This window comes from Pelobates fuscus, chromosome 6, assembly GCF_036172605.1.
Source record: "Pelobates fuscus isolate aPelFus1 chromosome 6, aPelFus1.pri, whole genome shotgun sequence".
Classification (NCBI taxonomy): domain Eukaryota; kingdom Metazoa; phylum Chordata; class Amphibia; order Anura; family Pelobatidae; genus Pelobates; species Pelobates fuscus.
In genome coordinates, this window is record NC_086322.1 from 231,881,433 (window position 1) to 231,953,521 (window position 72,089).

General features: G+C 42.6%; 2 protein-coding genes across 2 annotated transcripts; one reads left to right on the forward strand and one right to left on the reverse strand.

Moving 5' to 3' along the window:
- Nucleotides 1–1,014: 1,014 nt before the first annotated feature.
- On the forward strand, nt 1,015–29,304 carry GPR179 (G protein-coupled receptor 179). Its single transcript, XM_063458833.1, has 11 exons — nt 1,015–2,738; nt 17,619–17,727; nt 18,186–18,270; nt 18,544–18,737; nt 19,150–19,218; nt 22,443–22,552; nt 22,663–22,901; nt 24,620–24,758; nt 25,062–25,167; nt 25,253–25,399; nt 26,581–29,304. Exons 1-11 carry the CDS (start codon nt 1,741–1,743, stop codon nt 29,059–29,061), a joined length of 4,677 nt encoding a protein of 1,558 aa, XP_063314903.1. The 5' UTR covers nt 1,015–1,740; the 3' UTR covers nt 29,062–29,304.
- A 1,723-nt stretch (nt 29,305–31,027) lies between these two features.
- MRPL45 (mitochondrial ribosomal protein L45) lies at nt 31,028–38,201 on the reverse strand. The gene is made up of 8 exons (XM_063458835.1): nt 38,113–38,201; nt 36,793–36,994; nt 36,494–36,611; nt 35,715–35,813; nt 35,189–35,237; nt 32,867–33,016; nt 31,388–31,558; nt 31,028–31,302 (listed from the first exon to the last, which is right to left on the reverse strand). The coding sequence occupies exons 1-8, from the start codon at nt 38,152–38,154 to the stop codon at nt 31,204–31,206; spliced, it is 930 nt and encodes a 309-aa protein (XP_063314905.1). The 5' UTR covers nt 38,155–38,201; the 3' UTR covers nt 31,028–31,203.
- Between the last annotated feature and the right edge of the window lie 33,888 nt (nt 38,202–72,089).

The window sequence follows — 72,089 nt, forward strand, 5'->3', positions numbered from 1 at the left end:
CATATTGTCAACATTGTGCTGCCATTCTCTCTCCTTCTACGTATAGAAAGATTGATATATTATTATTTATTAATGCAGGATACACTTGCCCTCCAATATATATACTTGCCCAGTGACTTGTATGAATGCTAACATTTGTTTATTTTAAATAACTTTTTACTGAGGTGCAATATAGCAATGTTACAATATTATACACCACTGATGTTTGCTCAATGTATTTTTTTAATAACAGATAAACATTCCATATCAAATAAATATTAAAGATATTGCTTTTGGTCCAGTGAATATTATATTCAATAGATGACCTTGAAAAATGTACACTTTGTACAGAAATTGTGCTGTAAAATGGTCAACATGTATTTTATTTTCTGTGCTGTGTAATTCCATACTGTCTGTATAGGAACTGCAGTCTCTGTCTCTGAATGGCACGCTGGCTGATATGGGTGATGGGGGAGGTTGGACTAAGTTTCGAGCCTTGGTTGTCATGGTGTCTCATCCAGGCTGTGACGACACAACCAGCGTCTCCTAGCGAGAGGAGAGAGTCAGAGCAGCTTTATTCCCCCCTCCCTTTCATCCCACACAGACAGCATCCTACATGGTGCATCCCCCATCCCTTTCATGTTAGCTGATCACCTCCCTTTTCAACCTACAACATCACCAACTCTTTGCAGTATCTTCTACCTCTCACTCTGCATGCAGGGTGATCCCTTACAAATTGTGCGACACACAGGCATACAGATGCAGCCCTTGTACTTCTGTACGCCTTTTTTCGACTACTACACTGCATATGCTTTGAACTGGGTTTAACTCCACCTTTTGCATCATGCCCTGGGCAGTCCTAGCCACCTTTGACTCCTTATTCTGAGCACTTCCTAGACACTGTGAATAAATAATCATACCTGCAGCATTCATTGCTCCCTTCCATACACTCCCTGATAAGCATCCTTGTGTAACCCAAACAGGCTGTGATCATTTTTTCCAATCAGCACATATGCACATCACTCACCCCCACTCTCTGCATTGAGCATACCCTCATTCAGTTGCCAGTCTACCCCCACATCTCTGCATTTCCCCTGTCTCCAGTCTCTCCACCCTCACGTTGGAGCCTCTCCACCCATTTCCCAGCCTCTCGTTCTGCTCACAGACACCTCGATCCATTACTGAACACAGGGATTAGGCAGACCTGACATGGGAAATGGGCACAGGACAAGGGGCAGTGCCAGGAACAGACTGGGGAACCAAGTGACGCGCATATAACAGGAGCAGAAGAGATAGAGGAGGGGGAAGCAGGAGAGACGGAGAGACAGATAGAGAAACAGAAGAGAGACAGAAACACAGGAAAGCTATCGAAGAGAGAATAACTGGAAGACTAACATTGAAATCTGACTGGGACTGACAAGAGTTAAAATGTTGAAAGGATGTGACAGAACTGATGTTCAAGGGTTGATGAGAACAGGAGAGGTAGACATTGAGTAGGAAGAAGGCATTGAAATCCATGAGTGTGGTGGGACACCATATATATGTAGAGAACACATGTGACATTCTAGTGGGCATCATTTACAAGGCATTTACAAGGAGGGATTCCTCTGGAGAACTCAGAAGAAAAAAAGTCTCCATGTCCTAACTGGTACTTGGACCAACTGTGAGATGGGGGATCCATTCTCACCATCAAGGGGACCTAGTCTAGACCAGTGGTTCACTAAGAGAACATCGTAGGCATGATACCTTACTAACAGAGAAATGGCACTTTTATGGTGGGCACTAATCTGGTGCCATCATGCCCAGCAGATTCTATATGCCAATCCTACTTTCCAGATCACTTCATCGTACAATGTCACTAAGGAGGAAATTCCCACTCAAATACCAACTACCCCTCCACCATCCACCCCTTCATCTACTCTACCTGCCCTTTCACTTCCATTTCCTTCCACCTTTTTGCCATTTTTTTCCACTTCTGTTCCAGTTTATTCACCCTCTCCTCCAGTCTCTTTTCCTTTTCCATCCACCACCTTTCCATCCACCATGACTCAGTCTTCTCCTGTTATATCCTCTTCACCTGACCCAGACCAGCCTGATGAGGACGATCGTAGGGCAGCTCTAAACTTCCTGCATTCAGGTAACCTTCTCTTCTTATCTGAATCCAACTGCTCAAAGAGGTTTGAACTCACTGACCTGAGAGGTTCCCCAACGGACGCAGTTCTTTATCACACAAGAGGTCCAAGGGACTCCTTGCTTCATGCCACTAACTTCCTCAACATGATATTCCAGGCCAGTGACATGCGTGAATCCAGCATAAGGGAGGATATGGAATGGTACCATGCTCTAGTAAGAAGCCTGGCAGGAGGGGACCCACAAATCCGCCGGGCACTACTTTCCATTACAACCCACCCAATGTCCTCCAAACCCCAGCTGCTTCTTCAGGCCACAAAAGAGGGCCAAGAAATTTTATTACGAGACCTGTCCTCACCCCATTACCATAAAAAACACAGAACAGGTTGGGAGTTTTGGGGCTCCTTTCAGGCTAATCCGTCTCTTACCAAGGAAATCTTGCTGAATGACCTCCAGAGCCTGGAAACTCCAAAGTGGAGCAAGGGAGACAGCTATATTGTGAACATCAGCCATGTTCAGTGGTCCAAACCTTTTCTGGAGTGTGAGGGAGGACACTTTGTGCAGGGATGGATGGTGTCTCTCTCCACAGCATTTTTTGGACTGAAGCCTGACTTGAGTCCAGAGTTTAAGTAAGTGAGCAAGTCGTGGATGATGGGACATGTCATGGATGATGGGATTTTTTGGAAGCATAAGCAATGAAAGGGACATGGAATGGAGGTTGAATGCATGTTTGTATCTGCAGTGAGTGAATTTAGGATATATGTGACTGCTGTCTGTGAACGATATTAAGAAATGAACTTATATTCTGCTAATGTATTCACAGATCACTTTACAAATGTGGCTCCTTTTTTGCTCAGTAAATGCCCATTTTTATTTTATCTCACCTGCCCATCTTGTCTCATGGCCTCCCCTTACCCTCCCCCCCTAAGATTAGTCTCACACACACTGATTTCTGTATCACTCGCATCCGCCCTCAAACTGAGCAGCTGTTAAGCTGCAAATCTCCCTACGCCAGCTCTCAGTGAGCAGATGGCATATATATGCCAAGTTCTCTTTGCCCAGGCATATTGCTGCCCTTACCTCTTTCCATAACCTAGATGTAACTCCATGTTTCTTTAACCCCTTAAAAAATAATATTCTTCCATTCACATTTTGTTTTCCTCCATCTATCCATAAATAAATGCTGTCGTCACCATGCACATTTAAATGTGTTCACTATACCCCTAAACCCATTCATTTGTGATTGAGAATCCTATCTTCAGAATCCCTTAATTTGTTGTTACAGTTATCACCACATCTCACTATTACATATCTTGTAAAATCAAGTCAATAATATTCTATTTCCCGTAGTCATTTCAAAATTCGTCATTCCAGTCAGTACCTTGGTGTCCTTCACCCACTCACTAATTACATATCTGTATCCTGGTCTCACCCATTGGTGTCTTGTATATTGCCTTTAGCTATAAATGTCCATCTATACGTCTTGTTCCACTCAGAATCCCTTGTGTATCCAGATTCGAGTCTAACCAAACAGTAACCCTGTACTCTCCCCTCAAACTGCAGAATTTCAAAATACTAACCTCACCCACAAGCACCTTCATCTACCCAGAATATCAGCCTCATTAGCAACTCCTTAATCTGTCCTCAGCAATTTTTACCTAGGTGATAGTGCCTCAGTCGTAGATATCTGCATTGCCTTGACATACCTTACAGAAACTCTGTATCATTTCTTGGGCTGTCAGCATCTCTACATATTTCCCTGAACAATTAACACATCTGTATAACATGAACATTGTCTCACACATCATTATCTCCGCATGCTACTGTTACGCACTTCTGCCTACCACAATTATAAGTAAAAAAAATGTGTTTAATACACACATAGAAAAATATACAAATGAATAGCTTGTCCTAAGGATGATCCCCACTAAGCTAGTCTGTATATTTTAACTCCCTTTTACCATAACAGACACAACCTTGGAGAGACTGGTTCCAGCTATACAGCCCATTAAAGATATTAGAAGCTTCCTTTACATTAGAACTACAGTATCATTGGATGACTGTTTCAGCCTCTTAGATGCCTTGTCGGTCAGGTATGGCTGATGTTCTACCAGGCACAGTGATTAATAGGTTCATGTCTATACGACCATTTTAGACGTCAGAAGATGGACATTATGTGCATATGAATCAAGGGACTCTGAGAACCGGAAAAACAAAAAACCTAACAGCATGACCTGTATGTAGTTATCACTCAGAAAATAAATATTGGACCATTTGTGATATTTTAGAAAACCCCCAACGCACTGTCAAATCAATTAATCCCACTCATAGGAGTAGTCTAGAACCAAAAATACAAGACTGACTCTGTGTTCACAAGGGCTATAGTAAACTAGCGTTTTATAATCCTTGGCGGTTGTGATATATCTGATACTATTCTAGAGACATACAGGGGGGTCTATATCTATATTTACCTTTCTATGCTTAAAGTGTTTAAGGCCAGTGTACTTTGCTTATGACTCCATAAATTTAAAAGGTTCTTGAGCTGCATCCAAACATGGACTTCTTTCTTCACATGTTGCTGACAGCCATCAACATCATGTTGTTTCATTGGTATATAAAGCAGTGGTGGATTGAGGTACATGAGTTTCCCTCAGAAAATCTAGGTGATGAGGTAGATGAGAGGGGTAATATCCTCCCCAGTAATGATGCTGTAGCTTTAAAACGATATATTTTGCCGTTTAAGAAAAATGAGATAAACAAAACATTTGTCTTTTTCTCTACGTATCTTTTAAAACTATTATATTTCAACAAGAAGATGCACAAATCTAAATGGAAAGTCCTTTATTGAATAACATTTTTTTGGAGGTGGTGAGAAATTGCACATTTATATTTACTGAAAGCTTAGGTAACTTAGCATAAATAGGCCTATATCCATTCTACTATTAGCCTCTCCAGTATAGTATGTAATTTTGCCTATAGAAAGTTACATGATTTAACATTTTAAAGGTGCTGGGTTTGTTATAACAGGTGCCATGCCCTAATTTTCTTTGATTCCAATACCTATATATAGCTTTATAAACAGATCAATGTTCGTACATTAGCTGTTTATCTTTCTCTAAACCACAAGTATGGGAAATTCTAACTGTACATCCTTGCCTAAGTTCACTCCTTTACTACATATACTGTATACTTTATTGATGTATAATGATCAATTATGAAACTCAAACCAGATACCAGCATATGCATATTGCCCTGATTTCAAATAATTGCATACAGAGTCGGTACTGCCCCAGCAGGAGGGTAAAAAAATCCAAGGTCTCTAAGGGCTCATTTACAAAATTATCACAATTTTTTAATAGCCAGCCACTAGTTCCTAAAATTGCATGTGGCTACTTTAGCAAGTAGTGACTGTTTACCATCTGCCAAATTTCAGAAATTGCGATATGGATTTTCCGGTTGCTGATACTAAAAGTCAGTTATTAAGCTCATATCTTCTTCTTAGTGACTGGTTTTGCACCCTATCATTAATCTGCCCTCTCCCCTTTTACCCTATATTTCTATGTTTATAAAACCATCATTAGTTGTTTCAAAAATATTCTCACCTATTAGTATCTCCATATTCTTAAAAAAAGAAAAAATTATTTATATTCCTTATTTTTGGAGCGCCGTGGTAAATTCACGTTCAAGATATTACATAAGATAGGTGACATGAAATATATCAACAGAGATTTGCATAAATGGTCAATATGTGCTGCGCTTTTTTTTTCGTGAAGAAAAGAAACATAAAAAACAGGCTTGGTAAACATGTCTGGTCAGAGGTAAGTATACAAGCTAACAAACTATTTAAACATTCCAGACTAGCAAATGCTAAATTTAGTTATGCCACTTACTCATTAATAATATCTAGCATTGTCGAGAACCGCTGGCTATCAATACAATACCAAAAATTAATGTGCAAATAAAACTTTTGAGGATGCAATCGTGAGTTTGTAAAGGATCATCTCAGCTTGATCAGCCTATGCCACTAAGAGTCCATTGTAGGTAAGTCAGTTCGGAGCCGGGCTCTGCTTCTGCTTTCCCCACCCTCACCTCTCGATGCAGAGATAGGCCCGCCTGTGGTGTGATCTCCAGGAATAGCCCCGTATGCCAGAATCACTTGCTCTCATCTGCTCAGTCCTTGTTGGGAGACAATGCCTGTCTAGGATTCCCCACTGTCTCAGCAGGAGGGTCAAATGCTTGCAGAAGCCTTAGAGTGTGTGGACGGCAGTGATGAAGGTGGATCTCCACATGGTTACCACACCCAGACGAAGGACGGCGTGCTGGTGTGGCGGCTGTAGCAGGCAGCTGTGTAGGCGAGGTAGGTACAGGTGCTCAGCGGGCAATTTGATTCCAGAAGTTCTGGCATAGCTGATCAAATCTCGCTTCAAAGCTTTCCTTCCAAGTCTGGCTTCCCAAATGCACCGGGCTTAGGGTATGCTGTGGTGCGGCGGTCATCTTAGGTTCGCCCTGTGGTTTCGGGTGAGACAGGACTCTGAGACTTGCTGCTATGAGGAAGTAGCTTGCCCCAGGGGGTCCAGAGGGGGGTGACGGGGCTGAGTAGAAGTCGCTATGAGCCAGCCAGGAGAGCGGCCACCTCTCCCAGCAAACAAGCCATCAGACTCTGTATGCCGCAAGTCCAGATTATGGGGTTCCATTCTAGGTTGGTGCACACTAGTGCCAGCAAATGAATCCCTGGTTGTTAATTGGTCTGCAATGCGTCTCTTTCAGCTTTCAGGGTAAGTTCTGTACTTGGAAACAGTTTAATGGTTCAAGCTTGCCGAAGCTGTTAGCAAACAGATCCGGCCATCTTAAGAGTCAGGCCCCGCCCCGTATATCCATATTCTTATTTAGAAGTCTAAATAAGCTATTCTGTTACAAAATCCCTTTCTCCTTCAATCAAAATATATACTCCAAGAAAAGTGCACTTAAAAGATCTTTCTGAATCAGGATTACTGGTTTACTGGTTTATTTTTCAGTGATAAACTCGTAAATCTCATAAAATGTATCAACGTTTCAGTCAATCTCACTTTTTTCAAGACTGTCTTGAAAAAAGTCTGGGATCAGACTAAAATGTAGACTTGATTTTTATGTGTATATTTATGTATCAATTTTACATACTTATGTAATTTTATTCATTATAAGTTGATGGACCTGACTGATAACCTTGGAAGAAAGTCCAGAGAATTTAATTTGCAAGCCCTATATTTGACCCTGTAACTATACAAAACCCCATAAAACTTGTACTGTTGTACTCGGGAGACAACGCTGATCACAAACATAAGTGTTTTAGAGCAGTAAAAAGTATAATGGCGATGATATCATCGGTGAAAAGGCAGGTCTTTTGTGAAAAATTTAAAAAACTAATATGAACACTAACTTTGGCCAGGGTTTGAGACTACTAAAAAAGACTGGATACTAGACATATGCAATTTGTTTAGTTCCGAATGTAAATTCGGACGAATTTTGTGCAATTTGGACATTCGGATGCTTACGAATGTCCGAAGTTCGGTATTTCAGAAGTGCCGAACTGAATTGCAGAAGTGCCGAAGTGCTTCGGATTTCTGAGAAGTGTCAAAACAAGAGAGAGGGAGGGAAAATTATGTGAATGATGACAGGAATCTTGACCAATAAGCTAATTCCTGGCACTGGGAGCCCTATAGATATGTAAGTGGTTGTGGTGGCAGTCCGGGCACTGGGAGCCCTATAGATGTGTAAGTTGTTGTAGTGGCAGTCCTGGCACTGGGACTGCCACCACAACCACTTACACATCTATAGGCTCCCATTGCTTGGACTGCCATCACAACCACTTACACATCTATAGGGCTCCCACCTCCCAGCGCCAGGACTGCCACCACAACCACTTGCACATTTATAGGGCTCCCAGTGCTTGGAATGCCACAACAACCACTTACACATCTATAGGGCTCCTGCCTCCCAGTGCAAGGACTGCCACCACAACCACTTACACAACTATAGGGCTCCCAGTGCTCAGACTGCAACCACAACCACTTACACATCTGTAGGGCTCCCAGTGCCAGGACTGCCACCACAACCACTGACACATCTATAGGGCTCCACATCCTGGACTGCCACCACAACCACTTACTAGACATGTGCAATTCGTTTCATGCAATTCGTACATTTGGATGCTTATTAAGTGCCAAAGTTCCGAATTACCGAAGTTCTGAACTGCAGAAGTTCGGAATTGCCAAAGTTCGGTAGTTCGGAAGTGCCGAACGGAATGCCATTGGTCCAAATTGCCAAAGCAGACAAATTGTTTTACTTACCCAAATTTCCAAACCACATTTTTTGCTGGTGCACATCCCTACTGGATACCCCAGTTTGAATACCCTGTGTTGTCTACATAGAAACATAGAATGATGGCAGATAAGTACCATTCGGCCCATGTAGTCTGCCCAATTTTCTAAATACTTTCATTAGTTCCTGACCTTATCTTAAGTCTAGGATAGCCTCATGCCTATCCCACGCATGCTTAAACTCCTTCACTGTCTTAACCTCTACCACTTCAGCTGGAAGGCTACTCCATGCATCCACATGCATCTACTTTTGCAAATGGTATGGTTTAATGTGGTAATTTTCATTCCTGGGCTGCCAAACGGTCTCTAATGCAACATAGGCCTAACAAACCAATCTGCCAAATTTCAATGTGTAAAAACTGAAATGGACAAACTTTTTATTTAATCCTGTAACTTTTAAAAACACCATGTAACCTGTACATGAGGGGCATCGTTGTGCCCGTGGGAAATCACAGCATATACATTTTTTTTTGCAGTAAAAGTCAGACATCTCAAAATCAAAAAACTGATTTCAGGGAGGTGGCTTTACCAGGTACTGTGCCCCTCCACGCCGCCACACACACACACACACATACACACAGCCACCAAACATGTATGAATAAGGACATGACACTTTATTATGACAGAACACAACTATTTAACAACATATTGCTACTATTCACACACACCTTGTCACACAGATATACAAACTGACACACAGATACACACACTGGCACATCCACACACAGATAAAATCACTGGCACATACAAACACAGATAAACGTACTGGCACATACACACACACACACTCAGATACACACACTGGCATATACACACACTGGCACATACACACACTGGCATAAAAACACACGCACTCTGATACACAAACTGGCACATACACACACACTCAGATCAACAAACTGGCAAAAACACACACACGCATAAAAACACACGCACTCATATACACACACTGTCACATACACACACACACACCCAGATTCACACACAGCCACTCAGAAAAACACACCAACATACAATCTGAAATACACACTCAGATACACACTGACACACAGATACACACAGTGGCACATACACACAGATATACATTGACACACAGATATACAAACTGAAACACACACACAGATACACACACTGGCAGTCAGGATTCTGTTTGTCTGACCCAATCTGTATCATTTGTTTGGAAGCGTTTAGTAAAATCCGTATGCAAGCCAACATAAAGCACAGGAATTATTTATCAAAGACCACATAGCGACCAAAAATAAACCAAATGCTTCTGACAGAATGCACATTCGCAAATTTTTATTCACTTGCTTTTTGCAAGTGAATTAATCACTTTTTCTGCTGGCAGCAAAGAGTGTAAAACGTTTACCAGCGTGAGAGTTAATGATGTGGCACCAAGCCAGCGTTTGCTAGCCAGTTGCCACATAAAAAAGTTAAAAATAAATAAATAGTAAATTAAATAAAAAGCACATGAGGGTCACTTATATTACTATAAAGGAGCTTGTAAACCTCCATATACCCCCACCTTACATGCAGCAGGTAGTGGCATGTCTCCTGGACATTTAAAACTATTGACTGCTAGTCGTCATTAGAAAAAGCCCCATCCCAATAACTGTGGGGAGAAATAGGGCATGTTAAATAATTGTGGGGGTGGGGCCAAGCTTTCCCTGTGGACATCGAGTGGGGGCCAACTGACAAAAAAATGGAGGACATTGGGTGGTGGCTACTCTGTTATTAATAGAAGAGGATCTAGTGTCCTCCCCCGGCTCCCACCCATTAGCGGTAGGTGGGGGCCCTAATATGAACAGTAAAGGAGAGAGGATCTGATGTCTCGCCCTGGCCACCATCCATTGGTGACATGCTGGGGCCCTGCATTTAATAATCAGGGGGGAGTCATGAATGGCCCTACTTAATAATGCAAAAATGACATGTCCCCACCGATTGGCTAGATATTCTCAATCCCCTAACAACCCTGTCTAAAATAAATCAAAGTCCCTACATACCCCTCTTGGGTGCAGGAGGGGCATGTCTTTATTTTGGGGAAGGACAATGGCATGTCCACCAACCCTATTGTAAAATTAAGTAGGGCCCCCATCCATCGCCCAAGGATGGGTACCAGGGCGAGACACTAGGTCCTCCCCACTTTACTATTTATATTAGGGTTCCCACCCCCTGCTAATTGGTGTGGGCCAGAGGGGATACCAAGTCCTACCCCTTTATTATTAGAATAGCCCCACGGGGCGGGGCCGGGCGGCCATGCCAGCAGGCTGCAAGTCACTGCAGCTCCTGGGGAACTCGACAAATATTGGGTAAAAACCCATCATAATCGGCATAGGACCCCCTGGAGGGGCAAGATACCTGGCCCTGGAGTGGCCCGGTGCAGCTGGAACACCTGATATCGGGTGGACCGGGTCCTGGAGAGCTGCTCCGAGGTGGGGGAGACTGAGGCCTACCCGGGAGGAAAGTGGGGCGGACGGCCGCTGCCTCGCTTCCCGCCCCGGCAACTACTGAGACCCACGACTTAACCAGGGTCCCCGGCCCCGCTTACCCCCCCTCTGGGCCGGCGGGGGTTATCCCGGCCCCCACCAGGCGGGCAACATCTTGGCAGTGCTCCCAGGCGACTCACCGCCAACAGCCACCATGCGGCCCTTACAACATGGCCGACTGCAATGAAGAAGGTGCGCTGTGGGGGAACTTACATAACACAAGGCCTGAGCTGTAACCTCCCAAAGCACTTCAAGGTAACCACGATGGGGCAGCGACGGAGACCTGCGGTTCTGCTGGCTACTCAGACCGTGAGCAGACTCAATCACCAGCGGCGGACCCAGCACGGACGTACACTGAGCATACCTCACCGGAGCTCCTCACAATCCAATCTGCGAACCAACATCTTAACAGTGCCGGGAAGGTCACCCCCAAACGAATACCCCACTACAGAGCTGCCCACAACTGGTTCCTGCGCCCGCAAAGCGGCATGCCCGCACTCACAACCGCTGACATGTTGATCTGCAGTGGGCTCCAGAAACGTAAGGCACTTAGTGGTGCCCTACGAGGACTCTATGTGCTGAAGAAGAGGACACTGACCGACAACATTCCTGCTGCCACAGCGATGGGTACCCCAGCTCCTTATGGCAGACGGCAATTGCAGCCGGAGTTGCTGGACATGTTGCTGACAGCCGTCCTAACAGGAACCCAGGCTGTGGGTACCATTAAACGGACATGCCTACTACTCGTACTATAACTGAGACTACAGTATATAAAGGTTTTAACGCCCTGATTAGTGCAGATCATAACCTAATATGCCATAACCTGCCTGGTGGCATAACCTTAACTTGAGTAAGCGTCTGTAGACAAGCTGTTATGTTTTTATGAGTATATGCCTAAACGTTGTGTACCGTATTCAATTGTTTAATTAACCTTATTATATATATATATCCTGCCTGCATTACTCATCTAGCTATATAACTAAAATGTTGAACATCATCTTATTAGAAAGCGATCTTAACATAAAAATGTGCAAGTACAAACGTAAAAAATAATGCACTGCTTAACTGCCATAATTGTAAAACCACTGTGATATGTTTATGCTTACGAACGCTATTGGGGCAGAGTAAGCGGTTATGTCTATGCATGCACTCAAAAATAAAGAATAAAAAAAAAAAAAAAAAAGAATAGCCCCATCCAATGTCCACAGGTTGGGGCATGAGGGGGGGGGGGGGGGGGGGGGGCCTAAGCCTGTCCCTTCCCTCCTGACTTACCGGTATTTGTATCCTTTAGACCCAGCCAATGCCCATAGGGGCCTTTTCCAGTGATGGGCATCAATTGCTGTCAATTCATGACTTTTAAATGTTTAGGAGACATGTTTAAATGTTTACAACTTCCATTATAGTGATCTAGGTATAGTGATCTAGGGGTCTGATTAAGGCCCATAAGCTTTCACTTTATGGATTAAAAATTTTTGTTTACTTTTTTTTTTAAATGTATTTATTTGTATTTTTTTTAACCCTTGCATTATTGTTTTTTTTTAAACTGTTTATTCTCTGGCTGCTACTGCTGTCAAAGGGCAAACAGTTAGGATTTATTTTTAACCCCTTCCCGACAAAAACGGTGCTTAACCCCTTAAGGACACATGACATGTGTGACATGTCATGATTCCCTTTTATTCCAGAAGTTTGGTCCTTAAGGGGTTAAGGACCTCGGACGTACCTAGTAATACTAATTACTTACCCGATCGCCACTGTTCCTCCACCGGCGATCTGCATTTCTCTCGTTCTGGGGGGACTGTCTGACAGCCCAGACAGTCCCTCTGCGGCAAATTACTCCCCCCCCCCGCCCCTTGAAAAAGACCGAAAGTCGAAACGTTGATCAGGGAGTGTGATATCTTGATAAAGACCCTGAAGGGTCGAAACGTTGATGTTTGATTTGTGATTTAATTATTAATACACCTTTGCAAAATCCAAGCGAGTGCTCCTGTTTCTTACCTTTATATCTACTGGCCTGGAGGCACCCTGGTAATATATATTTTTCAGATCATATACTTTTTTTGGGTCGAGTTCCAGAGTCTGGTCTGTTATATATATATATATATATATATATATATATACACACACAAACACAATACAGCACTGTTCACACTGCACCACTACACACAGCCAAGGAGACCTCTAGTGGCTGTCTAGGCCCCTATGTTAATCCGGCCCTGAGTGTCCCTTTAAACTTGTATACAGTGTAACATTCTTCATTCTTCCACTGGGTATATTAGTACTTCGGCAATTCTGTGCTTCGGCAACTTCGGCACTTCGACACTTCTGAAATTCTGCAATTTCTGAACCTCGTCAATTCGGAAATTCAGCTATTCGGACATTCAGAAGTATCCGAATATCCGAATTGTCCGAAATTCGTCCGAATTGACATTCGGAACAAAACGAATTGCACATGTCTACTGATTGGTTGGATTTCAAGCTAACCAATCAGAGTGCTGTGACAGGTAAATGTAGAGACTTACCTGTCAGTCCCTTCATTTACCTGTCAGAGCACTCTGATTGGATGGCTTAAACCAACCAACCAGAGTTCTCTGAGACTAATTGCAGGGCTGGGCAAGGCTTTATAAGCCTTCCCCTGCCCTGCAGAGCTCAGTCTGCACAGAGCCCTCCATGGGTGAAGAAGGATTATTTTTTTTGCGCTCATGTTTTTTTTTTTTTTCTTCTAATTGTGACGGTCATTCTGGATTTTTATGTGGCTTTTTTTGTGGCTGAAAAAAGAAGATTTTAGAAGAAAGAAGACATCAAATGGTAAGTTTTATTAATTTTATTTTACAGGTACTTAGTTAATCGTCCCCCCTCATTATTTTTAGGGTGAGGGGTGTAGGTAGGGGTTATTTTGTTTGGGAGAAGGGTGACTAGGGGTTTGGGGACCTCTTGTCACCTGGGGGGTTAAATTATTATTTAGGGCCCGCACCCGCCGCTCAGCGGGGGGGGGGGGCACAGGGAGGACATTAGGTCCCCCCAATCTAATTTAGTGCCCTAACCCACCGCTCAGGGGTGGGGGCCAGGGGGGAGGACATTAGGTCCCCCCCCTTATTGGTAGTTAGGGCCCCCATCCACCGCTCAGGGGTGGGGGCCAAGGGGGAGAACATTAGGTCCCCCCCTTATTCTAATTTAGGGCCCCCACCCACCGCTTAGGGGTGGGGGCCAGGGGGGAGGACATGAGTTACACCCCCTTTTTGGTTTTTAGGGCCCCCACCCACCGCTCAGGGGTTGGGGCCAGGAGGGTGGAAATTAGGTCCCCTCCTTATTCTAATTTAGGGCCCCCACACGCCGCTCAGGGGTGGGGGCCAGGGGGGAGGACAATAGGTCCCCACCCCTTATTGTTATTTATTGGTATTCTTTAGGGCCCCCACCCGCCGCTTGGGGGTGGGGGCCGGGGGAAGGACAATAGGTCACCCCCCCTTTTTTACTTTAGGGCCCCACCCGCCGCTCAGGGGTGGGGGCCGGGGGGAGGACAATAGGTCCCCCCCATTTTTCTTATTTAAGGCCCCATCTGCTCAGGGGTGGGGGCCAAGGGGGAGGACATTAGGTCCCCCCCTTATTCTAATTTAGGGCCCACACCTACCGCTCAGGGGTGGGGGCCTGGGGGAGGACAATAGGTCCCCCCTTATTGTTTTTTATTGGTATTCTTCAGGGCCTCCACCCGCCGATTGCGGGTGGGGGCCGGGGCAGGACAATAGGTCGTCCCCCCTTTTTTTACTTAAGGGCCCCCACCTGCCGCTCTGGGGTGGGGGCCGTGGGGAAGGATAATAGGTCCCCCCACCTTTTTTTACTTTAAGGTAAATTTCGGAATGCCAAACCGAACCGGAAATTTTCCCCATACACATGCCTAAAAAATATATTTACTGGGCAGCACAGCTTACTCTCTTGCTCCCTCTAGGCTCACTGCACATCTGACAGACAGCATGAGCTGGGTAATGCTGTCAAGGTACACACTACTGCTTCAGTGTTATGAAGTGTGCATGGAGCTACTTTCATAATGAGAGCTGGTCAATAATGGATCCCACAGCTGTAGGGCCCTCAAAGCACAGACAGTTACTACACTAAAAATTAAATCACAACATCAAATAAAATCCTGTAACTTGTCTCAAACTCTTTTCATGTTCTCTGTTCTTTTAAATTTATATTTAAAGACTTACCAAATGTCATCACATTTCAATTTAGTCCAGGCACATCCAGGGTAAACATTGCGAATGAGCAGGAGAAATAGAAGCCTTGTTTCATTTCTCCTCAGCTCCATATGCTTTCTCTATGCTGACTGCCAGGTGCAAAAGACAACGCCTATAACAATGACTGACAGAGAGCTAAGATGGAAGCATCCAGATTCAAGATAAAAACGAGTGGATTTCTACTTTTACACCTCACCAATACATATATGCTAAATATAAGGTTTAAGGAAGCATAATAAAAAAAATATCCTGGGATGTGACGGTTTCCCTTTACAATAGGTTAACACAGTAAAGGAGTTTAAGCATGCGTGGGATAAGCATAAGGCTATCCTAACTATAAGATAAGGCCAGGGACTAATGGAAGTATTTAGAAAATTGGGCAGACTAGATGGGCCGAATGGTTCTTATCTGCCGTCACATTCTATGTTTCTATGTTTCAATATGTGAACGGCGGAACAAAGTAGCAAAAGGGGCACTGTGGATTCGCCCGAAAGTTTTCAAATTTTACCCCAATGTAATGCGTCATCGAATCTAACTTTATTTTCCTCAAAAGTTGTGCATTAGATTTAAGTAAATACAGTATATTGTGCTGCCCCAACTCTTTAAACATATTCCCCAGAATACCGCCCTTAAACTGACATTGTGGCTGGTGCTAGGAACATGTTTCACACAGAATGCCTGAAAGCCTAAGGACATCTCTGTCACCAAACCTAAGGTATAGGGCCAGAGGCACCCAGTGGTGTCTGATGGTGGTATTTAATTACTGCCTACAAAGTCACAAAGAATTAAGAAGGCAATAATACATGTTTAGAACTCTAAGATGCAAGATTCACCATGACATGATCATAAATATATTGCTGCTGATCATAAATATATTGCTGCCAAGCACCATCACGCAGTGTACTGGCAAAGAAGCAGGCAACATTAAATATGTTTATTCCTAACACAATAGTGCCCTAGTCACAGTTTAGATGACAGCCCCCTACGAGGGATAAATTGAACTCATTGAGGGTTAATTTACCTTGTATCCCACACCCCGCTGCTCTGCCTGTGGTTGGTCCAGCAAAGCATTGGGAGGCTAGTGTGCATGCACATCAAAAGCGAAATGAGACAATCTGAGACCATCTGATACAAAAAATTGAATTTTACTTTGCTATTCCTCTAGTAGCCATGTTTTCAGATGCAGGTTTAACAAGGGGGGACAGGGGGACATGGCACCCAAACCATGTTACTGAGGTGCCTACAGAGTCGCTTTTACTGGAATGGAGAGAGTATGAGTGGAGCAGTAAATACCAATGGTGGATATTGATAAAGCAATAACAGATTGAGGATAATATGTACTAATATGTAAGTCAAAAGACTGGGGCACTCATATGAAAAAGAAATACAATAGAATAGAGTATATTTTGAGACAGAAGAAGGAGATGAGGTGGATTTAAGAAAGGACATGGAGATGTGTGAAAGAGGGGGGCATGAGATGGAGGGTATGGGAGGATTGGGAGCTGTGAGAGGAAAGGGAAATTTAAATGTATCAATGGAGAGTACTTTGATATGGAGAGAATGAGAAGTTGAAATCAATAGGTAGTCTGAGATGCAGGAAGTACAAGGGGATAGATAGAGAAGAAGGAACTTAAGGTGGAGGAGTTTCTTATGGAAGGTATGCAGTATAGATAATCTGAGATGCAGGAAGTGCAGGTGAAGAAAACCAAATTAATTGAAGTGGATCTAATGAGTACTGTAGAGGGGAATTAAAGAGACACTTCAGGCACTGTAACCTCTTCACTGAAGAAGTCCCTGGCGTCATTCTGCTGTTCAATTTCAAACCATTTTTGAATGGTTTAATGCTAAACGGGAGTTCTCAGTAGCCCAGTCCCTTAGTGCTGCTTGGGCTCATGAAGAAGCATTAGCCTGAGTATCAATGAGCAGCTGTGATCGGCTGCGAGTGCCAGCTGACTGATTTTAGCCTATCACAGCTGCCCATTGCTGTGAATTGGCATGACTAAAGCAGCCTTAGCCATACCGCTAGTTGGAGCTAGGCTGTGGTTGGTTGAGGACCCTCATTCAGAGTTAAACCATTCAAACAACAGTTTAACACTAAATGGAGGGATTACGTGAGGGGACTTGTTTAGTCACTATAATTACCTCAGTGAGATGCAATCTTTATAATGCCGAGAATGTAACATAATAATTATTATAATAATAATAATTTAAAAAAAAGAACACACTAACTTTAAATAACATTATATTGAGTAAAACTAGGATCTGAGAGAAAGGGGACTTAAGTTAAACAAAATAAATGCCTTTGGAGATGCCAGTGGCAATCCGTTAATAACATAAATTATTGGGTCACAAATGTTGAGATATATAGAGTGTGAAATAAATATTTAATGCAAAAACAAATTCTCTCTTAACCTATAACTTCCTTGTATATATTTAAGGGGAGCTTTACGAGTGGACGTACGACTGCAGAGTTTGGGAATTGATCAGTGTGCTCAAGGGTCCAAGTGGTTTGCCAACACCCACAATTGTGATGAGAACAGTACACAGGTAAATAAGGTCTGCCATCGATTCACGTTCGTCGTGTGTTTTACACTAACACTCTCATCCTCATAACATTATGGACACTATAGTGTCATATTCTAAAAAGTGGTTCAAAGTTCGAAAAGTGGGTCAGTCACCATGGAAACCAAGAGAATCAACAAGAATATTCCACTGGGGATTATTCAACCTTTACAAATTTGCACCACTTTTCAGATCACAACACTTTTCATATGTATTTCAGTAGATTCTATCGTATAGTTCTTTTTTGTTTTAAAAAAACCTTACACAATCTTGTGCTCTGCTGACTGGGAATTCGTGAGTACTTTGTGTGTGTTGTGCAGATATAGATGTCACAGATTTTCTACTTGTGATGTGAACACATGGCTATGATGTGTAGTAGATGTATGTCATACTGGCGGCTACATGTAGTTACTTTCTTCTGAGCTGCGTGTCCCCCCATTCAGTGCATATCGGATGAAAGAAACGGCTCCATCCTGGGCAGGTACAGATGCGTGTGCCAGCCTGGCTATTACAGGACACAGCATGAGGGTAATGTAACAATGTGTGCAATTATTTCTCTGTGTTAGTACATAGGTCTGATTTACTAGTGTGCACAAATATTTATATACATTAATATGTATTTAAATTTACATGTAAATGTATATATGTGGTGGTGATCAGTATTGTTACGTATTTGCCCTGTTCATAGATTTAGTTTGTGTTTGTATATGTATATATATATATATATATATGTGTGTGTGTGTGTTTGGTCATAGCTCTACATGTTCTTTTAATCTATCTGTACGTAAAAATATCACACAGGATCAGGCAGTTCATACCAAGGGGTAACAGCCTGTCAACGCTGCAGTGAGGGCTGTGCCACATGTGTGGATGGTTCGCCGTGTCTTGTACAGGAGGACTGGGCCCTCCGTGTCACAGTGCTGTCACTACAAGCAGCAGGAATGTTAGGGGTCTTTCTAAGCATGCTGGTGGCCTACCATTTTCGGGAGAGCAAAGTGAGTAAACATATTTAAAGCCACAAGCAATAAAATGGCATCACTACTTCTGTACTACACTTAGTCACAATACAACAATGTACTGTGTTATAGCTCAGCAGTAAAACAATATACAACTAAACCCCTAACAAACTAACACACACCTCTTCAGTCCTTGGCCTTCTTCAGCTAACTCTCCCTTTCTCTTACAAACACGTAAAGGGTTATTCAATAAAGTGTCACTGTCTAGGAAGTCAAAATGAGTTTTACATTTTTCAAATATATTTTTTCAAATATTCTCCAAGTCAGCATTGTTTTCATTTCACCTCATTTTTGCCTAAAATGTGAAATTCATTTTGAATTCCTTACAATTTATGCTTTAGTCAATAACCCTATCTCACATACTGATTTATTATTTTGCTTGCCCTTTTAGAGAATTCGTGCCTCAGGACTTCTTCTTCTAGAGACAATCTTGTTTGGGTCACTGCTTCTCTACTTTCCGGTAAGTAATCCCCTACAATTACAGGATTATTCTATAAACTGTGCAATCTCGGAAAATTACAACAGAATTGCACTTTTTCTGATAAAATAGCCAAATTGGAAACATTCAATTCTGCTTTTTTGGCTTATAGCATTCCCTTGTCATCTCACCATAGTCTCGTTGGAGTAAATAAACACTTCAGCACTTTTTTTCCCAAGTGGACCAGCAGTTAAAATGAAACTATCACTTTTATGAAAATGTTGACACTAATTAAAGCATTAAATATCAACTTTAACCTTTTCCATGCGATGCTTCATGTTTTTTTATTTATATTTAAAGAGATACTATATTGCCCTCTCCCTTGCTCCCCCTCGCCATGGTAAATAAAGGGTTAAAAATATTTTGTTTACTTACCTGATCCCAGCACCGATGTCCCTTGGCGCTTGGTCGCAGCACAGCCACTTCCAACGTCACTCGTATGTGACGTGCGCAATTGGCCATCCCCATAGGGAAGCACTGAAACAAATCTTACCTATGGGGAAATAGCTGACACTGAATGTCCTCATGTAGAGTGTGAGGACATCCATCATCAGTTAGTGGACCAAAAGTTTGGTAACATTCCAGAAATATCTCTAGTGGCTGTCTGGTAGATGGCCATCAGAGGCCGTCTTAGTGCTGCAATCTAAAAATTGCAGTTTTTCTAAAACTGTAATGTTTTACATTGCAGCACTAAGTGCAATAGGGACATTGCACACAGACCATTTCAATGAGCTGAAGTAGCCTGGATGCCTATAGAGTCCCTTTAAAGATTTAGCAAATTACAAAACAATCCAGGTTAATGGAGGCAGAGCCAGAGTATGTATTATAAATGAGGAGAATTTTTTTTTTTTCCATTTCTAATTTTTTCTGTATGCTGACTACCAGGTGTACAGTTCAGAGCTTATGGCAATGATTGACATTTAGAAACATAGAATGAGACGGAAGATAAGAACCATTCGGCCTATCTAGTCTGCCCAATTTTTTTTCTAAATACTTTTTAGTCCCTGGCCTTATCTTATAGTTAGGATAGCCTTATGCCTATCCCACGCATGCTTAAACTCCCTCACTGTGTTAACCTCTACCACTTCAGCTGGAAGGGTATTCCATGCATCCACTACCCTCTCAGTAAAGTAATATTATTTTTAAACCTTTGCCCCTCTTATTTAAGACTATGTCCTCTAGTTGTGATAGTTTTGCTTCTTTTAAATATAGTCTCCTCCGTTACTGTGTTCATTCCCTTGTATGTATTTAAATAAGTATGCGAATCTGCTTGTCAGGGGGAACCCTTGACCAAGCAGTGCTAAGAATTGTCAAGAATTGTGTCACTTAACACCAGTAAGATATCACTAGTAACGTAATATGGTGTCACTGTATTATGGCTACATTTTTTCCGTGGATATTTAGTGACACCATATTACATTACTAGTGCTATCTTTCTGGTGTCAAGTGATACACTTCTTGACAATTCTTAGCACTGCTTAGTAGAGGGTTCCCCCTAACAAGCAGATTAGCATACTTACCAATATATGCAGTTCATAACTCAATGCAGGAAGGATGCAGGTCAGGTAGATATATTATCTCCATTGGATGAGGCCTTTTTTAGTGACAAGGCAGCAATTGGTTTTAGACATTTAGTAGGTGTAATGGGCAGGTAGGGAATTGGGAGATTTTACCCCCATAGGGTCTTTATTTATTTTTTAACTATTTAATGTGGGACATGGCTAGCAAGTGCTGGCCAGCAGCCTCATAATTAACCCTCGGCCCACCAAGTGTTTTTAACTATTGCCTGCTGTATGTTAGCGCGGCCTGCAGGCAAATAGTTTGGATTTTTAAAATTACAGTCTTCAATTTGAAGCATTTGGATCTGGCGGCATCTGAACCAAATTCACAGCTCTTTCAGGCCTAAATTTCAAAACCTGGACATTGTTGAACTTCGTGAACAATGTCCAGATTTTGCAGTCTGAATGTGGTTCATACTTTAGTGAATAACCCAGATAATCTTGATTACAAATAAACAAGTTAGTGGGCTCACTAGAAAATGGCAAAGACATGAATAAAGATTACACTATGCAAACCTTTTTATTTCACTGTGCACAGCTATACAGTTGAACAGTGGTAGCAAGAGCATCATAACACATGGTGAACAGTTGTATTGCACAATGTTATAGTTTTATATAGCCAGGTTAGGCAGACATGTACAAACTCAAGGCAATAGCTCTAGAAGAAGAAACAACATGAAGGCGAACATGTTAACAAGCAGTAAGAATATAGTTGTAGACAACTATACATAAACATAATGCATGGTTAAGCTTAGTCGAAGAGTGAGGAACATTTTTAATAACTGCAACTTGCTCCCAGCACACAATTAAAAAATACAGACTCCTACCACAATGACCACTTCAAATCACTGAAGTGGTCATGGTGGTTGGAGTAACCCTTTAACAAAATTTCCACAGTTTCATTTACGCTTTTCTGCAATCATCCATAACCCGTAGACCATTTGCAGAGAGACCCAGGCATCTAACAAACAATACTTCCCATCCATCATAACTCCTAATTCTGTTGGTGCTAGTCCCAAGTCAGCAGTAACTGGTGCACACATTCATGGCACAGACCTGTTCCATTGCTCCCTTTTAGCCAAAAAGTAAAACTGTCATGTGGGAAGGTGAAAGGGAAAGGTTGATGGTGTGAACTGAGGATTTCTAACAGTGAGAAGCTGAAGGTCTAGGTCTGACATGGAGAAAACCGGTGAATAGAGTTGAGGGTCTAACATGGAGAGAGAACAAGAGGTTGAAGATCTCACACAGGAAAAGTTATTGATGATAGAAAAGTTGATAAATTCTGACATGGAGAAACCAACAGAAGGCTGAAAGGCTGACATGGCAAGTAAAAAACTAGTAGAAAATATGAAAGGTGAACATTGTAGATATCACACAGAGTGAATTGGCTAGTTGAAGGTTTGACAAGGGAATAGCTAACAATGAGGTTTAACGTCGGATAGGAGAGACTGAAAGGATGAGTTGAAATAGAAACATGCCAACATTGTGAAATATTCTTCACAACAAACTGTCTGGCAAATAGGATCAGTTGCTAGAATGTTGGAGTGAATTATGAACAATTTGTAAGGATTGTCTTGGGAGAACATCACGGCTTTTATTACCCCTAATTTTAGGGGACGTTTCACTACTCTCATAAACTCTTTGCAGGTATTCATCCTCTACTTCAAGCCAAGTATTTTCCGCTGCATGGCTCTGCGCTGGGTGCGTCTCTTAGGATTCTGCATTGTATATGGGACCATTGTTCTAAAACTGTACAGGCAAGAGCATCCTATATTTCTCTCCTTTTTTCAATATACGTGATTACAGAACACACATGTATTCAGATAATACTAACACACGGTACTGGTGTTGCTCTAACTCTCTGCAGGGTAATGAAGGTGTTCATTTCTAGGACTGCACAGCGTGTCCCATACATGACAAGTATGCGTTTGCTGCGCATGTTGTCTGTCATTGTGTTGTTTTGCATCTGGTTCCTGGTGGGATGGACTTTGGGGATGCTTGAGAATCTACAGAGAGGTGTTCCCATGGTAATCCGTTCACAGACACGCGAGGGGCTTGTTTTTTACACATGTGACCATGACCGCTGGGATTACATGATGTCTCTGGGTAAGGCCACTTTGTATGTCTTTTTACCATTTAATCTTTGACTAATAAATAGGTTGTGATGGCTGACACCTTTGGGCTACCCCATTTGACATTAAATGAGAGACACGGTGTGTCAGAATGTCTGGTGTCCAATCTGAAGATGACATTATGTGAGATGCTGAGGTAAACACATGCCTTCCAACATTTTATATGGACAAAATGGAACACTTCCATTTTAGGTGTGGCCTGAATTTCAAAATCTGGACATTGTTGAACTTCGTGAACAATGTCCAGATTTTGCAGTCTGAATAGGCTTATGAGAAATTGTACTTGAGTTACTATTAACAATTTATGTAACTAAAATGTAGTTACGAACAAAAGTGAAATATTGAAAGATAAAGGACACTATATACTGTCTAAATATTTTTTTTATAAACCATGAACGAAAAAGTGAAAAGTTTTAATTTTGTAAATTTATTGAATTTTTAGATTTGTCTGCAAAGCAATCTATAAACAAAAAATGTTCATATGCTAGCAACACATCCCTTGCTTCACATAAATATTATGCTAATATTGTTCAATAACAAAGTGCTTGGTAGCAGGGTCGCCATCAGAAATGTTGGATCCCCTAACACAGTTCAAGGTCTGGGCTCCGAGGGCCCGCCTCCAAATCCCACACAGGAATACACACACAGACACAAACACATGTACTAATACAAAAGGACACAGATACACACACACTGACACACATACATACTAACAGACACACATACTGAAACAGACATACATACACACACTCACACAGGCATACATACTGACACACACATGCTGAAAAAGACATAAACACATATACAGACACACACACACACACACATACATACATACATACATACTGACAGACATATAGACAGACATACATACTGACATACATACATACAGACATCATACATACTGACACACATACACAAACACAGACAGACATACATACTGACATACATACAGATATACATACTGACAGACATACATACATACTGACATACATATTGGCACGCATACATACATACTGACATACATACACAGACATACATATACACATGCATCTCATTTTTCACCCATCCTCCTGTTTCTTACCTTTACATTGCAGGAGGGTGGCTGGGGCTGATGGGAGTTGGCTGGCTATCTCTCTTTATGGCCTCCACTCCACGCGGAGTGAGTTGGGAGGAAGTGACCTGCTGTCACTTCCTCCCAGCAGTACATGGGGCTGCATTTTTTTTTTAAAGGGGCCTGGTCGCGCTATTACACGGCCACAGTGCTGACCGGGCCCCTGAAGATATAGGGCCCATCGGGTGGCCCTCAATGCTTTGGCCACCTGATGGGCTCCATCACTGTGCAGGCGCTGGTGCAACTGCACCTGTGGCAGTTCCACCGCTACACATGGGTCCCGGGCCCCCCAGGCCTGTGACAAATGGCATGGTTGTCACCACCTGATGGTGGCCCTGCTTGGTAGTGAAGGTGTTAATAAAAATGAATGTGAGCATTATTGCTGTTGAGCTCTTCTTTAAATTCATATACATCGAGAATGATGAGCTCCTAAAAAAAAAAAGACATTAGGACCGAAAAGAGGGACAGAGGGATTTGTGCTCAAAATTGGGGCCCTCCTAAACAGGAACACTTGGGAGGCATGGAAACAGTAACATGCACATAGGAGACCTAATTCTGTAGTATTTTTTTGTTCCTAGCTGAGCTCCTCTTTCTGTTCTGGGGCTGTTTCTTGTGTTATGGAGCTCGTTCAGTTCCTTCTGCTTTCCATGAGCCACGCTATATGGGTCTTGCAGTGTACAACGAGATGCTTGTTTCAGCAGCATTCCATGTGCTTAGGTAAGGCCCAAGGTCACTCATTGTAATGATATTAATGTTATAAAACCAGCTTAGAGACAAACATGGTTTTTCACTAAAGGAAGAATTCAAAGTGAATTTAAAATTTAAGACCATAGTAGCCACACTGGAGGCATAGCTGACTAGAATGTTTCAGCTTTTGATCTTAATTTTGAATTCACACTTTAGTGAATAACCATAAAAGTTAATCATTGGAACACAGTTCAATCCATGACTTGTATTCATCAAGTATGTGACCAGGCAGACATGTCCACAATACTAATTTATAAACTGTCTCCACTATAGATTTGTTATGGTCTCTTCACTACATCCAGACTGGGCACTGCTCCTTTTTTTCATCCACACACATGGAACGGTCACTATGACGCTCATTCTACTTTTGGTACCCAAGGTAAATCCTCCCTAAATTACTTTTAGACACATGCGAACTTGTGTGACTTCCAGGAACCTGACCACACTGTGAATGGTTGTTTCAGTTCTTGCATGCAGGGGGCCCTCCACGTGAAGAGATAGCAGCTGAGGTGTACGAGGATGAGCTGGACCTACGACGTTCACGTTCTAACCTGAACAGCAGCATCACCTCTGCATGGAGTGAACACAGCTTGGACCCCGATGACATCCGGGTAAGAACATGAACATGAATTGCACACATCAGAGATACCTTACCTTAAATATACAGCAGAAAATAAATCTAGCACAAAAAATTACAATAACATAGTAACATACGCCTTATGAAAGGACCCTAAGAATAATATAACAATACCACTATGGTGAAATATAAATTGACTGGCAACCAATGCGTATCAGAGTAATCTCCTTATGAGTTTCATGACTAATAATTGTCCAACAGCTCTTGCACCTATAAAAAAAAATAGGTTATACCTAGAACTTTAATTAGGTACCTCTAAGTGTGATATGAGTTTGTTGATGCAACTCAGTAAGCAGAATATCACGAGTAGTTTGATGTACATCATCTACAAAAATGATACATGTCTTCTCTCACTTTTAGCACTATAACCACAGTGTACTGCAGTGTTCCTTCAAACATTGCAACTTGACTAATGCAGAACCATAGCAGATATACTTTCATACATAGACATGTTATATCAAATAACACCTATGTTTGAAAAGTCAATGGATTTAAATTATTGGAGAGAATCATAATGCTTTTAAACAAAATACTTGAGCTCAGTATTTCACAAATGTGTATTACTTACTATAGGCACCCAGACCACATCATCCTACTGAAGTGGTCTGGGTGCAGTGTCCCTGTCCCCCTTAGTTCTGCAATGTGAGAAACTGCGGTGTTTACATTGCAGGACTAAGACTGCCTCTAGAGCCACTAAAGGCGCTTCCTAGATTCTCACAGAATCTGACTCCCTTAACCCCTTAAGGACACGTGTGACATGTCATGATTCCCTTTTATTCCAGAAGATTGGTCCTTAAGGGGTTAAACGACGCTGGATGTCCTCACGTTTTGAATGAGGACATCCAGCGTCAGTGAAATCCCATAGGAAAGCACTGATTCCTCCCTCCTCGTCTAATGACATCGGAAGTGGCGGAGCACAACCAGCAAATTAGGTAAGTAAATGAAAGTTGTTGTTTTTTTAACACTACGTGCCAGAGGGGGAGGCTGTGAGGGTGGGACCAAAGGGCATTATAGTGTTAGGAATACAACTTTGCATTCCTAATACTATAGATTGCCTTTAAACTTTGACTGCACTATGTAGGATAACTAACTGAATAAGAAGTACATGTGGGCTATACTTGATCAGTCTGACCTGGCTACATCTCCTTTATACAGGATGAACTGAAAAAGCTTTATGCACAATTGGAAGTTCATAAAACAAAGAAGATGACCCACAACAATCCACACCTTCAGAAGAAGAGGAGTTCCCGTAGAGGACTAGGCCGCTCTATTATACGTCGCATCACTGAGATTCCAGATTCTGTTACACGGCAATGTGGGCGTGATGAAAAAGAGGGCTCTCCTGGTTCTAGTGGAGGACAGAGGAAAAGACAGCAAGACAGTGGCAGTGTTAAACTCCGCGAGGAATCTCTAAGACAAAGAGTCCTTTCACTGCGCAAGTCACACAGCACATATGATCACATGCAAGAGTCTAAGGATAGTGGCTCTGTCTCTCCTCGGCTGGAGAGCTCAGCAAGGGATGCCTCCCTGCGAGACTCCCTGATGAGACGTAACCTTGCCAAAAATGTGTCACTGCGTTCTCGTGGTGACTCTCTTCGCCAAGCCCCTTTGGTCTGCAAATCCCTTAGTGCCCACAATTTAATGACAGACAAGAAATCTCTAATGGTGCGTCCAGGTGTTTTACAAAAATCTCACAGCATGATAGGGAGTTCTCATGGAAAAGGCCCACTCACAGGAACCTCAGAAAGCTCCACAGAAAAGGTCACAGAAGGCAGTAGGAACCCGCTTCTAGGAGGTAATTTTGACAAAGCAGAGGTATGCCCGTGGGAGCTACAGGAGCTCCCCTCTTCTGCTGAAAGTCGGGGTCAGAAGCATGTGACTTATGCACCTGGAAAATGCAGCAGTGTGGACACCTCACACGCCTCAGGAAAGCCACATGTCTCTAGGGGGAAAAAATGTGAAATGAGTGGTAAACATCAAAGCTTGGGAAGCAAAGAGGATCTCAGGAATGAAAATGAACAAGACCACATACATGAGCATGTGCAGGAAGATAATCACCAGAAACCAGAGAACCCCTTACCTATCACAGTGAGACCTGGGGCTGCCCAAGTTCAACAACGGAATGCAGAGGAACAGGGAAACAAAGGACAGAGTTCTGAACCTTCAGGTATAGCTGGGAAGAGTCCAGAGCAAGGAAAGTCCACAAGACCACTGAACAAAAATACACTAAAAAGTATAGTTTTAGCAGTTAGAGCATTTAAAGGGTCAGCTCCAGGAAGAGAACTAAAGGAGAGAGAGAAACAGACTACAGAAGACATTGGTAAAAAGCAAGAAGTAAATATTTGCACACAGGATGGAGAATCTAGCACAAACGTGGATAATAAGTTGAACACTAATGTCCTCGATTTAGCAGAAAACAAGGACTTGTCTTTCTCCTCAACACATGGAGAATGTTTCTTGAAAATGAAACGGGATCAAAAGGATAATACCTCTTCTTCTAAAACATCCAAGCAGACTCCACAGTCAACCAGGTTAGAGAGGATGAGCCAGCTACGGGAAGCTGTTTGCCCCTGGGAAAGCATGGAAGGACCACATGATACACCACATAAGTCAAACAGCATAGAAAGCAGAAGAAGTGAAATTTGTCCATGGGAAAGCACAGATAGTGAGGGTCCAGGAGGTCCTCTCAGTCAATCAGGAAGTAACCTATCCTTTCATAGTCCTCAAATTGCAGGAAAAAACAATGGGGAAGTGTGGGAGGGTGAAGATAAGAATTTGAGAGCACAAATCTGCCCATGGGAAGGTGAAGAAGTAAAAGGACTCAGAGCAGATATCTGTCCTTGGGAAGTGAATGATAGTGAGGAACTAAGAGCAAAGATATGCCCCTGGGAGACAGGTGAAGTGGAAGAATCCTCTAAAGGAGCCCTGAGTGGGCGAAACCTAGTAGTCAAACTAGAAGAATTGGGAAGGCAGAGAGATGCAGTGTGCCCATGGGAAAGTGAGGAGTCAGGAGGTTCCCCTGGGCCTCTCAGCCAGTCACACAGTAAAACATTTGATGGGGGGCCTATTCAGTCTAAAACATCTGATAGTTTAGATCTGGAGGCACGACGGGGAGAGATCTGCCCTTGGGAGAGTCTGGACTCTGAAGGGACTCCGACAACACTGAGTCAATCCCAGAGCCATAGCTGGGACCATGCAACCAAGATCCAGGTGGAATCAAGTCCTTGGGAAGTACCTCAGAGCAACAAGCCAGGCCACAGTCGACTTTACAAGTCCCAAAGTAAGCAGGATTCTGTGTGTAGCGTGTCAAGTGAAGAGCCAAGGCCACTGTCCAAAATCATGAGTAAGAGTGAGGGACGAATGGGTGACCTGTACCCCTCAGTAAATCCTACACAGCAAGGGAAACGCTTGCACCACTCTCTACGAATACAACACAGGGGACTTGCTGAAGAACAGGTGGACTGCACCACAAACCAGCAAGGGACTAATGTACATGATACGGCTACAACCAGTGAAAATGCCACCTGCAATCTGTCTGAAATCTGTCCCTGGGAGGTGCAGAATCAGCCGTTGGCAACCATAGAAAACCAGTCCACCTCCAGTAAAGCAGATGTCTGTCCATGGGACTTCCAATAATAGGTATTCATGTCAATGAATTGGTAGACTGATGTTGGATGCAATGTGTGTACATATTGTTGGCTTATGAGAGAGACAATTCAAGGATAATGTTGATATCAAGCGGGATATGCGGGATGTGCATTCAATAGGGAAAGGTCAGATAAATGACTATTCTGCTCTCAAAAATAATCAAGTTTCATGGTAGAAATTGAACCTTTACCTGTACCTGAACCATAAATAATAAATCCTCCTTTCTTTTCAGTGCTGGAAGTGTTTACATTTAGTAGGCAAAGCATGCATCATTAAAAACTATCAAGCTGCTACAACAATGAGAAACTCAATTTAACAAAAATGGTACAATAATATGTATTGGTGTGAAGTAGGAACTATAGAGAATGTGGGTTGGTAAAATAGTCTACAGCCTAGAGTCTACTAGATTTGGGTTTTTCAAGGTCAGTTGTCTAGGCCCTAGACAATTGACATTGAAATGCCCAAATCTAGTACATGCGTGTCAGCGTGTGTCACAGTGCCAAATTGACAGGACTTGAGGATAACCAGGAATATTAACTTAAACTGTTGTCATTAATGGTAAATTTTCAGGCTGGACAAAAGTGGTAAGTGGTGTCCCTCAGGGTTCTGTTTTGGGACCGCTTCTATTTAACATATTTATAAATGATCTTGAAATAGGCATTGAAAGCCATGTATCAGTGTTTGCAGATGACACAAAACTTTGTAAAGTAATAAAATGTGAGCAGGATATTGCTTTGCTGCAGAGGGATTTGGATAGATTGGGGGACTGGTCACTAATATGCAAAGTTATGCACTTCTGGGTTAAGAATGCACAAGCAATTTACACCCTAAATGGTAGTGAATTAGGGATAATCACACACGAGAAGGATTTGGGAATTGTTATAGACAACAAATTAAACAGAAATATGCAATGACAATCTGCAGTTGCTAAGGCCAGTAAGATTTTGTCATGTATAAATAGGGGCATAAATTCTCGGGATGAAAATATAATTTTGCCTCTTTAAAAATTGCTGGTAAGACCACACCTTGAATATGCTGTGCAATTTTGGGCACCTGTTCTAAAGAAAGATATCTTGGCACTAGAAAAAGTGCAGAGACGAGCTACAAAATTGATAAAAGGAATAGAGCATTTTAGTTACGAAGAAAGGTTAAAATTTCTTTAGTTTGGAAAAACGGCGCCTGAGAGGGGATATGATAACATTATACAAATATATTCGGGGCCAGTACAAACCTTTATCTGGAAATCTATTCATAAACAGAGCTATACATAGGACACGAGGTCACACATTTAGGCTGGAAGAAAGGAGATTTCATCTAAGGCAAAGAAAAGGTTTTTTTACAGTAAGAGCAATAAGGATATGGAATTCTTTGCCTGAAGAGCTGGTTTTGTCAGAGTCTATACAGATGTTTAAACTGCAATTGGATAAATACTTGCAAAAACATAACATACAGGGATATCATTTCTAATTAGTGGGGTAATAGCTGCTTGATCCAAGGAGACATCTGACTGCTATTTTGGGGTCAAGAAGAAATTTTTTCCTAGTTTGTTGCAAAATTGGAAGCACTTCAGACTAGGTTTTTTGCCTTCTTTTGGATCAACAGCAAAAACATATGTGAGGAAGGCTGAACTTGATGGACGCAAGTCTCTTTTCAGCTATGTAACCTTACATACAGACTTGTTCATACTAAATATATGATATGCATTTGGAATTGTTTGTCAATACCAGTTGTTTTAAATCCATTACTCCTGCAGAGTAATGGTCCAGGTTTTATCATTATCGTCATTGCAGGAACTGGAAAAAGCCCAGGATTCCTGACTCTTGGTGTGCCTTGTGGAATAAATTTGGAACTACTGGTCTAGACTCCACCTTTTATTTCACAAGGATAATCCACAGAAAGAAAACAATTTTGCTTTATGGTGGAAACTCCACCTTAAAAGTGGTAGACGAAAATATTTATGGCAAAAAAATATTTAATTATAATAAGACAAAAAGGAAACAAAGCACTTTTAATAGAACAGTGTTGGGCGGGTCCAGAATCCTTTGCGGATGCAGTATGTATCCCACTGTGGCTGGTAAAATTAATCCTAATTATGCAGTTCAAATATTGTTCATCAGAATGGTAAAGTCTTCATTTATGCCACTGCTGTTGCGGCGTTTCAGGCACCTCTTGAATTAAGTCCTCTACTTCTTCCCATGGCTGTAAGTTTGGTCCTGGCAACACCACGGTCTGCAATACAGAAAAATACAGTTTTCATTGGGCAACATAACCCATGTAATATTTCAGAAACATGTGTACCATTTTTTTCAGTTACCTTAACAATTGGCTCTTTTGGTGGAGACCAAGAAGGCACAATCTTCCCATGCATTCTCCATGTTCCATATGGGTTTGCCATATGACGCTCGAATACCACATACTCTAAAACATCTCTAGGCTCATCCTTTCCATACTGCACTCTCCCAAACCGATCATAGATAACCAGGCTCTGTTATACAAGTAAAAATAGAGGAAAAGGGTTAGCGCTAAAAACTAGGACGGGGTCACGTGACCGCGTAAGAAGGAGGCAGAGACAGAACACCGGTGCCGCAGAAAGATAAATTCATCAAAAAGCAATCCTTGGTGGGGATTATTCCACCTACGCTATCATCAAGGAGCAGTCAGCCTGCTCCACCCTTGTGAGTACCATTTCATTCATTTATTTTATATATTTATTATTTTATACAGAGAACACTATTGGTTGTGTCTTTTTATTCTCTTTGAGTGGCATTTTTCCTCTGAAGATAAGAATAAGCTGCAGTATATCCTACAAGCGGGGATCTAAACCGCTGTACGCGTTCCACACTAGAGCTAGCTATAGCTCTACCAAATGTGAGTGCTATACTTTTCTTACTTTATTTGTCACACTTTAGTGAATATATTACACTATTTTGGAAATTTGTTTTATCTTTTCATATTATTGGATTTACCTGTGAAAGGACGACGAGGACATCGTTCCCCATCCAGTATTATATATCCTACCTAAAGAAGATTTATCCAGCTAAGATTTTTACTTATTTTATTTGGACTTTCCCTTTTATCTGGACTATTTATTTATTCTTCTAGTGGCGCAGCTTTTAACTTCTATATTTTTTTTATTCTGTTATACAAGTGGTATTATGTGACAAAAAGTATACAATTACATATAAAGAGTCCACAAAAGAAGATATAAGAGTCATATATAAAAAAGTATTCTAATAGGGAGAGCACTAATTAAGTCTTATTAGTTGAACGATATTAAGAGATGGCAAGAAAATGATGGGATAAACTAGGAAAGGGTTTAAATTTTCCTTACTCATGAATTAAATTCTGAAAAGACATAATGCTCCAAGTTAGCACGTAAAGAGAACCAGTAATAAATACAGAATGGTCCATAGAATTAAACGGGTAAGGGATTTTGTGTCAAGTGCTAAAAAAATGCTAGGAAGTGAAGAAAATATATTGCTTGGAACAAAGAGGGACTAGATATATGCCCAGTTTATGAAAGAAGGAACATATTGGGGTTATGCTCTAAAAATGACACTTTTTATTGGTTTCCATGATGACTGGTTCACTTTTAGAACTACACAAAAACTACTCTTTGTATTGTGTCCATATGAAGTTCTACAGGAGGATATGGACTTCAAAATGATGACCAATACGGACTTCGACAGTGAGAGGACTCTTATACACAGTAAAGGTAGGAGAAAAGGTACTAAGCAGTGTCAGAGGAAATAAAAAGTCAATCTAAAAGTAAATTTTTGATGCTATCACTCACCTGTTTAGTGTGCATACGAACTGTCACCTGCCCATACAAGTTTCCCTTGGAGACCATATCAGGACAGCGAACCTGCACAACACGAGGAGGCTCCAGAGATTCAATAAACCTCCAGCGTATAGTACGATATCTATTGCCACGCACCATTTCCTGAGAAATCAAGGGGGAATTGCATTGATGTACAAAGGAGAAAAGGCACCAGTTGCAATATTTGTGGCAGGAAATTAAGAGAAACACAGGGAGGCGTACATAAATTCTGCCAATGATTATCTCATATCTGCATTCAACAGTACCCACCAAACGCCTTGCTTGCAGAAATCTTTAATCATAAAAAGGTGCGTGTAAAAACTTGAGCATGAAGTTCATAAGCGTATGGTGGGTACAGGTGCATAATTTCCATCTGTAACAACATTTATGCATATTAATTTTTTCTTTTGAATTATAGTTTTGTGGCAAATTTTTCAAAGCTATTAAAATATCCATAAAATACACAATCACAAAGCCAACATAAAGAACCCTATATGGCAAATTACAATGGAAAGAAAAACACTATAAGGGAGAGACATCTCGTGCCTGTAACCATGGACTGTCTCACAGTTAAAGCACAGCTGCCAAATGCCTAAGAAAGTATCTTTTTGTCATCTAGCTAGGCTGTTTTTTTTTTTTTTTTAAACTCCTGCCAAGAGGTGGGAAGCTCTTGCAATATGTGTAGTGGGTGGAAACACAGAGTGAGCTTATCTTCATTGCATTTTAAATTCAGTTATTTTATTCACATATTTTATGTAATATAGGGTTTAAAATTTCAAGTGATACACTACTACCCAAGTTACTCACCACTGCAAGCATGGTGGGTCCATGTGACACTTAACAGGGGTGAATATTTACTCGCCAATGTCTAGCAACAAATTGAAATGTTGATCCTTTGTCATAAAGTATTTGTATTTTGAATGAATGATATGAGGTCATTACTGATGTCAGTTGTGCATGACCTCTGCAGAGTAAGGGTGTCAAACATACGACCCCTCTAGACATTTGTATAGGATGAGTGCAGTGGGGACACATATAAACTTTGTGTGCACACTGCCAACTGCTTGATTTATCTGTTGGGAGGAGCCTTCATTATATTAAGACCACTTGGCAGAGATAACACCCCAGGTGCTTGGGATATCAATAAAGCAATGTGATTCCTGTATTTCCTCAGTGCTTATTAAGTAAGCTAACCGAGTATTTCTCTGGTCAGTTTTCATCAATTTGTATAAGTGATGTGTGTCCTGGGAAACATGGTGGCACTGGCAGCACCAGCAGTGAGGTCATATGTTAGTGCCATGTTGCTTAAAAGCCTGCAACACAACGTAAAAGGGCAGTGATGGACAAAAATATGAGCGGTGAAATGTTCTCCCCCTCTCCATTGCACTATTAGTGATGAGGCCCCCTTCCTGTAAGTAAAAAGTAATATGTATGTAATAAATATACATATTTAAAAAAGGGAAAGACTGAAAAAGGGCTCATACACAACAATTATGTTATTCCAGGACTCCACAGTAATACAACTGTGTATTCAAAATACACTGTAAAATTCATTTTGCCATTAAATCTGTCCTTCAATTTATATTGCCATGTAAAATGTGTCTCTCCGTCACAAATTACTTTTACCAGTAGTGTCCAAATGGGAGGATGGGGCAGTACACTTTATGTGACAGGGTAGAAGAGTAGGCACACACTTTTCTCCCGTCAAGCTTTGTAACATTGTGAAATGGACACCTTTTACATCTCTCCTTACCTCCCCATTGTCCTCTTACTGATCTCTACATATCCTTTTCACCCTCTTTTCTGTCTCTCCTTTGCCCCTGTACAACTTTCAATACCCCAAATTACTCCTTGAGTGTGTTGCTTCATTCTCTTTTACCCCTCACCCACTTGTGTGTTTCCCACTGTGACCACACTTAGAAGGCTCTGGTTCCAAGCAGCAGTGTGAGTGTGGGGAGGGTGCAGGGACTGAATATCCTATCATATTCACTCTACATTCACCTTTCATACTAGGATCCTGGAGAGAAGGGGGTGCGGAAAGATACAATAAAAATTGAGAGGGTGCAGCAACAAATTTTATTTATTTTAATTTCAGAAGTGCTATTAAGCAGCTTCATCCCTTGTTCCATAGATCGTAGGTACACCTCAGTGTTTTACATTTAGGATCTAAAATTTGCCATGAGAATGACTATGACTATCAGTTCCATTGTATTTACTAGCACAATATTAATTATTATAATTAGTCATTATGTTAATTATTTGATTACTGCGCATGTGCTTGAGTGTTTTACTTACAGGATAGCATCTTTCTGTCACCAGTGTGTGCAATTTATGGCGGTCAAACCTGGACAAATTTAAAAAAAAAACACACTTATTTCAAATTTACTTTCTAGCATTCACAATGCTTCTTGTCTCAATGAGAGAAAATATAAATTATATAGGCACAATAGAGTATGCATATGTAATATACATAGCATGACAGCCTCTCATATATCAACAAACCGGTGTAGATTTTCATGTCTGCTTTTTTATTTAAAAAAAAGCCAGTATGCAATTAAAAGACAAGCGTTCAGAATAGCAGCATAATACATACACATTTGTAAGTTTCCTGCAGCTGTAAACAAACAATTGATCTATGATGCACATTTAACTTTTTGCAAAAACACATGAATCCGGTATAAAATAAACAAAACATGCATTGATTAGACACTTTTTTTTTTAAATTCCTTTAGTAAGACAACATGGGAGAGACACTGTGGTACAAATGGAACACCAAGGTGGATATGTTTATTGAAAAAGTAAAATGGTTCAAGTTACTTACTGATTCAGGCACTCATGTGCAGCAATGAATATTTCCTGTGCCTTCTCTGGAAAAGTCTTACTGCGAAATTCACTGTCATATTCTTTTATCTTCCGAATTCTGTGATCAAAAAATTGTAATTTCACTAGAAAGACACACTAAAGAATATATTACGATGTTGTTTTGTAGCAATGGTTGTTGGAAAAAAAGATATAGAATGCAGTGGAATTAAAGGACCACTATAGTGCCCTGAGGGTGCACCCACCCTCATGGACCCCTCCCGCCGGGCTGAAGAGGGAGGAAGGAGTTAAATCACTTATCTTTCTCCAGCGCCGGGCTCCCTCGGCGCTGGGGCCTCTCCTCCAATGTCATCAGCTGAATGTGCATGCGTGTCAAGAGCCCCGTATTCAGCCAGTCCATAGGAAAGCATTCTCAATGCTTTCTTATGGACGCTGGCATCTTCTCACTAGGAAAATCACAGTGAGAAGCGCGGAAGCGCCTCTAGCGGCTGTCAATGAGACAACCACTAGAGGCTGGATTAACCCATATGTAAACATAGCAGTTTTTCTGAAACTGCTATGTTTACAGCAGGCAGGATTAAACCTAGAGGGACCTGGCACCCTGAAGCTGAAGTGCTCTGGGTGCCTATGGTGGTCCTTTAAGACAGAGTGAGATGAGTGTGTGATTTATGCTATAGAATTAAGAATTGGTTGCAATTAACAGAAGTGGAATTAGGATGGAACAGGCTTGGGTTACAGTTTACGAAACATATGACTTGAATAGGTAATTCCAAAACTTACGCAAGCTGAGAAGCTGCATTCTTTTTGAGTTGCTCTGTTTTCTGCTTCAAACCTTCCCTGGAAAGTGTAGATAGACGAGCATCACCTTCAGGGGGCACATATGCTTCAAATATGCCAGCTAAAAGCAAAGAAGAATTAGTAATATTCCTTAAAAATAAATTCATACCACTCTGATCTATGAGAATCTGCAGGCCAAATATTTATAAAGCACTAGTTCTCTGCCAAGCTAAACACCCCCACCCCATAAATATCACAATGTGCTCCAAAAAAATAAAAATAAACATTTTTAGAGTTCGTACCCGTGCAGGAAATATTAATTGGGCGCTCTGGGATTTCATGAGGAGTCACCACACCAGCTGCCTTAGCCTTGTTCATCATGTCTGTCATAGTTTTATATTTGCTAGACACAGATGGTGGGATGAAATATCTTTTCTTGGTCCTGATGGGCAGGACAGTTGCAGGGGTGGCCAGCCTGGCTGGATTCAGAATGGCAATCATTCCCTGCAAATAGAGATAAACCCAAATTAGGAATGTTCTGACAAGACATAGCTTGTCCTCTGTCAAGAATAAACAAAGTTATATTATGTAAGTAATAAGTATATTATATTATGTCAGCAAATTATATATATTATGTCAGCATATTATATTATGTATATTATGTCATTATATTATATAAGCAATACGTATATTATATTATGTCAGCATATTATATTATGTAAGCAATAAGTATATTATATATGTCAGTATATTATATTATGTAAGCAATAAGTATATTATATATGTCAGTATATATTATGTACGCAATAAGTATATTATATATGTCAGTATATTATGTCAGTATATTATATTATGTATATGTCAGTAATAAGTATATTATATATATTATGTCAGTATATTATATTATGTCAGTAATAAGTATATTATATTATGTATATTATGTCAGTATATTATATATATTATATTATGTAAGTAATAAGTATATTATATATTATGTCAGTATATTATATTATGTAAGTAATAAGTATATTATATTATGTATATTATGTCAGTATATTATATTATGTATATTATGTCAGTATATTATATAAGTAATAAGTATATTATATATATATATATATATATATATAATGTCAGTATATTATATTATGTAAGTAATAAGTATATTATATTATATATTATGTCAGTATATTATATTATGTAAGTAATAAGTATATTATATTATACATATTATGTCAGTATATTATATTATGTAAGTAATAAGTATATTATATATATTATGTCAGTATATTATATTATGTATATTATGTCAGTATATTATATAAGTAATAATTATATTATATTATGTATATTATGTCAGTATCCTTTTAATTAAGGCAGTTGCATCTTGATAAGTATCAGACATTTTCTAACAGAAACATATTCGGTCTGTTCCATATGGTCTTTACTAATGATTAGCAAAACACTCATTGGCTCTGACAGATCAACAAACTAATGCTATATGTTCACATTCATGACTCCGCCTATCATTTACAACGCGTATCCTCGTACTCGCGCAGTATTCGGCTCTGATGTCACCGTGTACCGCCGATCACCTTTAATAAAAACACGTTAACATTCACCTGGTCACCGAGAGCTCGGAACATTCTGATGGAGGCCGCCATCTTGGCCGCGAAGAGTCTGCTGGGAGTGACAGGTATCACGTGATTAGATTCTCTCGTCAGAAGGGCAGAGAGTGGGCGTGGCTGTATTGTATACATGTCTGGGGATGCACAGGCTTTCAGAATGTCTGTAATGTGGAACCATAGAGTGTGTAATATACAGAACACAGAGTGTGTGTAATATACAGAACACAGAGTGTGTGTAATATACAGAACACAGAGTGTTTGTAATATAGTGTATCTGTAATAACATGAAGTCCATAATGTGTGTTATGCCGTCTGTTAACCCCTTAAGGACTGAGCCAAATGTACACATCGTCATCAAAACGTAAACAAAAACTTGAATTTGCGCTATTTGTCTATTCAACCGTAATTCACCTCTTTCATGTTAAGTGCACCCACACTTATTATATATCATTTTATTCAGGGGAAACAGGGCTTTCATTTAACATTAAGTATTTAGGTATGAAACATAATTTAATATGAATAAAATATTTAAAAATGGGAGAAAATAAGATTTTTTTTTTCTTTAGTTCTACGTGACATTTTACTGTGAATGTCATAATACTGTTTGCGTTTACTGCAATAAAATACACATTCAGCGATGTCTCACGTGTAACACAGTACCCGCTATGTACGGGTTTTATGGTGTTTTGGGAAGTTACAGGGTCAAATATAGTGTGGTGGAATCTCGGTAAAAATAAATTTAGTAGGGGGCGAGATTACCACGTGGCATGTGTACGTGCATATGCTGACGTATCGATCAGTTGGTTGCACGAGGCAAGATACGATCAGTAGTGTACGGAGCATGTGCAAGAATACAGGATGTAGTATTCCCCTCCTCCATTGTGCTGGACAGGCCATGCGGTCAAGCAGGAAGTTAATTCTTATTTGTATTGATTGGTCAAGAGAATGTGCGGGTGGAGCTTAATATGGGAGGAGTTATGTGCCTATATAAGGAGCCTGCACTATTGTCCGGGGCTCAGAACTTGCTGTAATTTGGTGACGTTAGTCCCTCTGAGTCCCGATCGGTGATCCAATAAAGAATCTCTTCCTTCCTGAAGAAACCTGTGTCCATCTCTCTGTGCTTCGCTTCCGTCAGTTTCTCCGGTATCATTTGGTGCATTGGCCGGGAAGCTCATCGTTCAACGGTAGCTGAGAGGCAGAGGCGTGAGACGGTCTATCTTTGCCCACGTTCTCTACGGCTGCACCCCTGAACTTCTGCGTGGACCTCCCTTCGTCTCGGCGCCACTGGTCTGTTGTCCAGGAGATCATCGGCCTCTACGTAAGAAGTGCTGGGGTGTCCCCGTCGATGAGTGTGAACTCAGGTTCAGGAACGAGGAGGTAAGACAACTGCTGTTTTAGACGGCAGACCCACTAGGGGTATACCGATTGTGCGGTAGGCCCATAAGGGGTTATTTGTGTATGGAATCTGCCCCCTCTGTCGGAGGGAAGGAGCGAAGGCGCACCGCTCGATCGAACGCTCTTTAGTCAGACCGTTTGATTTTGTTAGTCAGGCGGGGTTCTGGTGTAAATAGCCCTAGCCGGACACCGGTGTCTTGTCTAGACTAGCGTTCTAGGGTGTATATTTTGTTCGCTAGGTCGGAGGGACCGGGAGACTAAGCGGCGTCTGTGTAAATTCGGTTCGCTAGCTCTCAACCTATCTTGGCTAAGTGGGAAGGCGTGTAAATTTGGAACCCACTAGATTTTTGATAGTAATCGACTAAGAGGCGTCTGTGTAAATTCGGTCCTCTAGCTCGCTATATGTGGTGCTTGGGCAGTGTGGCTAACCAAAACGGATGTAGATAGTTTTAGGTAGTCCATTCAAGGTACTGGCCAATAGTTTAGTTGGGAATTGTAAATGTGTTAAAGATTGTTTAGTAAAGTGTATATCTTGTTAGATAGCGCGAGCTCAGCCGTCTAGCGAGAGTGTTAATAGTGTGTTGCTGTATTATAGTGCACGGTACCATAACCCTGTATATTTACTGACACTGTATATAAGTACTAATCATTGTCGTCTATTGCATGTTTAACACCATAACCACTAATAATTGTATTGTGACCTTAAATTGTGCTTTGACCTATGCTAACCGTACTGTAACCGCTATTTGTAAAAGACGATGTTACTGGGGTGTGTTATAGACGGGTAATTCATATATAGAGAATTATAGCGTGGGTGACTGTATAGTTTCGCCAAAGGGCATAATATTGATTATCTAGTGACTGGTGTAACAGCTGTGTGTGTACGGGAATTCCCTGGGTGTTTATTGTGTTATTGTGTACGTTTCACTTGGTAACTGTACCACGTGGTGCTGTTGCCAGAGGAAACGGGTGTGACTGTTGAATAGTACGCGTGCATAGTATTCGTTGTCAACGACGTTCCATTGATAAGTATGGGTGCGTCGCAGTCAACGATTCCGGATCCCTTAGGTTGTATGGTGAAGAATTTTAAAAAGGGATTCAAAACATGTGATTTTGGGGTTAAAATGTCTCCTGTACGTTTGGTCACTTTGTGTACTAGGGAGTGGCCTACTTTGGTTGCGGCATGGCCGCCACGTGGCAGTTTGGATCCAACTCTGGTACAGCGCTTACACGTGGCTGTATCGGGTAGGCCTGAACTTTACGGGCAGTTTCCTTATATTGATTGTTGGAGACAGGCCGTAAATGACTCGCCAAAATGGATTCAGACATGCCACGAGGAGCAATGTCGCCTCATGGTGGCTAGGACTTGTTTGTCCACTAGGACTGGTGTTAGGCCCATTTTGGACACGCCCCCTGAGTCCGAGATCCCTTTGCCGCCCCCTTACTTTCCGTTAAGAGGAAGTGACGCAAATGCAGGAAGTCCTGCACCCCTTCCCTCATTGCCCTCATCTACTTCCGCTTCCTCCTCCAGTACAGAATCCACCCCCTCTCGTACTAAATCTCCCCTTCCGGAACCAGAGCCAACCCCCATTAGATCTGAATATCCTGATTTGGCGCCACTTCAGACTTCCGGTCAAGCTTCTTCTAGCTCGGCTCGAAGTGTTTTATTTACTACTTTTTCCCAAAACCAAGCTCCCATATCCTCATGCGTTATTACCCCCCGACCGGAACCTCTAACTGACGCCCCTCCACGTAGCCCCATACTAACCCGACAACTGACCGGTACCCAACAATTAAAACATTATCAGATGCCTCTTCGTCTGAATCCCGGGTCAGCCTATATCGATGCCGCAGGTCAAATGGCACATGCTGACCCAGTCTTCGTATATGTCCCGTTCACGACAACCGATCTCTTGAATTGGAAGACCCACAATTCCTCGTATACTGAGAAACCACAAGCTATGACTGATCTGTTCACCTCGATAGTTCAGACACATAACCCGACATGGGCTGATTGCCAGCAGTTATTAATGACTTTGTTTAACAATGAGGAAAGGATAAGAATTAATCAAGCGGCCATTAAAGCGCTAGAGGATAAAGCCCGTGCTTTGAATCAAGCCAATCCATCAGCATGGGCCGCAACACATTATCCTAACACCGATCCCGATTGGAATGTAAATGGTGCTGATATGGTTCAACTCAGAGCCTATAGAGACGCTATAATTGCTGGCATGAAAGCTGGAGGAAAGAAAGACATTAATATGTCGAAGACAGTTGAGGTGATTCAGAAAAGTGATGAAGCGCCCAGTGTCTTTTATTACCGATTATTGGAGGCATACCGCTTGTATACCCCCTTTAATCCGGAAGACGCAGATAATTCCCGAATGGTGAACTCCGCCTTTGTCAGCCAAGCTTACGGAGATATTAAGCGCAAGCTACAGAAGTTAGAAGGGTTTGCAGGTATGTCCATCACCCAACTAATGGAGGTAGCGAATAAAGTATACATGAACAGGGAAACAGAAAGTAAGAAAGAGGAAGAGCGCAAGATGCGTAGAAAGGCAGATATGCTAGCGGTAGCGATCGCAGGCGTAGATAGACGGGGCCCAGATAGAGGCGATAGTAAGTGGAATGAGGAACCTCTGAGTAGAAATCAGTGCGCATACTGTAGAGAAGAAGGGCATTGGAGAAATGAGTGTCCGCGAAGAGAACAGTATGAGAGAGACAGACCTAGGACAGGTTATGGAAACTTTAGAGGCAGAGCGAGAGGTAGAGGAGGCCCCGGAGGGAGTAATGGTAATAGAGGGAGCGATGGGAACAGAGGAAGTGTTAGGGAAGATAGGTATTTTCCAGCAGCGCAAAGGTCCCGCGATAGAGAAGGTAGGGACTTTGTAGGATTGGCTGACACAGTCATGGAGGACTATTGATACCGACCGGGCTCCATCCCCCTTGGTCGAGCGGAGCCTATGGTCGATGTATCAATAGGGGGAAAAAGGAGTGCGTTCATGATCGACACTGGTGCTGAACATTCAGTGGTGACTAGTCTAGTTGCTCCTCCATCTGGAAGGACTATTACTGTAATAGGAGCAACTGGAAGAAGTGCTGAAAAACCGGTTCTTAAAAGTCGACTCTGTACATTGGGAGGCCACGTAGTAAAACATCAATTCCTTTATATGCCTGAATGTCCAGTCCAATTGCTGGGACGTGATATGCTATCTAAATTACAAGCGCAGATTACGTTCCTACCAAATGGAACAACATCCTTAAAGTTTAATGGACCTTCAGGTATTATGACATTATCCGTACCAAAGGAAGAAGAGTTGCGACTTTATACAGCGTTGACTAGCCAAAACCCTAGGAGTGATGAGTCCTTATTCAACATACCAGGAGTTTGGGCAGAGAACAACCCACCAGGACTGGCCCGCAATATTCCACCTATTAAAATTGAACTAAAACTTGGGGTTTATCCAGTAAGCCTAAGACAATATCACATCCCGCAGAAGGCTAAGAAGAATATCCAATCTTATCTGGATAAGTTCATACGGTATGGTATCCTAAAATTCTGTACTTCCCCCTGGAACACCCCATTGCTGCCTGTTCAAAAGCCCGGTACAGATGAGTATCGACCTGTGCAGGACTTGAGAGCAGTCAATGATGCGGTTGTTAGTATACATCCAGTTGTACCCAATCCATATAACCTGCTTGCTTTAATTCCGGGCGGGGCTACTTACTTTACAGTCTTAGACCTCAAAGATGCCTTCTTTTGCCTCCGAATTGCTGCAGAAAGTCAATGTATTTTCGCTTTCCAATGGGAAAATGCTGTAACGGGCTCAAAACGCCAAATGACCTGGACAAGACTGCCCCAAGGGTTTAAAAATTCACCTACCCTATTTGGTTCAGCTCTAAGTCAAGATCTACTGGATTTCGAGTCCATCCCAGGAGAGTGTGTATTGTTGCAATATGTAGATGACTTGTTGATAGCAGCAGTTACAAAGGAAATATGTCAGCAAGCAACGCACGATCTACTACACATTCTCTGGAAGGCAGGATACAAGGTGTCTAGAAAGAAGGCTCAGTTGTGTTTGCCAACTGTCAAATATCTGGGATTCCATATCTCTGAAGGTCAAAGAATTATGGGGCCAGAGAGAAAAGAAGCTGTGTGCCAAATACCGATACCCAAGAATAGAAGACAAGTGCGAGAATTCTTGGGGGCAGCAGGCTTCTGTAGGATATGGATTCCCAGCTACGCGATACTGGCAAAACCCCTGTACGCAGCTATCAAAGGTACAGAGCACGACCCCTTCCTATGGACTCAAGAACAGCAAACGGCATTTGAAGATGTGAAGAAGGCTTTGATGAGTGCCCCAGCATTAGGTCTACCTGATCACACACGACCATTCTACCTGTATGTACATGAGCAAAGAAGAATGGCTGTGGGAGTATTGACACAGAACTTGGGATCATGGCAAAGACCTGTTGCCTACATGTCTAAGCAACTGGATGCAGTGGCCAGCGGACTTCCACCTTGTCTAAGAGCAGTAGCTGCAGCCGCCCTGCTAGTAGCTGAAGCCGATAAACTCACTCTGGGTCAAGAACTTTATGTACGAGTCCCACATGCAGTACAGACGTTGTTGGATTACAAAGGAAATCATTGGTTTAGTAACAGCCGTATGACCAAGTATCAAGCAATGTTGTGTGAAAACCCAAGAGTGCATTTAGAGACTGTAAACACCTTAAATCCAGCTACCCTTTTGCCACAACCTACTGAAAGTCAACATGATTGTTTGGAAGTAATGGATGAAGTATTCTCAAGTAGACCAGATCTTCGTGATTTTCCCATCCAGAACCCCGATGTTCAATATTATACCGACGGCAGTAGTTATGTGAAAGAAGGGATCCGCTATGCAGGATATGCAGTAACAACAATAGACAAGGTGATAGAAGCTCGGCCACTGGCGAAAGGAACATCAGCACAAAAGGCAGAATTGATAGCACTGACACGAGCGTTACAATTGGCTGAAGGTTTAAGAGTGAACATCTATACGGACTCCAAATATGCGTTTTTAACCACTCATGCCCACGGAGCTTTGTATAAAGAAAGAGGACTATTGAATTCAGAAGGCAAAGAAATCAAGTACGCAGCTGAAATCCTACAACTATTGGAAGCAGTGTGGGAGCCGAAAGAAGTCGGTATCATACATTGTCGAGCGCATCTGAGAGGAGATGGTGATGTAACCAAGGGAAATCGGATGGCAGATAGTGCAGCTAAGCGTGCCGCTGAATCGGGAAGACAGGAGTATGTGGGGCATATAGCTGCTCTTATACCAACTCCACTGTCTCAATGGACTCCAGTTTATACAGCTCAAGAAGAGGAGTGGTTAAAGACTGAACCTGGAAAGTATTTGGAGAACAAGTGGTATCAGCTAGAAGATGGAAGAATAGTCATTCCAGCATCACTAGCGGTAGAAATTGTCCAAAATTATCACAACGGGACACATTCTGGGAGAGACAGCACAGAGGAATCTCTCAGAAAATATTTCTACATACCAAGATTGTCAGACTTGACTCAGGCCATTGTACGAAGGTGTGTAACGTGTGCTAAAAATAATGCAAGACAAGGACCAGTAAAGCCACCAGGAGTCCAGTTTATGGGGGGACTCCCCATGTCCGATTTACAAATTGACTATACAGTGATGCCTAAATTGGGTGGACATCGTTACCTGCTGGTAATTGTGTGTACCTATTCAGGCTGGGTAGAAGCATGTCCTACTCGTACAGAGAAAGCAGGAGAAGTTGTGAGATTCCTGCTACGAGAAATAATACCCCGATATGGACTACCTTGCTCTATAGGATCGAACAATGGTCCAGCTTTTGTTCATCAGTGCCTACAACAACTGACTCATATTCTTGGTATAAAGTGGAGGCTTCATACAGCATATAGACCCCAGAGTTCTGGTAAGGTAGAGAGAATGAATAGAACTATTAAGAATCAGTTGGCTAAAATGTGTCAGGAAACCCAACTTAAGTGGAACGTTCTCTTACCCATAGCTCTATTGCGAATCCGCAGTACACCTACCAGAAGGATGGGCCTCTCTCCTTTTGAAATCATGTATGGGCGACCACCTCCCGTACTTGGTAACTTAAGGGGGGATTTGAGTCAGTTGGGAGAAGGAATTACCCGGCAGCAGGTTGTAGAGTTGGGTAAGACTATGGAGGAGGTACAGAAATGGGTACAAGATAGATTACCTGTGAATATTTATCCCCCAGTTCATAGTTACCACCCAGGAGACCAAGTGTGGATTAAAGAGTGGAATAATGTACCGTTAGGGCCCAAGTGGAGAGGTCCTTATGTTGTTCTTTTGTCTACCACTACAGCGATAAAAGTAGCCGAAGTGACTCCGTGGATACATCACTCCAGGGTTAAACCAGCAGCAGTCGATTCTTGGCAAGTTACAGCAGATCCAGAGAATCCCTGCAAGATCCGGTTAAAACGCACGACTCAGTCGGAGTAACGAGGAACTTTGTGGATTACAAAATTTTATTGTTTCAGAGATTTGGTGCGTGAGTGAGAAGGCCATAATAAAGCCTGTCCGCCCACCGACGTATAGTGTATACGCCAGGGAAAGTCTCGAAGGGACTCCTGTGAAGACGAGCAGAACTCCATTCCCTGCAGCCCTTACATCCTGGAAGCTGAGGTGCCTTCGCACGGACGAAGACTGAGGATGACGACGAAAGATGTGTTCTTGATAATGTTTATTTATGTGTATTTTTATATTCAGGAAGGTAGAGGTACCGACACTCCTAGCTGTGAGGTATGCATTAAGACTACAAGAACAGGTAACCATATTTCCCAAACCCTAATTTGGCATTCACAATACGAATGTAAAGGAGATGTATCAAGATGTAGATACCTAAATATAGAATATAGTGTGTGCCATTTAGGAGTAGGAGAACCTAAGTGCTTCAGTCCAGAGTATCAACCCCGTACAATTTGGTTGACTCTCAGGAATGGAGATCCTCAGGGGACCCTAATTAACAAGACAATATTAGAATCCGTACATTCTTCGGGTGTTCTGCTATTTGATGCGTGTAAGGCGATATCAAGTGGTAGAAAGCCGTGGAATGTATGTGGGGATCTTAGATGGGAGAGGACGTATGGGTCTAATGATAAATATATTTGTCCCAGTAGTAAAAATAAATATGTGAGTCCTAGATGCCCAAATAGAGATTATAACTTTTGCCCATATTGGTCTTGTGTGGGGTGGGCAACTTGGGGACAGACAGTAGACAAGGACATGATAGTGACTAAGTTGCCTACCAGCCCATATTGTAAGTCTATGGAATGCAATCCAGTCCATATACTTATAAATAACCCCGACAAGTTCTTAGACAAGTATGGTAATTTATTTGGGTTTCAAATATATGGGACGGGTTTAGATCCTGGGACAGTATTGTTTATAGGGATAGAGACTGATACGGTATCCTCCCAGACTCATCAAGTATACCATTCCTTTTATGAAGAGATGAGTATAGATAATAAGATCCCCCATAATGCTAAAAACCTGTTCATTGATTTAGCCGAAAGTATTGCCGGTAGTCTTAATGTTACCAACTGCTATGTGTGTGGAGGTACTAACATGGGAGACCAATGGCCTTGGGAAGCAAAGGAGGTAATGTCCGGTTCTGAGGCAGTTGACCAATTAATATCTACACAAGCCGATTATCATATGAGTGTTAGAGGTAAATCTGAGTGGAGATTAAAGACCTCCATCATAGGTTATGTTTGCATAGCAAGGAAAGGAATGATGTATAATACTTCTGTAGGAGAATTAACTTGTCTAGGGCAAAAAGCTTATGCTGATGATACAAAGAATACAACTTGGTGGTCGGCTTCAAATGTCTCAGAACCATCTAACCCGTTTGCTAGATACGCCAATTTAAAGGATGTGTGGTTTGACCTATCCATCACATCTACCTGGAGAGCCCCAGCAAATTTGTACTGGATCTGTGGTAAGAAAGCCTATTCGGAGTTGCCACAGGACTGGGAAGGGGCATGTGTGTTGGGTATGCTCAAACCATCCTTCTTCTTGTTACCTATTGAAACAGGTGAGACTTTAGGTGTTAAAGTGTATGATGTGAATCATAGGAAGAAAAGGGGACCCATAGAGATAGGCGCCTGGGAAGATAATGAATGGCCTCCCCAGCGTATTATAGATTATTATGGGCCAGCCACGTGGGCAGAAGATGGTACCTTTGGTTATAGAACCCCTATTTATATGCTCAACCGTATTATAAGATTACAGGCGGTGGTTGAGATTATTACTAACGAGACATCACAAGCGCTCAATCTTCTAGCGAAGCACAATACCAGGATGAGGACAGCAGTCTACCAAAATAGATTAGCCTTAGATTACCTTTTGGCAGTAGAGGGAGGTGTGTGTGGGAAGTTTAACCTGAGCAATTGCTGTCTTCAAATAGATGACGAAGGGCAAGCAATAGCTGAGCTTACTAGCCATATGGTTAAACTAGCGCATGTGCCTACTCAGGTATGGAAAGGGTATAATCCAAGTAGTTGGTTTGGTAGCTGGTATGAGTGGTTTGGAGGGCTTAAGGCAGTGGTAGGTGGAGTCCTACTGATTTTAATGTTGTGTCTACTCCTGCCGTGTCTTATACCCTTAGTAGTTAGGTCTGTGCAAAGCCTGATAGAAAATATAGCAGAGAGGAAGGCTGCTGCACAGATAATGGCAATTTATAAATATGAGGCTCTAGATCAGGGAGAACCAATGCAGGAAGATGAGTGTTGAAGATTCACATCATAAGATAAGTCTGGTCTGGTTCAAGGTAACTTGCGGTGTATGCAAACTAAGGTTAAGTGATGCCTCAAGTAATTGTGAAATATCAAGAGGCATCAAAGGGGGGAATGTGGTGGAATCTCGGTAAAAATAAATTTAGTAGGCCGAGATTACCACGTGGCATGTGTACGTGCATATGCTGACGTATCGATCAGTTGGTTGCACGAGGCAAGATACGATCAGTAGTGTACGGAGCATGTGCAAGAATACAGGATGTAGTATTCCCCTCCTCCATTGTGCTGGACAGGCCATGCGGTCAAGCAGGAAGTTAATTCTTATTTGTATTGATTGGTCAAGAGAATGTGCGGGTGGAGCTTAATATGGGAGGAGTTATGTGCCTATATAAGGAGGCACTATTGTCCGGGGCTCAGAACTTGCTGTATTTTGGTGACGTTAGTCCCTCTGAGTCCCGATCGGTGATCCAATAAAGAATCTCTTCCTTCCTGAAGAAACCTGTGTCCATCTCTCTGTGCTTCGCTTCCGTCAGTTTCTCCGGTATCAATAGCATGTTACATTTTTCATTTTTTTCACATTGAAATTCGCCAGATTGGTTACGTTGCCTTTGAGACAGTATGGTAGCCCAGGAATGAGAATTACCTCCATAACAGCATACCATTTGCAATAGTAGACAACCCAAGGTATTGCAAATGGGGTATGTCCAGTCTTTTTTAATAGTCGCTTGGTCACAAACACTGGCCAAAGTTAGTGTTAATATTTGCTTGTGTGTGAAAAATGCAAAAAACTAATTTGAACACCAATTTTGGCCAGTGTTTGTGACTAAGTGGCTACTAAAAAGGACTGGATATACCCCATTTGCAATACCTTGGGTTGTCTACTATTGCAAATAGTATGCCATCATGGGGGTAATTCTCATTCCTGGGCTACCCTACAGTCTCAAAGGCAACGTGACCTATCTGGCGTATTTCAATGTGAAAAAACTGAAACGCAAGCCTTATATTTGACTCTGTAACTTTTGAAAACACCATAAAATCTGTACATGCGGGGTACTGTTATACTCGGGAGACTTTGCTGAACACAAATATTAGTGTTTCAAAACAGTAAAACGTATCACAACAATTATATTGTCAGTGTAAGTGCCATTTATGTGTGAAAAATGCAAAAGAATGTCACTTTCACTGACAATATCATCGTTGTAATACATTTTACTGTTTTGAAACACTAATATTTATGTTCAGCGAAGTCTTCTTCTTTTTATTTATAGATAGGTATATATATATATATATATATTTATATACAGTGGTGTATCCTGGTTTTGTGCTGCCCTAGGCAGGGCAAAACCCAGGCGCCCCCCCCCCCCCTCCTCACCCAACCCTTCCCCCCGCCCCGCCTTCTAAATACACACACACACATTCACTGACAGATACGCATACACTAGCTAACAAAAACACACACTCACTAACAGACACACAACCCACTCACAGGCAAACACACTCACACTTACAGATACACACACACTCACTAACAGACACACAAACTCACACTAACAGGCAAACACACACACACTGACACACACACACTAACAGACACACTCACTCACTAGCAGACACACACACTCACTAACAGACACACACACACACTCACACTAACAGGCAAACACACACACAGCCAGAGACACACACGGACACACACTAACAGACACACACACACTAACAGACACACACACTAACAGACACACACACTCACTAGCAGACACAAACACACTCACTAACAGACACACTCACTCACTAGCAGACACACACACACTCACTAACAGACACACACACACACTCACACAGTCCGAGACACACACACACTCACTAACAGACACACACACACACTCACACAGTCAGAGACACACACACACTCACTAACAGACACACACAGTCACACAGTCAGAGACACACACACAGTCACTAACAGACACACACACTAACAGGCAAACACACACACAGTCAGAGGCACACACAGTCAGACACACACTAACACTTTTTTTTTATTTATTTAACCTCCCCCCAGCCTCCTTACCTTTGGGAATGCTGGGGGGGGGTCTCTTTCCTCTTTCTCCCTGGTGGTCCAGTGGCTGCTGGGCGGGCGGCACTGGCTGCTGGGCTGATTGCTGGCGGGCGGCTGGCGAGAGAGAGCTCCCCCTGAGCTGTCTGCTAAGCTCCCTCGGCGCCGCAGAGTGAGGCTGGGAGACGGAATATGACGTTATATTCCGGCTCCCAGCCTCACTCTGCGGCGCGCGAGGGAGCTGAGTAGACAGCTCAGAGGAAGTGCTCCCTCGCCAGCGCCGCCTGCCTGACCGGCATGTCTGTTAGCCGCGAGGCTAACAAGACATTTGCCTTGGGCATTTGGGGGCGGCGTCTTTTGCCGCCCCCTGGAAAATGCCGCCCAAGGCAAATGCCTTGTTTGCCTCGCGGCTAATACGCCCCTGTTTATATATATATATGGAGAGAGAAGAAAGGAATGAACAGAACGACCACCATACAAAAAGATGTATGAAGGTGGGGGACTGCTCATCCAATGTTCTATACCCCTTAGGTAGTAGTATTCACAAGGAAAAAGTATACTAAGGAAATATACAATGAAAAAGACGTGGGTATTAAAACCTTTAATAGAACAACATCTATAGATAGTAGTAAAATTGGCTTCACTGTTAGCCAAAAGGCAATGCACCTAATGAGGTGTGTATGTGAGTGAGATTAGAGACTCACGGGTGCTGAGTGAGTGAGGTAAGTGCTCACTAGTGTTAACTAGAACACGTGCAGTAGGTAAATGTTAGAGACCAGTAGGTAGAAAGGTCACTACAGAGATGCATACAAATATGTAATTCTCAAAGCATAGTAATATTACCAGGAATCTGGCCAAAAGGGCTGAGGGTTATGGTAAATAGGGATATAGTATAAGCCCTAGTAGGTAAGGTACCCCTGGAGAGGGTAAGATAGTAGTTAGCACAGGCTACAATGCTAGTGTGGAAAAAGGCAGTAAGTCCAAATGGCTAATTGAGCAAGTACAAACGTGCCTCACGGGGCGTAAAAGTGTAACTTATTGCCAAAAGCAAAACTCCAAGAACACGCCAAACTAACACCTTGCGTAGCCCTAAACTTGCTAACTATCTCCCTTAAAACCAGGGAACCAGAGAACACTACCTGCTGCTTCAAGGCAGCCTCAAGGCTATCCCTAACAATACACCCCACTCGCCCAAGGCATTCCTAGGTAGTCATAGAGCGGACTAAAGCATAGTAATATTACCAGGAATCTGGCCAAAAGGGGCTGAGGGTTATGGTAAATAGGGGTATAGTATAAGCCCTAGTAGGTAAGGTACCCCTGCAGGGGGTAAGATAGTTGTTAGCACAGGCTACAGTGCTCGTGTGGAAGACGGCAGTGAGTCCAAATGGCTACTTGAGCAAGTACAAACGTGCCGCACGGGGCGTAAAGGTGAAACTTATTGCCAAGAGCAGCAACTTCAAGATCACGCCAGACCAACACCTTGCGTAGCCCTAAACTTGCTAACTATCTCCCTTACAGCCAGGGAACCAGAGAGCACTACCTGCTGCTTCAAGGCAGCCTAAAGGCTATCCCTAACAATATACCCCACTCGCCCAAGGCATTCCTAGGTTGTCATAGAGCGGACTGCTAATGTTCTAGAGTCATAGAAAGGAAAATAAAAGTGACCAAAGTGAATCAAAAAAATAAACAAAACGAAATGAAACAGGAATGCATCGGCGTTCTGTAATGCTCGACGCGCGTTTCGGCGTATGGATACGCCTTTGTCAAGAGCTAAGGGAAGTCCGCCTACCTGTCCGTGTTAAAAAGGTGGAAAAGCCCGCCTCTTGTCAGGGTACCTGAAGTCTCTACCTCCGAGAGAGGTAGAGACTTAGACGTCCATCCGTCCGGACGGGCTGTTTCCTCTGTTCCTCGCGGTCCATCCGGTCACGTAAACGCCGGCCGCGAGGGACTCACTTCCTTTTCTAGCATGACGTCCGGAAACCGACGTCATGACGCCAACCCGGAACGACCTGTCACTCAATCCTTCAGAGACTAATCAGGACTCGTCGGAGGCGTGTCTACCCTTCCAAGCCAGGGTATTTAAACTTGCTTCTCCCATTTGCTCATTGCCCTGTCGTGGTTCTAGTCTGCCTAGTCACACAGTGCTCTTGTATTTCTGTTATCCCTTTGGTTCTGACCCGGCTTGTTTGACTTACTCTGTTTATCTCTGTTACCCTTGACCCGGCTTGTTCCTCACTTACCTGTCTTCTCGTTCCCTCGACCTCGGCTTGTCTTTGACTATTCTCTATACGTTAATCCGGCCATTCTAAGGTCCGGTATATGTATCCTGTACCTGGTTGTACTCTGCGTGTTGGATCCCTGTCCCGATCCTGACATTACGACAGGGCCAATGGATCCTGCAAGTACAAACAGTCAGCTTGGTCCTTCTGATCCTAGGTTCGAAGCCATGGAGCACAGAATGGATCAGATGGCGCTAGCACTACAGGCGTTATTGTCTCGTGCTAATAACCCGCCAGAGGAGACGCGTACTACTTCTATTTCTCCTGTGAGCTCAGGCCTAGAGGTAGCCACTGTAGGTGCCTCTTCCCGTATTACACCACCAGTACGTTATGGTGGCTCACCTGAGAAGTGTCGTGGTTTCCTTAACCAGATCAGTATCCACTTTGAATTACAACCTCGCTCCTATCCTACAGATAGGGGGAAGGTTGGATTTATTATCACCTTACTCATTGAGAAAGCTCTGAGATGGGGCCAACCCATTATGGGAGAATGATAACCCTTTGGTATATAATTATAATGCCTTTGTAGCTGCCTTTAGAAGAACTTTTGACCCTCCTGGTAGAAAGGTCAATGCAGCTAGATTACTGTTGCGCCTGAGACAAGAGAACCGAACTCGTTGTGGATTATGCACTAGAGTTCAGGTCTTTGGCGGCAGAAGTTAAGTGGAACGAGCAGGCATATATAGATGTATTTTTGAATGGGCTATCAGATGTAATCCTCGACGAGGTTGCTACTAGAGAGCTTCCTGAAAATTTGGAGGATTTAATTTCATTCATTTCTCGTATTGATGAGCGTTTAAGAGAGAGACAGAACACTCGAGAGAGGAACCTTAGACCTTCATTTAAATTAGCTCCCGCATTTCAAAGTCCTGATTCCACTACCTCACTATGTCCTGAACCTATGCAGATAGGCAATACTCGCCTCTCAGAGGAGGAGAGGCAGTACAGGAGAAGGGAGGGATTATGCATGTATTGTGGAGTCAGAGGTCACCTACGCCTGAATTGTCCTAATCGTTCGGGAAACGCTCGCACCTAAGTTTCTCTAGAGGACAGGCCTTGGGTGTTTCTATTTTGTCCTCTACGCATAATTATAAAGATCACAGGCTTCTGCTACCAGTTTCTTTAACTTGGGAAAGGGGAGTACTAAGGACCATGGCTTTGATAGATTCCGGTGCTGCTGAGAATTTTATCGACCAAGCCTTTGCTACTAAACACACTATCCCATCCCAGTTAAGGGATACACCCTTGGCCGTTGAGGCCATAGATGGTAGACCTTTACTTGAGCCTGTTATCTCTGGTGAGACCATCCCAGTTAGCTTAACTGTTGGTATCTTACACGAGGAAAACTTATCGCTTATGCTTATTTCATCCCCTTCTGTTCCCATAGTTCTGGGTTACCCATGGTTAAAAAGACATAACCCTATTATTGATTGGGAGTTAGGGGAGATACTCTCATGGGGCCAGGGGTGCCAGGAGAATTGTTTACGGAGGGTTTCCCCATTGGGTGTAATTAACACACCAGGTAGTTCTACCCAGTCTACAGAGATACAGATACCGCCCCTGTACCTAGACTTAAAAGCAGTATTCGACAAAAAGAATGCTGACACTCTACCTCCACACAGGACCTTTGATTGTAAAATTAACTTACTACCTGGTACCATGCCTCCGAGGGGCAATGTATACCCCCTATCCACTAAGGAGAATTCAGTTCTAGAGGAGTATATTCGGGAGAATCTAGACAAGGGATTCATTAGGAGATCTTCTTCTCCTGCCGGGGCTGGTTTTTTTTTGTTAAAAAGAAGGATGGTTCACTAAGACCTTGCATTGATTACCGAGGTTTGAATAAGATAACCATCAGAAATGCCTATCCGATTCCCTTGATTACCGAGCTGTTTGATCGTCTGAAAGGCTCTAAAATTTTCACCAAGTTGGACCTCAGAGGGGCATATAACTTGGTGAGAATCCAGCAAGGACACGAGTGGATGACAGCGTTCAATACCCGTTATGGGCATTATGAATACACGGTCATGCCTTTTGGTCTTTGTAACGCACCTGCAGTATTTCAGGATTTGATTAATGAGGTTCTTAGGGAATTTCAACATGATTGTGTTATTGTATACCTGGATGACATACTGATACACTCTAGAGAGGTTGAGACCCACCACAGACAGGTCAGAAAGGTATTACACAAACTCCTGCAACATGGCTTATACTGTAAATTGGAGAAATGTAGCTTTGACCAGTCTCAGATAGACTTTCTTGGATACGTGATTTCTGGGGAAGGCTTTAAGATGGACCCTGACAAACTCCAGTCCATTTTAGAGTGGCCTTTGCCTAAGGGACTCAAGACTATTCAGAGGTTTATTGGTTTCTCCAATTATTATAGGCGCTTCATTAAGGGATACTCTTCTATTATTGCACCTATTACCAATATGACCAGACAGGGGGTTGACACTAAGACTTGGTCTAATGAAGCTCTCGCTGCTTTCAAGACTCTCAAGGATCTTTTTGCTTCTGCTCCAATTCTAGTCCATCCTGATACGACTCTGCCGTTCCTACTTGAGGTCGATGCCTCTGAGACAGGCGTAGGGGCTGTTCTGTCGCAAAGGTTAGGGGTGGATAAACCACTACACCCTTGTGGTTTTTTTTCTAAGAAACTGTCTGGTCCTGAAAGTAGATATGACATTGGCGACAGGGAACTCTTAGCGGTCATTATGGCCTTAAAGGAGTGGAGACATTTATTGGAGGGGACATCCTGTTACTATTTTAACGGATCACAAGAACTTGTCTTATATTGGGGAAGCTAAGCGACTGTCCGCCAGACAAGCTCGTTGGTCCTTATTCCTGACCCACTTCAATTATGTGCTTACTTATAGACCTGGTTCTAAGAACTCCAAAGCCGATGCTTTGTCTCGCCAATATGAACCTTCTACTATATCTGAACCGGTTCTTTCCTCTATAGTTCCGAAATGCAATATTATCGCCAACACGAATCTCAGGATTCACTCTCCGTTACGTGCCGAGATCATTAAACTGCAACATCTAGCTCCTAAACAGACTCCTGAAGGTCGACGTTTCGTTCCTCCTGTTCTACAACTGGAACTGTTGCAATGTTTCCACAACAGCAAGGTGGCTGGACATCCTGGTATTCGCAAGACATGTGCTTTGATCTCTAAGGACTTCTGGTGGCCTGATTTACGGAAGGATATTAAGGATTTCATCGGTGCATGTGAGGTTTGTACTAAGACCAAGCAACCTCATACCCTTCCCTGTGGATTTCTGCACCCCTTAGAGGTTCCAGAGAAGCCATGGTCCTGTTTGGCTATGGACTTTATTGTCGATTTACCTATCTCTAAAAAACAGACTGTTATCCTCACCGTGGTTGACAGATTCACCAAGATGGCTCACTTCGTTCCTCTGCCTAAACTCCCGTCTTCTCCCGAATTGGCGGAGATATTCGCAAGGGAGATTTTTCGATTACATGGGATACCCTCCCAAATTGTATCTGACAGAGGTTCCCAATTTGTTTCCCGTTTTTGGAGGTCCTTCTGCTCTCAACTGGGTATCAAATTGAATTTCTCTTCTGCCTATCATCCTCAGTCTAACGGAGCTGCTGAACGCACCAACCAAAAGATTGAACAATATTTACGTTGTTTTGTTTCCGAACACCAGGACGATTGGGTTGGTTTGATTCCTTGGGCGGAGTTTGCACACAACAATCTCGTTTGTGATTCTACTCGTTCAAGCCCCTTCTTCATGAATTATGGCTTTCATCCATCTATTCTCCCTTCGGCTTCTTCTTCCCAGGGGGTGCCGTCGGTTGATGTTCATGTTGCCAATTTGAGGAAGTTGTGGGATCAGACTCGACAGATTCTTCTGCACAATTCTATGCTGGTTAAGAAACACGCTGATAAACGTAGAAGGGCGGCTCCGGTGTTTGTTCCAGGTGATAGAGTATGGTTGAGTACAAGAAACATCCGTTTAAAAGTGCCTTCCATGAAGTTCGCTCCTCGTTATATTGGACCTTACAGGGTGCTAACTCGCATTAACCCAGTTGCGTATCGTCTAGCTCTTCCAACTGCCTTACGCATCCCTAACTCATTTCATGTTTCATTGTTGAAACCACTAGTCTGTAACAGATTTTCCTCCACATCATCCTCTCCTCGCTCTGTTCAGGTGGAGGGTCAGGAGGAGTATGAGGTTAACTCTATTATCGATTCTCGAATCTCCCGGGGGAGAGTACAATATCTGGTCGATTGGAAGGGATATGGTCCTGAGGAGAGGAGTTGGGTACCTCAGGAGGATGTTCATGCTCCTCGTCTCCGCAGGGCGTTTCACTCCCGCTTCCCATCTCGTCTCGGTTCCTTCCGCCCGGTGGGCGTATCTGAGAGGGGGGGTACTGTCAGGGTACCTGAAGTCTCTACCTCCGAGAGAGGTAGAGACTTAGACGTCCATCCGTCCGGACGGGCTGTTTCCTCTGTTCCTCGCGGTCCATCCGGTCACGTAAACGCCGGCCGCGAGGGACTCACTTCCTTTTCTAGCATGACGTCCGGAAACCGACGTCATGACGCCAACCCGGAACGACCTGTCACTCAATCCTTCAGAGACTAATCAGGACTCGTCGGAGGCGTGTCTACCCTTCCAAGCCAGGGTATTTAAACTTGCTTCTCCCATTTGCTCATTGCCCTGTCGTGGTTCTAGTCTGCCTAGTCACACAGTGCTCTTGTATTTCTGTTATCCCTTTGGTTCTGACCCGGCTTGTTTGACTTACTCTGTTTATCTCTGTTACCCTTGACCCGGCTTGTTCCTCGCTTACCTGTCTTCTCGTTCCCTCGACCTCGGCTTGTCTTTGACTATTCTCTATACGTTAGTCCGGCCATTCTAAGGTCCGGTATACGTATCCTGTACCTGGTTGTACTCTGCGTGTTGGATCCCTGTCCCGATCCTGACACCTCTAGGGCCCCGTCCGCCAATCGCTAACCTCGGCTCCGCCCATAGTGAACACGTCATAGTACTGCCTCCCGAGGTCCAATCAGGAGTAGGAGAGGGATGGAGGGGGAGGAGACACAGGTGCGAGCCGCCCCACGTGGGTGGCGAGCTCGGTATCTATCTCAGGAGTGCCGTTTAGGGCCCGCCCCTCCAGGGAGCATCATAGCTCCAGTGCCCAATCATGTACTGGGAGACGCGAAGGGGGCAGAGCATCTAGTCATCTCTGCAGGGGATGTTGCAAAAGTTATGAATGTCATCTTTTCTATCGCCGCCATAGGGAAAGTTAATAAAAGTAAATATAATTATAGTGTTAACTAAAGAGACGACTAGAAAGTAACCTTGTGTATCATAGTGTTAGCTGCAGATATCGTAAAAGTGATCTTTAGTAATGGGGTTGTAGAGCCCCGGTGAGGCAGCCAAACTGTAAAACTCAGAGAGGAGCTCTATATTCATGTAGGGGCCAAGGATGGCGGGTAGGAAGTTTCGAATTAAGTATTCAACATACAGGGGGTATCACAGTAGACAGCAGACTCCCTAAAAAAATAGTAATAAATTAGACACTAAATAAATAAAATAAAAATAGAAAAAAGAAGAAAGAGAAGGAAAAAGAAGAGGTAATAATAGGAGAAACAAAAAATTTATGAATGTGTGCCCCCTATAAATTCTCTGAATACTATATGACATCACATTATGTGCAAGCACCAAAGGCCATTCTAACCTTGGTAATAGGAGGAAGACAAGAAAATGTAGGTACAATGGTGGAGAAGGACACCTAATAAGGTTGGAGAAACGATAGTCCTCAATGTATGCAGCTGAAAAGCCTGGGGGGAGAGGAATGGGCGCTGACCATAGTTGGATATTGGGTCATAGCCTGTCAGTAAAATACATCAAAATATATAAAATAAAGGGGGAGAAGGAAAAACCTTCATTCAGGCCTTTAGGAGAAAGGGTGTTAAGTTTGTATATCCATCTGCACTCCCTTTGGCGCAGGGTTTTATCAAAGTCACCCCGTCTGTACTCACATTTAACTAACTCAAGACCACAAAACCGTATATTTCTTGATGAACCGTCGTAAGGGAGATAGTTAGCAAGTTTAGGGCTACGCAAGGTGTTGGTCTGGCGTGATCTTGAAGTTGCTGCTCTTGGCAATAAGTTACACCTTTACGCCCCGTGGGGCACGTTTGTACTTGCTCAAGTAGCCATTTGGACTCACTGCCGTCTTCCACACGAGCACTGTAGCCTGTGCTAACAACTATCTTACCCCCTCCAGGGGTACCTTACCTACTAGGGCTTATACTATATCCCTATTTACCATAACCCTCAGCCCCTTTTGGCCAGATTCCTGGTAATATTACTATGCTTTAGTCCGCTCTATGACTACCTAGGAATGCCTCGGGCGAGTGGGGTGTATTGTTAGGGATAGCCTTGAGGCTGCCTTGAAGCAGCAGGTAGTGTTCTCTGGTTCCCTGGTTTTAAGGGAGATAGTTAGCAAGTTTAGGGCTACGCAAGGTGTTGGTTTGGCGTGTTCTTGGAGTTTTGCTCTTGGCAATAAGTTACACTTTTACGCCCCGTGAGGCACGTTTGTACTTGCTCAATTAGCCATTTGGACTTATTGCCTTTTTCCACACTAGCATTGTAGCCTGTGCTAACTACTATCTTACCCTCTCCAGGGGTACCTTACCTACTAGGGCTTATACTATATCCCTATTTACCATAACCCTCAGCCCTTTTGGCCAGATTCCTGGTAATATTACTATGCTTTGAGAATGACATATTTGTATGCATCTCTGTAGTGACCTTTCTACCTACTGGTCTCTAACATTTACCTACTGCACGTGTTCTAGTTAACACTAGTGAGCACTTACCTCACTCACTCAGCACCCGTGAGTCTCTAATCTCACTCACATACACACCTCATTAGGTGCATTGCCTTTTGGCTAACAGTGAAGCCAATTTTACTACTATCTATAGATGTTGTTCTATTAAAGGTTTCAATACCCACGTCTTTTTCATTGTATATTTCCTTAGTATACTTCTTTGTTTTATGTTTGTGCTCTCCCCTTTTCCTTGTGAATACTACTACCTAAGGGGTATAGAACATTGGATGAGCAGTCCCCCACCTTCATACATCTTTTTGTATGGTGGTCGTTCTGTTCATTCCTTTCTTCTCTCTTCAATTCCCCCTGGGGTTAAGCCCCCTATACCCCTTGTAACCATTTCAGAGTTTGGGCGGCTGATCTTTCCCAGCATCCCATATCCTCTGTTTCTTTTTCTTATACTTATATTGAGCAGGTTTTAATACCTATAGGTTACACATCACTGTGGTACACACTACTACATCCACCATGACAGGCTTTCTCTCTAATAGACAAGATTTCAATACCTGGTGTAGGGATGCAGAGAACGTTTTTTCAAACGAGTCATTAGTCAATGAACAATCACCTCTGGATATAAACCAGTCATTCAATTCCATGACTAAACTTGTCAGACCTTCCGGCATTCGCTAACCGTGGACTTCCGGGTTCTCGGAGCGCGGCCACTCCCCCTCCTATGACGCGGTCGTTCCCAGGATTCATAGAGAGACCGCGTCAACACCACAGTGCTGGATCAACTCGAAAGCTCCCGCGAACTTCAAACTGAATTATTACTACTTCTACTGTGTATCGGACCCGGACTGTTTAATCGTTTACCCTCCTTCTCCTCTCCTACGACCTCGGACTGTTTTTGGATATTCTCTTGCCTGCTGCAACCTCGATTCTCTGTGGAATCTCTATCACCAATTTGGATTATCGCTCCTTCATAAGTTAAGTAAACCAGATCTGCTCAAGCTGGTTATATAACCATCCTAATTCTATGTGGTTCGCTATCTGCTCCACCTAACCTCCTAACCTTGTTTCAACTACAAATTAGTCATCTGCATCCTAATTTGGAACTTCTCGCTGGTTGTGTTAAAATTGCCTTATCTTAAAACAACTTCAACTCCGCTGCTGTTTATAACCTGCCAGGAATTAAAGAGACAGTTCAAATTGATTATCCTTTTTATTTAAAAGCAATAAACATTATCAGTTTCAGAAATCTGCAGTTGTTTCCATCTTGTCAACAATTGAGCATTACAGATTGATCCAGCCCAATTAATGGATACAGCAGATCTCACTTCTGAAATCACCAGATTAAACCAAAGAGTGGATACGCTTACTCAAGGCATGCAAGATCTACAGATCACCAATGAAAGAATCCTTACTTATGTAAGGGACTTGCAAACACATACTCCTCACACAGTTACACACTCGGCTAGTGACCCTGCTGTCTCCAACCCCGAAAAATTCTCTGGAGACAGGTCCCAATACCGAGAGTTTATCAATTCTTGCAAGTTGTTGATTGCATTAAAACCTCGATCATATCCCACTGAAAGATCTAAAGTTTGTTCTGTTATTTCATTTTTGAGAGGTGAACCCATGGCCTGGGCTCATTCCTTTCTTGAGAATGATGATCCCATATTGGATTCTCTGGATGAATTCTTTGAAGCCATGTCTCTTCTTTACGAAGACCCAAACAAACAAGCGACTGCAGATTTAACCATTAGAACACTGCAGCAAAGAAACAGGCCTGTCGAAGATTACATTGCTGAATTCAAACGATGGGCACCAGAAACTCAGTGGAATGACATAACTCTACGTAACCAGTTCCGTATTGGGTTATCTGAAGCTGTCAAGGATGAGCTCTCCAGAACTGAACTACCTACTACACTGAATACACTTATCCAACTGTCAATCAGCATTGACAGAAGACTTAGGGAAAGAAAAGCTGAGAAATCACTCACTAGCTCCCTATGGAAAAAACCCTTCACCTCTTCAAAGGCACCGGAGAAACCTATAACTCCCGCTGAACCTATGGAAATAGGGGTTGTGAGAAGACCTCTTACTCCAGAAGAGAGAACCAGAAGAAGACAAATGAACCTCTGCATGTACTGTGCTTCACAAGAACATGTGGTCCCAGACTGTCCCCTATTGAAACGTCCCCGAGGTGGTAAGCATGGTTCCACCACAATTGTTATGAGTGTGCTTCCCTCTAAACCAATCTCTCATTTCTCCTCTGTTTCTCTCATATTACAGTGGGACAAAGAAAGAATTACGACTAAGGCCATTATCGATTCCGGTGCTAATGGGGTGTTCCTGGACTCATCCTTTGTTACAAAAAATAAAATTCCTTGTGTTCAAAAACGTAATTCCGTCTCTGTCAGAGTTATTGATGGCTCCTTAATCTCCTCGGGGCCCATTCGCCTTGAAACTGTCCCTTTAAGGACTACTACTAATTATATCCATTCTGAATTTCTTGTTTTTGATGTCATAAATTCTCCTCTTTATCCAATAATATTAGGGATAGACTGGTTACGGACTCACAACCCACATATTACATGGGCTCCTTTCTCTCTCACGTTTAACTCTGCATATTGCCAGGGAACATGTCTACAACACATCCCCATTTTGCAAGTTACTGGGGAATCCACTATACCTTCCAGCTATTCGGAGTTCGCTGATGTGTTCAGTAAAAAGGAAGCAGAGACACTTCCTCCTCATCGACCCTATGATTGTCCGATTGACCTTGTTCCTGGTGCTCCTATCCCTTTTGGACATATTTATCCTCTCTCTGAATCAGAGTTAAAAACCCTCAAGGAATACCTGGATGAAAACCTCCGTAAGGGGTTCATTAGACCTTCCTGTTCACCAGCCGCTTCCAGCATGTTTTTTGTAAGAAACAAGGACCAGACTATACGGCCAATCATCGATTACAGGTCTTTAAATAAAATAACTATCAAGAATCGTTACCCTCTTCCCCTGATCAATGAGTTGATTGAAAGATTAAGAACAGCTACCATCTACACTAAACTTGACCTTCGTGGGGCATATAACCTTGTTAGAATCAAGGCCAATGATGAATGGAAAACGGCGTTCAGGACCCGATATGGTCTTTACGAATATCTTGTCATGCCCTTCGGGCTCTGTAACGCCCCTGCAACCTTTCAGCATTTCATTAACGATATCTTCCGAGATCTCCTAGACGTTTGTGTCATCATTTACTTAGATGATATTCTCATCTACTCCAACAACCTTGAAGAACACAGAAAACACGTGAGATGGGTATTATCCAGATTAAGAACACACAAATTATACGCAAAACCAGAAAAATGTATATTTGAAGTCAATGAAATCACTTTTTTGGGATATGTTATCTCCCCTCATTCAATAAGTATGGATACCTCCAAAATAGATTGCATTGTCAACTGGTCTACTCCTACTAATACTAAAGACTTACAACGTTTTCTGGGATTTGCTAACTTCTATAGGAAGTTCATTAAAAATTACTCCAATGTTGCTCATCCCCTCAACCTGCTCAATAGCAGTAAACGGTCCTTTGCTTGGAACGATAAGGCTCAAGCAGCCTTTGATGAATTAAAACGGAGATTCACAAGTGCTCCCATTCTCCAACTACCTAATCCTGGTTTTCTCTACGTCATGGAAACGGATGCTTCTGACACAGCTATCGGGGCTGTCCTCTCTCAACACCAAACGCCTCAAGATCCTCTCCATCCAGTAGCTTTTTTTTCACGATCTTTGTCTCCTGCTGAACGAAATTATCCTGTAGGAGAAAAAGAATTATTAAGTATTAAAGCTGCATTCGAAAACTGGCGTCACATACTTGAAGACACACGCACTCCTGTAATTGTTTATACAGACCACAGGAACCTTGAATATCTTCATTCCAACAAAACACTCTCTGCCAGACAAGTACGCTGGAATCTTTTCTTTTCCCGTTTCAATTTTCAAATCATCTACAGACCTGGATCCAGAAACAAAAAGGCAGATGCCCTGTCCAGAATTCACCAAGATCTTCCTGTAAACGAAACTCAACCACCTAAAATCATAGGTATTATTTCGTCATTAATAGATGATATTAAACATCTTAAGGAAGAAGATCTTGAACTTCCCAAACAAAGCAATCTATCAAAAAAGGACGGTATCTACTACTTCAAAGACAGGTTATACATTCCTCCCTTGCTTAGGAATAAAATACTCTCTTTGATTCATGATTCCCCTCTGGCTGGTCATCCTGGTACAAGGAAAACACTGGAGCTGTCTAAAAGATATTACTGGTGGCCTCGCCAGGATAGAACCATAGAATCTTATGTCAAAAACTGCCCAACCTGTCTGAGATCAAAATCTGACCATCATCCACCATTCGGTCAATTATTAAGCCTACCTGTTCCAGAAAGACCTTGGCAGTCCATCTCAATGGACTTCTTGGTAGAACTCCCTCCTTCGCAACATCATACCACCATTCTGGTAGTGGTAGACCGTTTCACCAAGATGTCCCATTTTATTCCTTTGAAGAAATTACCCTCTTCATCTGAACTTGCAAAAATATTCATCAATAACATCGTGAAACTCCATGGTCTTCCTGAAGAAATCATATCAGACAGAGGAACACAGTTCACCTCCAAATTCTGGAATGAGATGTGTTCCTCCCTCAATATTCAACGTAAATTATCTTCAGCCTATCATCCCCAAACCAACGGACAAACAGAGAGAGTTAATCAATGTGTTGAACAATACTTGCGGTGTTATTGCTCTCACTTACAAGATGATTGGATCACGTGGTTACCAATGGCAGAGTTCTCATACAACAACTCGGTACACACTAGTAGCAAAATGACTCCATTCTTCTCAAATTTTGGATTCCATCCCTCTTCATTTCCTGATCAAGGACTTCCTTCTTCTAATCCATACGTCTCCAACCATAACTCTTTCATGTCTGCCCTCTTCCTCAGGTTACGTGATAACCTTAAAAATGCATCATCTGCTCAGAAAAAGTTTTTCGATACTGGTAGACGACCTTCCCCTACTTACAAGGTTGGTGATCTAGTATGGCTCTCTTCAAAAAACATTGTCACCAACCGTCCCTCAAAGAAACTGAGTTCACTCTTCCTTGGCCCTTTTCGTATATTGTCGCTTATCAACGAAAACGTGGTCAGATTGAAACTTCCACCTACCATGAAACTACATCCAGTCTTCCATGTGTCATTGCTTAAACCACACCACTCCGACCCTTTCCTGAGGGATGTTCTTACCACTCCTGATCCTATTCTGGTACAAGGTGAAGAGGAATACGAGGTCCAGAGGATTCTAGATTCACGAATCCATCGTGGTTCCTTACAGTATCTTGTCCGGTGGAAGGGCTACGGAGTTGACGAAGATTCATGGGTGTCGTCCTCCGCGGTGCATGCTCGTCGACTTGTCAATGCGTACCATGCTCGCTACCCTTCCAGACCTCGTTGACAGCATCCGGTGGCTGCTTCTTATGAGGGGGGTTCTGTCAGACCTTCCGGCATTCGCTAACCGTGGACTTCCGGGTTCTCGGAGCGCGGCCACTCCCCCTCCTATGACGCGGTCGTTCCCAGGATTCATAGAGAGACCGCGTCAACACCACAGTGCTGGATCAACTCGAAAGCTCCCGCGAACTTCAAACTGAATTATTACTACTTCTACTGTGTATCGGACCCGGACTGTTTAATCGTTTACCCTCCTTCTCCTCTCCTACGACCTCGGACTGTTTTTGGATATTCTCTTGCCTGCTGCAACCTCGATTCTCTGTGGAATCTCTATCACCAATTTGGATTATCGCTCCTTCATAAGTTAAGTAAACCAGATCTGCTCAAGCTGGTTATATAACCATCCTAATTCTATGTGGTTCGCTATCTGCTCCACCTAACCTCCTAACCTTGTTTCAACTACAAATTAGTCATCTGCATCCTAATTTGGAACTTCTCGCTGGTTGTGTTAAAATTGCCTTATCTTAAAACAACTTCAACTCCGCTGCTGTTTATAACCTGCCAGGAATTAAAGAGACAGTTCAAATTGATTATCCTTTTTATTTAAAAGCAATAAACATTATCAGTTTCAGAAATCTGCAGTTGTTTCCATCTTGTCAACAATTGAGCATTACAAAACTGTACAAACAGCAAATTCGGACATGTTGGGAGATCTCATCACTAGAAAACTACATTAGAAAGGAGATGATACCAAGGGGTTTAAGGGTTCGGAACATTCCAACAGCATACACTGATAACCCTGACTTCATGAAAGAATGGGAAACGACAGCGGGGCTATGTTCCAAAAAATTCATGGAGATTATCTGCTCTTTTGAAAAAACTAAATTAGAAAATACCAATCAGAAATTGGGGGAAGAGATTGAGAAACTCAATCAGTTTAAGGATGAAGCCACTTTCTCCAGTTTAGAGAACAAATTGAAATTAAATCTGGACAGATATCAAGAATCTATTAAGTTTAGAAAGCATCAGAAGTTCATTAGGGACTCTAGAGACTACCTAACAGGTAACATCTATAAATTTCCTAACCGACGGTATAGACAGAACTCTGAGAACAACTTGACCTCAGAATATGATTCTTCTGACACTGACTCCAACCCAGCACCCTCAAACCCACAAACTGTAGCTGCAACACCCAGTGACGCTAGCAACCCACGTAGCATTCCTAAAAAGGGGGTTGATTTTTTAGAAATAGGACACCAGGAGGAATACCCAAACTATCGGACTCGTTACCAATCGAGAAATCAGGGAGGGAGAGACGGGAGACGGGGGGAGAGAGGAAGAAGGAGACGGTACTAATGAATAGATCCACTCCCGTGCCCACTAGTACTCCAAGTCTACAGGTGATTAACCTCTCCTCCGTTAAGCTTGAGATGCCTCACTGTAGGGTACTTGAAAAGGGCCTCTCGTTTGTTCCCACTCCCTCATTCGATAGGTTTACTTGGGTCAAAGACCTACACTTGTTCGTGAGAAAACTGGCACTACACAAATTCCACGAACTCAGCAAAGAGAAGAGAGCCAGGTCTCTCGGTCTCTCTGTTGGAGATGTGGAATGTCTGAACAACCTTGTGGCCTTACTGGAGGATAATGATATCTGAACACCCCCAAGGTATACAGAACTAAAATCCAAGAGCCGCTTTACCCCTAACTTCTCATCCTTCAGGAACATCGACTTGTTCCTTGAAGCGATGAAACATGAGATTGACAATATAGCAACAACTAACTTCACCTCCATTCCTAATGAGAACCTTTCTCGCCAAGAACAGCAGGCTTTAAAATCTCTCAGAGATAACGACACCATCATTATCAAGCAGGCAGACAAGGGGGGTAATGTGGTCGTGATGGATAAACCCAATTATGAGAGAATGGTACAGGATGTCCTTAACAATAGGGACACCTATACGGTTCTTCATTCAGACCCGACCAATGCCTTCCTAAAAAGCTACAAAGAGATTCTGGACGGGGGACGCAGTGGAGGGTTGCTATCTGATGAGGAATATCGCTTTATCCTCAATCCCTGCCCTAAAATAGCAACCTTCTACTGCCTCCCCAAAGTCCATAAAAACCTCCAGAGCCCCCCTGGTCGCCCCATTGTTTCGGGGATAAACAATCTAACCCAAAATGGGAGCCTCTACATTGACCGCATTCTCAGACCGTTTGTAGAAAGCCTTCCGTCCTATATTAGAGATACGAAGCAGGCTCTACATCTTCTCTCTGACTTACATATTTTGCCTACGTCTAAACTGTGTAGTCTTGACGTTGAGGCTTTGTACTCATCTATCCCACACCAAAGGGGTCTGGAACATAGCAGATACTTTTTAACCAAAAGGAGTATGGATCATCAGGCGCACACTGATTTCACCATTAATCTCCTCAAGTTCATCCTAACACACAATTTCTTCCTTTTTAATAAGAAGTTCTACCACCAGGTGAGAGGTACGGCGATGGGCACGGCTTGTGCTCCGTCCTATGCCAACCTCCACCTGGGGTGGTGGGAAGAAAAAATCAGGACTAGTAGTACACTATCACCTTTCATGTCCAAAATCACATCATGGTATAGATATATAGATGATGTCCTGATCGTCTGGCAAGGCGATGCGGATGAATTCAACCAATTTGTGGCCCTCCTTAACACTAACGAGGACAATCTCAGATTCACCTCGGAATTTGGGGGCCTCTCTCTGAATTTTTTGGACTTATCAATCTCAATTTGCGGGGATGGCACCGTTAAAACAACTCTCTTTAGGAAACCGTCCGCTTCAAACTCCCTTCTTAAATGGGACAGCCACCATCTAAGGCCCCTCAAACAGGGCATTCCGACGGGTCAGTACCTTAGACTCCGACGGAATTGCTCAGATATAGGAGACTTCCAAATTAAAGCTAAGTCCTTACGGCAACAATTCAAAGCAAAGGGTTACCCAAATAAGTGCTTGAAAAGAGCCTACAAAAGGGCTCTATTGACAGACAGGGTAGAACTCCTGTCGGACTCATCAAACGCCAATCGAAGCACAAATAAAAGTATTCGGATGATTGGCACATTTGACACGGGATGGAATGCTATAAAGGAGTCTCTACAAAAATTCTGGCCCATCCTCCTTAAAGATCTGCACTTGAAAGAAGTACTGGGTCCACGAGTTACTATTACAGCTAGGAGGGGAAAAAACCTTCGGGATATGCTATCCCCCAGTCACTTTACTGATAAACAGAACCCCCAGATTTCATGGTTGGGGCGTCAAATACCAGTAGGCACCTTCCAATGTGGAAGGTGTGTAGCGTGCAAATTTATCTTAAGGGACTCCAAGAAAGTCTGGGACAGTGAAGCCAAACAATCATTTCAGGTTGCACATTTTTTCAATTGCAACTCGGCCTGGGTGGTGTATCTCCTCATGTGCAGCTGCAAGCTGATGTACGTGGGAAAGACATTTAGGCCTCTTAAGGAACGCATAAAAGAGCATGCGAGATGCACTAAAAATCGCGTTGAGACCCCCATCTCGAGACACTTAAAAGAACACCACGACGGTTCATCAAGAAATATACGGTTTTGTGGTCTTGAGTTAGTTAAACGTGAGTACAGACGGGGTGACTTTGATAAAACCCTGCGCCAAAGGGAGTGCAGATGGATATACAAACTTAACACCCTTTCTCCTAAAGGCCTGAATGAAGGTTTTTCCTTCTCCCCCTTTATTTGATATATTTTGATGTATTTTACTGACAGGCTATGACCCAATATCCAACTATGGTCAGCGCCCATTCCTCTCCCCCCAGGCTTTTCAGCTGCATACATTGAGGACTATCGTTTCTCCAACCTTATTAGGTGTCCTTCTCCACCATTGTACCTACATTTTCTTGTCTTCCTCCTATTACCAAGGTTAGAATGGCCTTTGGTGCTTGCACATAATGTGATGTCATATAGTATTCAGAGAATTTATAGGGGGCACACATTCATACATTTTTTGTTTCTCCTATTATTACCTCTTCTTTTTCCTTCTCTTTCTTCTTTTTTCTATTTTTATTTTATTTATTTAGTGTCTAATTTATTACTATTTTTTTAGGGAGTCTGCTGTCTACTGTGATACCCCCTGTATGTTGAATACTTAATTCGAAACTTCCTACCCGCCATCCTTGGCCCCTACATGAATATAGAGCTCCTCTCTGAGTTTTACAGTTTGGCTGCCTCACCGGGGCTCTACAACCCCAATACTAAAGATCACTTTTACGATATCTGCAGCTAACACTATGATACACAAGGTTACTTTCTAGTCGTCTCTTTAGTTAACACTATAATTATATTTACTTTTACTAACTTTCCCTATGGCGGCGATAGATAAGATGACATTCATAACTTTTGCAACATCCCCTGCAGAGATGACTAGATGCTCTGCCCCCTTCGCGTCTCCCAGTACATGATTGGGCACTGGAGCTATGATGCTCCCTGGAGGGGCGGGCCCTAAACGGCACTCCTGAGATAGATACCGAGCTCGCCACCCACGTGGGGCGGCTCGCGCCTGTGTCTCCTCCCCCTCCCTCCCTCTCCTACTCCTGATTGGACCTCGGGAGGCAGTACTATGACGTGTTCACTATGGGCGGAGCCGAGGTTAGCGATTGGCGGACGGGGCCCTAGAGGCGGGCTTTTCCACCTTTTTAACACGGACAGGTAGGCGGACTTCCCTTAGCTCTTGACAAAGGCGTATCCATACGCCGAAACGCGCGTCGAGCATTACAGAATGCCGATGCATTCCTGTTTCATTTCGTTTTGTTTATTTTTTTGATTCACTTTGGTCACTTTTATTTTCCTTTCTATGACTCTAGAACATTAGCAGTCCGCTCTATGACAACCTAGGAATGCCTTGGGCGAGTGGGGTATATTGTTAGGGATAGCCTTTAGGCTGCCTTGAAGCAGCAGGTAGTGCTCTCTGGTTCCCTGGCTGTAAGGGAGATAGTTAGCAAGTTTAGGGCTACGCAAGGTGTTGGTCTGGCGTGATCTTGAAGTTGCTGCTCTTGGCAATAAGTTACACCTTTACGCCCCGTGGGGCACGTTTGTACTTGCTCAAGTAGCCATTTGGACTCACTGCCGTCTTCCACACGAGCACTGTAGCCTGTGTTAACAACTATCTTACCCCCTCCAGGGGTACCTTACCTACTAGGGCTTATACTATATCCCTATTTACCATAACCCTCAGCCCCTTTTGGCCAGATTCCTGGTAATATTACTATGCTTTAGTCCGCTCTATGACTACCTAGGAATGCCTCGGGCGAGTGGGGTGTATTGTTAGGGATAGCCTTGAGGCTGCCTTGAAGCAGCAGGTAGTGTTCTCTGGTTCCCTGGTTTTAAGGGAGATAGTTAGCAAGTTTAGGGCTACGCAAGGTGTTGGTTTGGCGTGTTCTTGGAGTTTTGCTCTTGGCAATAAGTTACACTTTTACGCCCCGTGAGGCACGTTTGTACTTGCTCAATTAGCCATTTGGACTTACTGCCTTTTTCCACACTAGCATTGTAGCCTGTGCTAACTACTATCTTACCCTCTCCAGGGGTACCTTACCTACTAGGGCTTATACTATATCCCTACTTACCATAACCCTCAGCCCTTTTGGCCAGATTCCTGGTAATATTACTATGCTTTGAGAATGACATATTTGTATGCATCTCTGTAGTGACCTTTCTACCTACTGGTCTCTAACATTTACCTACTGCACGTGTTCTAGTTAACACTAGTGAGCACTTACCTCACTCACTCAGCACCCGTGAGTCTCTAATCTCACTCACATACACACCTCATTAGGTGCATTGCCTTTTGGCTAACAGTGAAGCCAATTTTACTACTATCTATAGATGTTGTTCTATTAAAGGTTTCAATACCCACGTCTTTTTCATTGTATATTTCCTTAGTATACTTCTTTGTTTTATGTTTGTGCTCTCCCCTTTTCCTTGTGAATACTACTACTTAAGGGGTATAGAACATTGGATGAGCAGTCCCCCACCTTCATACATCTTTTTGTATGGTGGTCGTTCTGTTCATTCCTTTCTTCTCTCTTCAATTCCCCCTGGGGTTAAGCCCCCTATACCCCTTGTAACCATTTCAGAGTTTGGGCGGCTGATCTTTCCCAGCATCCCATATCCTCTGTTTCTTTTTCTAATACTATATATATATAGTGATATATACGTTTATACTTATGTATATAGATATATAGATTATTTAGTTCTACGTGTATTTTGATATCAATATATATATATATATATATTAATATCAAAATACAGTTAGAACGAAATTACACATATATATTTTTTAATTATTTATTTTTAATTATTTTTTTCATTTTTATTTTTTAATGTATTTACATATTTATTTTTTATTATATATAAATATATATATATAATTATCATTATATATATATATATATATATATATATATATATTTAATCAATATCATTCTACGTGTATTTTGATATTAATATATATATATATATATATATATAATTATATATATATATATTAATATTAAAATACACTTAGACAGTGTATGTGTATAAATATACTTAGAGCATGTATATATGATCTAAGTATATATCATTTTATTTTAAACTGTTTTAAACCATTTTTAAAAAAATTTTTTATTTAGGCAGCAGGTGGACGGCTATGCCATCCATGTGATCGTGAGGTCCTCGCAAGGACCTCACGATCACATGGCCCAGGTGGGCCGGAACGGAAGCAGGGGCACTCCCTGGGTTACCAGGTGAGTCCCCACACTGCGATCGCCGGCGACAGGGTAAGTACATAGGACAGCGGGGACGTGCTATGCCGCCGCCTGCGTTTAGAGCCGGCGATCGCAGTGTGGGGACTCACCTGGTAACCCAGGGAGTGCCCCTGCTTCCGTTCCGGTTAAGGGGTTAAAGGCACACCCAGGACACTTTGTCTCCTTGTCCCCCTTAGTGCAGTGCTAAGACTGCATTGCAGTGCTAAGACTGTCTATAGTGGCTGTCTACCAGACAGTCACTAGAGATGCTTCCTGCTGTTTCACGGAGTTTGAGTCAGTGGAACGACACTGGACATCCGATCATGGGCCGCCAGC

Coding starts and splice junctions, on each gene's coding strand:
- MRPL45 (XM_063458835.1), bottom strand. CDS start 38,154: ATGGCGGCCTCCATCAGAATGTTCCGAGCTCTCGGTGACCAG. Junction 36,995..38,112: donor TCCGAGCTCTCGGTGACCAG/GTGAATGTTAAC, acceptor CTCTATTTGCAG/GGAATGATTGCCATTCTGAA. Junction 31,303..31,387: donor CAAAAGAGCCAATTGTTAAG/GTAACTGAAAAA, acceptor TCTGTATTGCAG/ACCGTGGTGTTGCCAGGACC.
- GPR179 (XM_063458833.1), top strand. CDS start 1,741: ATGGCACTTTTATGGTGGGCACTAATCTGGTGCCATCATGCCCAGCAG. Junction 22,553..22,662: donor ATTGTTCTAAAACTGTACAG/GCAAGAGCATCC, acceptor AACTCTCTGCAG/GGTAATGAAGGTGTTCATTT. Junction 25,400..26,580: donor TGGACCCCGATGACATCCGG/GTAAGAACATGA, acceptor TCCTTTATACAG/GATGAACTGAAAAAGCTTTA.